We start from the raw sequence: 67,005 nt of genomic DNA, 5'->3' as shown, positions 1-67,005 counted from the left end.
TTCACTGGGACTTCAAGACTTGGCTGGTACCGTAAGTTGTTTTTTTTATGGAACATTATGGCCTAAAACCTAATGTGTTTTTTGGGGACTAGCAGAACTCCAACCATTTAACTAAACTTTGATGCTGAACAATATTCCAATCTCATAAACTAGCTAGTTAGCCGGCTAAGTAGGTGGCATATGCAGTATTGGGCGGACTTTAGTAGCAGGGGTTGAGCTTGCTAGTTTAAGAGACATTGACCAGTTATCACACACTGGCTCAGGATCTTTGTTAAGGAAGGAGTTCACGCAAGAGAGTCACTTGAAATAAACAGTTTAAACTAAGTTTAACACTGAACAAACAATGGAGTGGGCTGATCAACAGTGAAAGCACTGCATGGATGTGTCGTGTGCTATGGAGGTGTTGAAGGTGCAAATAATGCAGGGTGGATGTCAGCTGTAAGAAGGGAGAGACAGAGCGAACCGGCTTTTCTAGTCTGGAAAGCCCAACAATATAAAATAAACTAAAGAAATATTTTTAATTTGATATCTATTAACTACACTGTAACAACAAAAACACTGATGAAGCTTGATATGAAAAAAAGTTGTGATTTAAACTTAATGAACCTGAAACGTACATATAACATAAATATAAAATACATGCAGCCATTAAAATAAAAAAATAAAAAACAGTCAACATAATAGACACAGTTGGTATAGTTTCCTCAATGACTAGGGCAGGATATAAGTGTAAAAATATGCCCTAAAAGCCACAACAGAAAACATATGCAGTGTCAGTACATTTCATTATTACATTTGTTGTATTATTATTAATAATATTAGAGCGCTTACTCTCCTGAACAAGCTCCCAGGGGGTTTGGATGAACAAACATTTAAGCACTGCGTAGAAACATTTTGCACACACTATGATTATTAAGCCCTTATAAAAAATATTTTTCTTGATAAATATTATTGAATGCCATAAAGCAGGGCTTCTTAAAAATTCCACTCATTTTCAAGTTTAGTTGTACAATAGGGTTTGCAATCTATTAGCTTTGTGAAAACAAAGGTTAGATTTCTAAGAGCGGAAAAACATTTTTTTTCAGATGTATAACAATTGCTGGACTTGTGGAGAGTTTTCAAATGTTTATTTTCTCATACTTTTTCATCTGATGTGAGTAAAGTTCAAGGCAAAAATATTTTACTTATCCGTCTGCACAGAAATACTTAATTGAATCTATGAAATCAAAGCAGCACAAGTTTCTGTTTGTATCACACGCTCTTGTTGTTCTATTCATAGACAGATTTTGCAGGAGAACTGTGAGGGATTGAGTGACTCCCTGACTCACCTGGAGCTGAACAGAGATGGCACAGTGACAGTGGACGAGATGTGAAGCCTGTTACAAACCTATGGCTGCTCTGTCCGCAGAGAGCAGCATGTAAATCACCTGCGCAAGTCAACGGCATCTTTTACGTTCTCTGTAAAGACAAACATTGGAGACAATTAAAGACAGAAATGAAAAAAATAGCACTACTCAGATTTTGCTAGATTAATACCTTCATTAGATCTCATTAGTAAAGCCGGATCTGGGTCCATCCGCAGCTGGCTGGTCACTGCTGGCATTACATTATTTCATGAGTTATTAGTTCCTCATAGTAATTTTGAGCATGTTAGCATTCTGTAGCACTAAACAGCTGAGGCTGATAGGAAGGTCATTAGTGTAGGTAATTTGACAAAATATCCCACCTCATGGTGGCGCTGGAGAAGGTCTCTGCAGGATTAATCCACTGGGATGCCTTATTGCCTGTGCAGGCTAAAAACTGCACCTGGTAGTTGAAATCATTCAGTGTGAAACCAACTTGTTTATGTTGCACTTCCTCCCTCCTCTCTCTTTAGGCTCGAAGCTAGCTTACATGGATTTCCTGTCTGCGTTTGACCATAAAGCAGAGAAGAGGTGTGAGCGCCCCCCTGCTTCTCCTGATGCCGAGCGCCAGAAAGAGTCCTTCTGCGAGAGAGGCTGTGAGAACTAATCACTACATCAGCACCTAATTTGTATAAGGGGAATTTCGAACATGCTTCATTTTTCTTTGTCGTCATTTTCTCCGCTGATCACTTTCCTGTGGCTGTCCATCCTCCAGGCGTTCATGGCCTTCTTGTCTGTTGTGAAAGTCCCAGATATGTATATCGAAAAAAACAAAAGTATCATGTCTGGGTTCACAACATCATCTGGAGGTGTTTCACCGAGCTGCATTCACTGTATCAAGCAAGTCACATGTCGGCTGAAATAATTGGCTTTACTGCAATGGTATGAGCCAAAAAAAAGCAGAATCTGCTGTGATTTAATTGCAATCAATGGTTCAAAAGGATGCCGAAATAACTTCACCATGATGCAGATTTGCCAAAAGTCTTAATGCTTTGTCAGGTCCGTCTGCAAGACGACAAGCAAACTACTTTTTAAATGTTTGTTTTTTTTTAATGGAGATCAGATCGATCGGAGCTATGCTACATTGCAGCTGCTCCATCAACACTGAAAATAACGTCATCTAAATTAGGATAAATACGGCCGTAACATTATTGTTTTGGTCTCTTTTGAAATATGAGTTACTATCGAAGAGCTCTGGATGTCCACGGACGGCTACAATAATTTTTCAACAACAGCGACTAAAGGAGAATGTCAACGCTGATGGCTTCAGCGACACAGCATGCAATTCATGCCGTGTAATTCACGTTGCCTGGCACTAATTTATCTCTATTCGCGTCTTTGCGTTGACTGCATTAGCCATGTTATGCTAAGCTAGGCTAACCTAAATGTATTCGCCCCAGAATGTTGAACTATTCTTGTCAGACGTCAGAGAGGTGCCTGAGTAAGACCGGATCCCCTATCCCTACGAAGACCTCCGAGGTCAAGGAGCATCTGCAGCAGATCCAGGAAATTGTCTCAGGTCACTTGTATGAAATCACCAGAGAGCTGATGGATCTGAACCCCTCCAACAGCACCACCGTCTCCAAAGAGCAGTTCAGACAGCTTCGTGATCATCACTGTCTGAAACTCACAAATGATCAGGTAAAGCCAGATAACAAAAATTCTTTACTTATATTCCAGTGCATTGAAATTCCAAGAGGAGAGATTTAAGAGAAAAAGCACATTTCCAACAACTCTCCCGGTGCTTTCAAGCTGAAACAACACACGCTGGCATCAGTCCATGGTTACAAATGAGGAGAGTAGTCTGAATTTCAGTGCATTTGCCAGTTTCATTCTTTTTAGTCTGATATGTTTTCTTTAATTATTCTAATCAAAATCTAATTCATCTTTGCTGATACTTATTGACTGTGTGAGAAAGTTAGTCATCTGTAAAGCCAATTTACTGTGCGGTGTGTAACTCTCTTTGGGGTTCCAGTCCCCCCCAGTGCAAATGATTATTATCTCCGCCAGGCGTAGACCTGTGGGGAGAGAGTGTGTCTTTCTGTCCACGGCTAATCTCACACAATACTGGATCCATCAGCCTAATATTTTTTTGTGCTCATTTACGACTGTATTTGTTTACAATTTTTGAAAAAACATATTATTGACTGTTTTATTTAACTGTTTTTCTCTGTAATGGGGGCTCCCCGTATTTACATTTTGCAACAAACGACAGCAGCATGACAAATACCACAAAGACCAACCGGCACATCCTGTAGGCTACAAGTGGGGATCAACAACAACAATGGCGGAGAAATGAATACACATAGACCCCGCCGCCATTTTTACTTCCGCAGACATTCCGTATCACAGCAACCAGGCGCAACTAAAGAGTTTCAGCTGAAAGAATAACGTTATGCCTATTTAACTTCTTCGTTATTTATAAAGTAATAATATTCCTATTAATGGCCTACCAACAAAGCTTATTTATGTAGCACTTAAATCTGGATAAATGAAGTAAAAAAATAAAGAAAGAAAAGGCATAATTACTGCATATCCCACTATTGAGCCAATCATCACCGTATGGGAAATTCCTTCACTGTGACAGCCATACTCTTCACTCCTCTTAACCGGCCGCAAGTGATCAACAACTGCTTCAGTATCAAAATGCATTTCCAGCAATCGAAGCCTTACCGACTCTATTGCAGGCCACATTATGGCCTTTGACACGATTCAAAAACTGACATCTATAGAAAAGTTTGGTCTCATTTTGAACAGGAGAATCTGCAGATTAATTCTATATGTTATGATCCACTAAAGTTAGGCACGATATGAGATGAATAAATCCCCGTTTTTATTATCTTCTCCTTTATCTTGGCTGTATGGGAGCCCGGAGGGACAATTCAATGTAATTCAACTCTTCTTTGTTTGGGAGAGTAGAGAGGGATCTGCTCCCTCTCTACTGAGTGCACTTTTCTAGTTCTGTGCGTGTCTCCTTTTGCTTCTCAGTTTGAGTGTGTGTGGAGTCGGATGCCTGTGAATGAGCAGAGGAAGCTGCAGTACAGAAAACTTCTGAAGCGCTTTGGTGCACTGGGCCGGACAGCAGCAGGTTATCACACCAACAGCGTCGCATCGCCTTCCTCTGACTCCAGAGCAACAGCTTCAGCAACAAAACTGAGTTGCCCAGAGACTGCAGGTGCCACTCTCCAACGCGCTAAGGTACAGCACATGACGAGAAGACATTTGTCATCTGTCAAACCTACTGTTTATATAGAAATGATCATCATCGTAAAATAATAAAACAATAACATCACTTAAGCTCAGTTATAAATGTCAGTCTGAGAATATTCTTTACATTTTTTTTACTGAATGCTGCAGTATGATCTGTGATGCATGAAGACACCAGCTGCTCTGCAAAGCTCAGTATGTTCCTACGAGAAGTCTGGAAACTACAGAATGACTGTATATATTCTGAGTGCACAGAAATAGATTTATATCCAGAAGACTGACCTCTGTCACCCTGTTTCACTTATTCAAATGTCCTGCTCTGTGCACTTACAAACCCTTGGACACTTAATCACGGGATCCCCCCCGCTCATCCCCGCTCTGTGCACTCGTCCCTGTTACAGTGTGCCACAATTTCAGTCGTCTAAAAACAGCACACAGAGCAAGAGATGTATGAGTTGGAAAACGAATAAAACTGAATGAGAGAGGTTATTGTTGTACACTTATGTGGATAATAGCAAACATAGGAATAAATGTATTGAGCAGAGTATATATATATTTTTGCTCGCTCAAATAAATTATTCTTTACGATTTCCATACAAAATAAAGTAAATGCCTTGTCCGTGTTCAGAACGTCCCCTTGCAGCCTGTGTCACAGCAATCACACAGACAGCCTCTGTTAGCTCTGCTGCTAGTGTCTGTACAGTCAGTACATCAGCCGTTTGGGGAGAATAAACAGACTACAAGACACTCCAGCTGTCAAATAATGCAAATAACATGAGGTGGAAATTGTCTTTGTATATACAAAGGGAGTCGAGATCTGTTTACAGTCACCATCATATTTCTTCAGAAACTTTGTTTGGAGAAGAGTTTTCATTTTGGAGATAGTAATACTAGTAGTCATTTTGTAATTGCATTAATAACTATTATTATGGATATTATTATTAATAATATTACTAATAATAACATTAATCATAGTAATTTACATTTTATTTTATTTATCTATTACACAGGGTAAAAGGATAACTAAAGGAACATAACACCGCTTGATAAAAATATACATATATAGAGAGAGACATATATAGAGATATATCAAAACAATAATAACATATATACATAGAACATACACATGCACATACATACATATCTATATACATACACTCCCATGCACAAGTATTTGTTTGGTCATAGAAACAAGAAACAACCCGTTTAAACCCCAACATTAATTGAACTTTGTCGACTTCCAATGTTATTTGCAATTACATACTAGAACCACGACTCCGAACCACGTTTAAAAATGTAATTCTGTTCTTAACCTTCTGAAATTAAAAAGCGATTTGAAATGTTCACTGTTTTCTTTTTGTAGCCTTAAATAACAGTGTGTTAATAGTTTTTAAAAATATAAAGAAAGGACCAGTTACAGTTGAGCTAGGCGCTACTGTACGTGCAGATGCCTGTTCACTCAGACCAGACATCAAGCTGCTATTTAATTCTGGAGACACAGCATTACGTTACGTATGTAAATGATGTACCATCTTGATTTCAAACCAGAGTTTTCATCTTTGTAGGTGATTCCAAAACTTATCTTGTGTCTTGAATTACTATAAAGTGAAATGATCTAACTTACTAAGACTTATTTCCGAATGATAACAGCTTTTTTTCAAACATATTGCAAGTGGAATTATTTCATGAATCGCATGAACACCTCCTGTGCAGACATGCCGTTAGAATCAGCTGCTTGGTGCAAAACTGAAGATGATTTTTCAGTGTAGTTGTGCAGCCTTTCTTCTGAACATCAAATCCCCCCCCCCCCCTAATTTTTCTCCCAGTCTGTCCCCCAGTGCACCTCCAGGCGTGCTGCCTCAGTGGGGAGCCAGCAGGTAAGCACGGAGAGAAGGCCACGTGCGGCTGTGCAGCACTGCTGGAAGGAGATCCAGAGGAACTGCGCCGAGGAAGAGGGACACATCAGCCCCACCTCCTTCCTGGGTGAGCAGCAAACCACAGACACTCATATACGACACTTAGCTACCCCTTCTACCTGTTCCATGCTAACGACTGACCGTGCCTTGCAGAGATCCTCCACTCTCTCAACGTCAGAATGACTCGGGAGCAGTTTGAGCATCTTGCTGTGAAGTTTGACATCATCAATAATGGCCGTGTGTCATATCACAACTTCCTTCTTCACTTCCTGCTGAATCTAAAACCAGCAGAGACCAAGACGTTGCATGAGCGACATAAACTCCCTTTGCGGCGGTAAAAAACATTTGTTATAGTACGCTGCACATATCTGTAGTGAGACAAATAATGTCATATGGCTCATGAGTACCAGTGTGGTGCCCGTTAGGAGCAGGAAGTGCTGCTTGCAGCGTGGTCGAGAAGCGCTCATCTCTCGTTGACTCCAGGAAAGTGAAGAAGAGTTTGGTTGTAACATTAGAACATCAAGCATCCGGCAGCAAAAGTGAACTGCAGTCAATGAGGACATACTTGAATCAGTCCACAGAGCCCTGAAGCCCTGCCCCCGGCAGCCGCAATCGCTTGTTTATTCAAAGTTTATTAATATTGACTGTGTCGCATGTCCAAATTGCACCAACTTCGACACTGCACATCCTTGTGTTCCCATCAATACACCTGCCAAGTGTTAAGTAGAACAGCTGAACGGTTCATGAGATATTCAAAGGACACACAGACAGAGATTCTTTGCCTTCTATCCACGCTGAGCAGAACATTGGCACATTTCAAATGAAATCTGTAGTCCCTCTCCTTTCCTGTCTTTAGCATCTGATCTATTGTAGTTTTATTGGCTGCAAGTCTACGCTGGGTTACAGTGAAGTGGGTGGGTGGCTATGGAATGCGAGGGGGTGGCGATGGTGGACGACGGCGGGGTTGCCAGATTGTGTAAACTCAGCGGGGACCTCCCACCCCCAGGCTCTCGACTATCGCTTCCCATGACAAGCAAACTGGGCAAGTTGTGGTAAGTCGCGGTGCCTCTTTTTCTGGCATGGGGAGGTGTATATGAAGCTTTGAACAATGACACACGGGTGGGCACGATCTAAAAGGACTCCTGCTGAGCGACTAAGCCGAGCCCCCGAGCTTCAGTTGAGCGCGTGGGTGAGGGCCTTATCTGGCAACCCATGAGCTGCAACCTTTCCAAACCAACTTTGGAATCACAGATCTGCATTGTCTCGACCAGAAACCGACCATCTGTGTAGAATTGCAGAGACCCCCTGCATCTTATTTGATTCGATGGTGTGTCTGTGCGCAAGTTTACAGACACAAAAAACACTTTGTTCTCAGCTTGTGAAGAAGCAAAATGGTACCGATCATGTGGGTGCTCTCACCTTTATGTGTTGTTTTCTTTCTCCTTTGTTCCTTTCCTTCTGTCCGGGGGTCTGAGGGCGATCCCGCATGGTTTCAGACGGGCCCGGGGGTTCTGAGCAACACAGTCCACTCCTCCTGGACCTCCGTCCGACGCCGCTTTCTGACGTGTGACCCCGCCCGCACAGGAAGTGTCCCCAAGCAGAACTTCAGGAAGGTAGGGGTCCTGCTCTGATAAACTGGTTCTTTATGAATTATTGATGCAGCTCCGCTTGTGTCCCTTCTATCAAAATGTCTGAAGGAGAGTGACTGAAAATCCATGGAGCTCAAACTTGCAAAGACACACATACACGCACACAGACACCTACAGACAGACACACACACATGCACGCATGCACACACACACACACACACACCTGTTCACTTGACAGCCAATCAGTAATTTTAATTGTTCAATAAAGCTGAAGGTTGCAACAAGACCACGCTGACGTTTTGGCCCAGGAGAACAGCAGCTAACGCTCCTGTTTTATTGTCCCTGCCATTTACCTGCCATACAATCCACTGACGACAGATCGATAGAAACAATTAGCAAGCTGGTTAGCGATGACATCTCCTAAACCCCTCAACCTAACACACCAGGACACACACACACCCAGCTGCGTACAGCTGCTTCAACAAGGGTGGCCGGGTTACCAGCTGCACCGAGGGCCCCGACTCTCGGGGGCCGTAGTTTTAGTGTGTAGTTATAATTTGTGGTTATTTAATTTAATTGTAAATTAGTTATATGGTAATATGTGCTATAAAAAGCAAAATATAAGCTGAAATGGTGAGCATCTCAAATTAGCTTCCTCTGAAAACTTCTCTATAACATTACAGAATCAGAATTAGCTTTATTGGCCATGAATGCGTACGCATACAAGGAATTTGACTCTTTTGTTTTTACGTTGCTCTCAACGTACATACACAGAATATACAAATAAATGAGAAAAAAAAATAATTCTGATTTAATTTGATCTTAAATTGATTGATTCCATTGAGATTTATAAAATCCCACCGTCCGGAGGGAACTTTCTCATTTGACAGCTGAACAGTACACGAAAATATGTTTCTGAGAACATATTTTCGTGTACTGTGAGAAATAGGCGACGAAGTAACAGAATCTTAATTCATATTTGATCAGCGCTGCCTAGTTTGGCAGTTGAAATTCACCAGCAGTGATTGACAGCTGCGTTAGAGACTCCTCGGCTTCTTCGGGCACGGTGGAATCTTCTAAATGCCATTAGGAGCTCTTAGAGGAGCTCCTTTTTTTTTTTACAGATTATCTGTCTCATGCAGGATATATTGACAGTTTGAGCAAATATGATATTTATATTTTTTATTAAAGTTACCAACTGCAGCTTTAAGATGGCCCTTTAGAGAGGCCCTGTGTCAGACTACTTTTAATACTTTGGTTAATATTATGTTTACATGGTGCATATTCTTCAATAATACATTTGTGGGCAAAATGATCACAAATTCTCAAAATGATATGGGAAGGGTTGAGGGCCTCTTGGTGTTTTTTTTCTGGCCCTCACAGCAAGACTTTAGAATTTCAAATTTGATCTTTCACTGATTCGACAAATGGATCCATCAAGGGATTTGACGACTGAAAAAATATGGGGGAAAAAAATAAAGGAGAGACTTGTTCTCCTGCCTGACTATTTGACACTGATTTGTGTTCCAAAGCCAATCAAATAAAGTGCCTTTTTTTATGATGCAGACGGCGGGAAGGACCAGGCGCATCTTTTGTTCGCACGGGAAGTGAAAAGTGAGATGGATGACAAGGAGACGGAGGGGACGTCTGTCATTCATTCAAAGGAAAGCACTGCCGCCGCAGCAAGGTGGTACAGAAGCTCTCAGAGAAGGAGAGGAAAAATTTACTGGGAGTCATTATCTGAGGGGAGCTGGGAGTCATTATCTGAGGGGAGCTGGGAGAGGGACGAGCAGATGGAAACAGAAAAAGGGACAATCAGAACTAAGAAAAAAAGCTCAGCATCGTGGTTGGAGAGGCAGAGTGAGAAAATAAACGAGGGAGGGAGGGACCTGGAGGAAGAAAAGAATATATAAAAGCTAGTTGTATTAATGGCAAAGTAAAAAAGCCATCCGTGAATAAATTACCCGGTCTCCCCCTGGGATTACTAATATAATTATTTGAACGAGGGTTCTCATTAGAATGTGCAGAGGTGTGGAAGACCTGCGGAGCAAAATGGGAGACAGAGACGGAGCAGCGAGGGTTTATACTGGAAATTAACTCGCTGCTCTGGGCTCTATAATTGATACGAGACATAGATACCTTTGATTTGGAACAAAAGGGGGAAAAAAAACAGGACGGGAAAAGTTTCCTCGCCACCTCTAATAAAGGATGGGAGAGAGACAAAAGAGGAAGAGCGAGGATGGAAGTAAGGGAAGCATGATCCAGCAGTCACAGATAAGGTTTTATTCAATCGGTGAACAATCTCTCAGAACCAGCAGAATCCATGTGGTTTTTAAGAAAGAGAGGTAATTTACATTTTAGAGTTGTCTCCAGGAGCAACACAGTTACATTTTTGCAGTTGTTGGGTTTTCATTTTCCTGTCCCAAAAAATGTCCCGAACAACGATGGCAAAATACAATACCATATGAACACTTTCATTCCAAAATGTTATATGTCCATTAAAAAAAAAAAAAAGAGCTGAAGTTCATAACCATCCAGTAACGTTGAAGTATCCAGCCAATAGACATGTTACTAAGGACACAAACAATGCTTTATTGAGTACCACATAAAGTACTACCACATTCTGCTTTCAAGTTTAAGCTGTCAATCATTCGGCATGTGTGGGTGGCACCCCCCCTTTTTTTTTTAAACAGTACATATCTCATTTTGGAACAAAACTCTTCATATGCAGATTGTCTGAGTAGCAGAAGTCATTAACTCCTTTAAGCATGCCCCAAGAAAGAAATCAAGAAATAGTACAGCACTTTTTTTTTCTTTTTTTTCCCTCTCGGAAAAAAAACAAACAGGAAACACACATAACACGGCTACTGAAGCAGAGGAGCATCAAAGAGACATCTAAATGAGGACTGGAAGTGGAGAGTCGGACGAAACAGACGGCTCTTCATGAAACAGAGATGAAAGTTCCTCCCATATTTTGGTTTTTAATAGTTCCCTTTTATTCCTTTCTTGGAACGCCGTAGATGATAATTAAGTTTGTGTTTTAAACGATGAAGCTGAACACTCCTTTTACTCTCTCTTATTATTTGTATTGAATACACTCGCACAGACGCACATCCACACCCTACGTTGTGCAACACCATCTCCTGCCTACATTCAGACTATTACTGCTAACCCCATCTTAAGTCTCCCCAATCCATGCCCAAAACTCTGGATCGTAATGATAGATTGTGCCAGGATTCATTCTTCTGATCCAACACAACCAGTTCGTGAAGTGAACATGGTGCAACTGTTTGTTTCTCATAAATACTTAAGGTGTTGAGCAGAGATAGTTCTTACCTGCGTGACAATATTACATACCATTAAACACCCTCTTCCTTTCCTAGTAGGCTTTTAATGTTAAAGTTCTGCATGAAGAACCTAAGCAGTGATAGAAAAAAATGGCAAAGAATTAGGGCTGGACAATATGGCCAAAGATATTTTCACAATCGATTTGATCGATAGCGATAATTATCACGATATATATTTAATAATGATGCTCAACTTACAGTTTTAAGAGTATTCTCATCAGGAGAGAACCCTAAATGAATTATAGTTTACAATTTGCAATTATTTATCATCAGAACGGGTCGTTTGGGGTTCCCTACATATGTACAGTATATATGACACCTCCTGTTGTCATTTCACTGCTGGTTGCTGACTTTGAGCATGCGCATTGAGCCGGTTTAAAACCAATCCATACTTTCCGTGACCACGAGGATCCACTTTTGTCTGCGTGCTGTAAATGTCATCTGTCCATGTCCGCTCGGACGCCATGTGGATGTCTGTGTGCAGCTTAAAATTTGTGACCGACTGCGCATGCTCTAGTATCGTTCCACACTCTCATCCATTTGGTGGTGTATGCGCCTCTAGTTTGCAAAGTCGGAGAAAAAGATGTTTTGAAGAGAAGTTGTGCGAGGAGATCCGCTGTTACCCACATTTGAATAATTTGCCTTTACAGTAACATAAAGACAGCCAAATGGCGTTAAACTCCTGGCAAACAACGTCATAGTGTGTTACCGCTACCAATTGGAATGGAGTGTGCATCAGGAAATGTGCATACCTTGAACACCAGGCCGACACTGACCCACAATTGTATGAATGGAGCACGCAACCAATACAAGTCCACAGCTGTATTCAAGTTAGCACAGGGCTTGTGGTTAGCCCTGTGCTATCTTGAATGGGGATCAAATAATTAAATCCTGTTGCTCTTATAGATCAAAGCAGCAAAGCCGAGAATGACATGACATACATTTTTACCTTTCTTAGCTGTTAATTAGCAAACAGCCTTTGTCTGCCATGCAACCTCTTTGTGGACTATTTTTTACTTCATTATGTTCATAATTAGAAATCTAAAACCCTTTTACCTACTCTGCACAGGCTACAACATTTGCGGTCAATAAACCTACCATTGTCTTTGGACTTCAATGAGGCTTCCGCCTGCTTCTACAGTTTTAATTACTAGTAAAACCTGCAATGAAAATATTGCCAGTATATTCATATTCACTAAATTGACAAATGCCACATTTTAAAAAAGGGCTGCAAATACATATTATAAACTAGAGGTGCACTTTGAGACTGCAGAGCTCCGCCAAGGCCAAATGCCCGCGCAATGTTAAAAGTTAAAAATAGCTCCATGAATCTGAGCAGCTCCAACATTTTTATGGTACACCCTTCCACCAAGTTTCATGAAAATCAGGTGAGTAGTTTTTCTGTCATCCTATTGACAGACAAGCCAAACTGATATCATGAACTCCTTGGTCGATATAACAAATTACATTTTTGATGTTGATCTACCAGTGGTGTTGAAAAGTTAGCTAACAAATGAATGTATTTCACTGCTATCACTCCGACTGTGTGGGCCCGGTATTATTGGACATACAGAGTGTCTGTGTAGGTTTATCACAATCATCTGCAGGTGGTACAATATCTAGATTAGCATCTGTATACTAGGACTTCCTACATTAAGATGCATGTGTTGTCAAATTGGCAATTATGATTTCTATATTTGCCTGTGTTTTATTAAGCTGCAGTGCCCCTACTCTCTGCGCACCATAATTTAAACCTAATCTTCATACTAAACCTGCCCCTTGAAGAAGTGAGGATCTGCCTAGAACTCAACCTGCCCCACGTAACCGCACACACGCACAGGCACGCACGGACACACACACAGACTTTCTTGGTAAGTTATTCTGCTGCGTCTTTCCTTCTTTTTGCCTATTTGGAAACATTAAGACATCAGCTGGCACAATGAATGCTGATGTGCTGAGGAAGCGAGTGTAAGCTGCAGCCCCGGGGAACGTTTCATACATAATGTCGGAGAGCAGCGAGATCAAAGTGTGACGTGGTCTTGTTATGCTAAGCACATTCAGACTCTTACTGAGAACATCCTTATTCAGAAAATAGAGCAAAGCAGAAAAAAAAAAAAAAAAAGTTTTTTTTCTTTAAAACACAGACAAACTGCAAAAGAGACATGAAAGAGTTAATCACCAAAATGGGGCAGAGTAGCTTCACAGAGAAGAAAATACCATCATAAGCATTTACATTACTAGGAAATAGACCGAAGGAAATGTAACAACCACAAATATGAAGTCTTTTTGAAAAGCTTGCAACAGCTTGGAAATCTTTGAGAAAACCTTTTTTTTTTTCTTTACATTGACAGAGAACATTTACATTAAACCAGTTACAGTACATGTAGTTACAGCTTTATTCTTAAAAAGGGTGAGAAGTCTCCGTCTTTCCCGACACGAGGTACGGTCCTAGTAAACCACCAGTTTGACTGTCCAGGAGTAGCGTTAGCATGTAGCACCTGTCCAAAAAGCCAGCCCTCTCAGTCGCAGCTAACAAGCCATGCTAGTCCTTCACAGCGTGACTAGTAGAGAGAAAAGGAAAAAATATAAGAGGAGAAAAAGGTGAAAGGGGAGGTACATGGAAAGAGTGGAAAGGGGAGGAAAAAAACTAAACAAAGGGGAAGTGTCGCATGTGGTTTCCTCCGCGTCCTCCTCTAGGCACGCTTATGAGGGCTTTAATGAGGCCCAGGGGGAGCGGTGTCAACACGGCTGACACCCCGACTCTCACACAGCCCCTGGCTGAGACCTCTTGCTGCCCTCACACACTCGCTTTGATCGCACACGCTGGCAAAAAAAAAAAAAAAAAAAAAAAAAAATCATTCTCTGGGCCCGAGGAAGGGAGAGAAACAGAAGGAAGATGAGGGGGGTTGAAAAGTTCTGTTAAAATCCCTCTGGGGGGCCCAATGTAACGTCGCTGCTGTTGAGTCGTGGCTCAGCCAAAAACTCACGTAGACGAGGCGCTGGGTTGTTTCACTTTAAGTCCTAACGGTTTCAGCTCATTTAAAATGTGAGTGAACAACAACGTACAACGTGTCACATGGCTCGATGTAGGTGCAGTGTCTCTCTCGTCTCTCTGAGACCACATCAGATTGTCAGTGCAGTAAAAGAGGACAGAGATTTGTCCACATTGAAAAGCATCTCTCCACTCGTCCATTTGTCTGCTTTTAGACTCGGATGAAGAAATGATGGCACATAAAATAACAGCAAAAAGGAAGCGTCCCCTCCCTTTAGTCCGCTCCGTCTCCAGGCATGTACACACACCTGCCTTGTATTTACAGAATCTGCTTCGCCGACCCTCACCTGCCTCTCTTAGCTCTTTTCTCTTGATCGACGGCAGGCGTTTTGGGGCGATCCTCCTCTAGTCATGTGGTCCTCCCGGGGTTCGGGAGGTCAAAGACGATGGGCGCGTTCATGGGAAGGAAATTGACGGTGCAGGCGGAGGCGTTGACGAACGTTGTGGTGCCGTCGGTCATCATGCCGTAACCTGGGCATTAGGGAAAAAAAGAGAGAGAGAGAGAATAAGAGAAGGAAGATTTCTTTAAAATCTTACAGCATTTTGAGATTAAGCTGGAATTTCAGCATATGTGGTAAGGGTAGCAACTTGATTTATTCTTAAAAGTACGACGTATGACATTTCGTGTTTATTCTCAATTTTCACTTTATTCTCCACAATTAGACTTCATTCTTGAAATGGTATTTCAAATTTACTGTCACCATTTTATTTTTATTGTAAAGATGCAAAAAAAAAAAAAAAAAAAAAAAATCTTATGCCTGGCACCAATACTGAAAGTTCAACGTGTGTTCTTGACATTTAGTCTTTATTCTAGAATTGTATGTCAACTTTATTCTCAAAATGGTATTTTGACTATATCCTCAACATTTTGACTTTATTCTCATAATTTTGACTTTATTCTCAAGATTAAAGAAACAAAAAAATCATATGCCTGGCACTTATGATGAAAGTTCAACCTTATTCTCAATAATCCTTGACATTATTCTAGAAATGCTAAATAGAAATCTTCCTTCTCATGTTTTCCCCTAATGCCTGACCATAAAACTCTTCTGTAGATTTGACACCCATCTTTCCCAGATGTTACATTGCAGGCAGAATTTCCTGAGCTGCTGTAGTCAGTCATAAAGCAGCTATTTGTATACACTATATTCTCTCCTCCTTTATGGTATGCCTCTAAATTAAAAGAGCTCAAAGCAGTTTCTTTTATTACAGTGCAAATTTCAATGTGACCCATTATGGAATTGTTTACATTATTTTACTGCTTACCACAAAAACCTTGCCTCCCAAACGCAAATCTTCGGTAAATATCCACCAATATATGATTAAATAATCAGGGGAAGAACTGGCAATCCCAGTGGACCCCGGGACAAAAAGCAACTGTGATGCATCCGATGGCGATCGTAATAAATACATGGAGTTAATCTCTTGGACGACCAAACGACAAACACCAGTTATTGGCGCTATGCATAGCAGCGCATCTTTATCATTTCCAAAATGGCGAGAATCCAGTTTGAGCAAATACAGTATATGCATGAGTGTGACACTAACACCACTACAGTTAAATAATCTCTGCTCCAAAGGCACTTTGGATCGACGTTGCTTCTGTCAAAAAAAGAGAGTTGAGATCCCAGGAGAGCTGCCTTAAATGAAGGAATACATGTTCGGTATGTGAATCAGGCTAAGGGGACATAAAGCGTATACTTATAGTTAAAGGATGAAATCCAATAATCATATTAATGCAAGTGTGTAGTACGTAGAATTATGAAGTGATTTAACAAATGTAAAACTGATAATAATAATAATGTATGTGTATCTGAGTAAAGTGAAGTCTGTGTGTGTGGAAAGAGCTGATGTAAGCTGGGTGGGGGCCTTAAAGGCTGAGATGTTGAGTGTTGGCCGAGCACATACACGGGTGTAACCTGACACACGCTCAGAGCATTGAGGAAGTGAGAGCACCCACACAGGGAAGTTAGGTAGTTTCCAGAACACACACACAGAAAGATGGGTGTTGTTCGCAGCACATACACATAATCAATGATGTCATGATAATCATATGCCGAGTGAGGGAGTGTTGGGGAGGAGGGGGGAGAGAGAGCTCAAAGTGTTATAAGAGACTTGCAAATAGCAAGACGGGATTCATTGCGGGACGCCGACCAAGTGCTCCATGGAGAAACACTGTACCTCGTTCGACAGCAGCATCGGAGGACTTCGTCTCTGTTCACGGAAAGAAGACAGCCGTTCGTGGACAAAGATTGAAAGACGGAGATTTTCCTCTCCCCCGTTTGACTTTAACAACCGGACAACAGATGGACGCAGCTGCCCTAAAGACTTTGTACTGAGCCTGAGGGATCGCTGAACGGACTTCGTTGGCCGCGCAGGAGGAGCCGAAGGTTCGGCCGGACCTTCGCTCCTAAAAACCCCAAAAGGACTTTTTATTACATCGTGAATCCAGCTCCACCGAGCCGCCTCGGCATCGACAATTAATGAGTATAACCTAAGAAGAAATTGTAACCTGATCGAATCAAGTATAGTATTATTTTATGTGAGCTGTTGCTGTGCCCCTGCTAATATATCCTGCAATAAATATCTAATCTGCATTTAAAGTAAATTTCTCCAGAGAATTCATTTGCCTAAGTAGTGAAAGTTCCTCGTGGCAGTAAAAAGTTAAATCTATTGTATGTTTAACAACAAGAGTTCTGAATGGTTATCCTAGTGACCAGTCCACTTAACAGTCCCTTACGGTTTTTAGTTGTAATCCTAGCCGTTAAAACCTGGCAATTTACCAAGAGCCCAGATCCAGAAGAGGAAAGCTGCCATAACTGACGCGACTGGTAGAAGCGCCCGGCCAGGGTGGCCCCTCGGCCGTGTGCACGTTACCAGAGGAAGCAGGGTAGACGTCAGGAGTAACGGTAGTTAGCAGAGCCAGGCGAGTTTTCTCGACAGAACACCCGCTCGACAATCTTTTAATAGAGAGCTGAGTCAGTAGGTAGCCCCGTATCGGGCCAGTGAAAACCCCCGGATCTAACACTTCCAAATGGCAGATGTAAAAGTGTTAACATTTTGTTGAGCATAAAGTTAACACCCATCTCTCAGAAAGAACCACAGTACAATTTAACTTTGCACTACCAGTGATTTTCTTTTAAGTGTAGGTGTCACGTTCACCATCTCTTGGAACCGAGCAGATGTCCAAGTTGGTGCTTTCAGATTTGGAATACATGAATACAAAACACGCTGAGGATAATGGCTGTCTTTCTGAGTTCCCCCTCGGAGTCCTCGCATTAATGAAGAGAGCTGCTTTCAGCCTCTTTCTCCTAATATAAAGTGTGATCTAGTTTCTAATCTGGTTCTCTGTGGTGGGGGACCGCTGCATGGGCTCAGCGCTGACCTGATGACCCCAAAAAAGCAATCCTTCAGCCCAGGGAGACGGCCTCTCTGCCCTCGCTGGCCTGGATGTAATGCTCAGAGGGATGTGGCTGCTTAGCTATTCTTTCACATATACACTTTAAGCATTTTCTTCAAGAAAATTATTGAACATTATCTCCATATTATCTAAGTTTACATGGCTAGAATTCAATTGTCTTAGCCAGTTTAATTAACTTAAAAATATTTAATTTAAGGAAAAAACAATACCATGATAAATACATGGCTTTTTGCTACATGTGATTGGTTAATTTAAATAATAAGCTTAATGTTTAGGTGGGACATGTGAGAATGATTCAGACAGTGATGTAGCGACGGGTATAAAAATGTATGCAAAGTAACTGCCGCCTTCAGATTGTGATAAAGTAGAGGTCCCTCTTATTCATTTTGATGCAAAATATGATATTGCATTCTATGAATTCAGGTCATAAGGATTTATGTGAGCCTTAAGATATGTAGACTGTATTCGGTAAATAAAAGGGGTTAGTTCATAGTTGGTATACATCCCTGAATAAAAACCATCACAGTGCAAACATGTTTTGTATGTATGTGGGGATATAATTGAATTCATATACATTAGCCAATGGCATAATCTCCCCTTCGTGTAAACCTGAGGGGAGATTATGTGTTCAGTCGTATGCATGCGTGTATCACGTGTGTCTGTCCACGGCTAATCTCGCATACTGCTGGAATCATCAGCATAATATTTTCTGTGCTCATTAATAACTGTATGCTCTCAGTGTTGCGGTGATTAACAGTTATTGAAAACCTATGTCATTGACTGTTTTATTCTGTGGTTGATTGCCGACTCCTCTTGCCTCTTAACCAGCCGGTCTGGGCCGCAAGTGATCAACAACCGCTTCAGTTTCTGTCCAGATTTGCACGCCTAGGTAAGCCGCAAACAACGTCAGCAGTGAAGTTGTATAGTGGCAGTAAATGTACAGTGTTGGTTACAGTTTGCACATGAATAAACAGTGCAAAAAAAAAAAAAAAAAAAAAACACACGCAAAAGTAAAGGGAGAGTGTGTGGAATTATAAACTGGTCTCTGGACGGAACCATAGAGCAGCACACTGCGCTGACAAGGTTGTAAAATATAGATACATTTATGCATTCAGAGCCTTTTTTTATTGGGCATCAACCTCCAGCCATCAACTACGTTTTGTTGAAAGCTAAAAGGTTGCGATTACGCCTGGGACGTAGCAGCTGAGATGCGTGGCTGCCCAGAGCCGGTGCAGACAGCTGAGTAGATTCAAATCTGGTGTGGGAGTGGTACGCTTGCTGTCGAGATTAGACGATGGGCGATTGAGGTTTGTATTCAATCAAATAATACAGCAGTGGTCATTGCAGACACACCTGCCGGAGATCTGAGGGTACTATTCTAGTTTCCACTGTGTCAGTTTGATTCATTCACTTAAGGACCACCAAGACTCTGCGTCTTCTTATTGTCCAACTGCCAAAATCCACAGAGAAGATCTGAGACGGTTAAAATGTTGAAATGGGGCGACTGTGGCTCAGTGGTAGAGCAGGTTCGTCCTTCAATCAGAGGATCGGGGGTTTGATCCTCGGCTCCGCTACTCCATGTTGATGTGTCCTTGGGCAAGACACTTAACCCTAAATTGCTCCTGTATGTGCCTACAGTGTGTGAATGTTGTAGGAATGTTAGATAGTTCTGATAAGCAGGTGGCACCTTGCATAGTAGCCCCTCCCATCAGTGAATGAATGGGTGTGAATGGGTGAATGACATGTAGTGTTAAAGCGCTTTTGAGTGGTCGGAAGACTGGAAAAGAGCTATACAAGTACAGTCCATTTACAATTTGGCATTTAAATGGCTCAACCAAGTCCCCTTCAATTATTTTAAACCCCTGGATTTAACATACAAGCTGGTCTACCTGCTTTGCGGAGGTTGTTGGGAGTTGAGCATTTTACAAACTCGTTCAAGTACCTTCATGAATATGTCCGAAAACATGTAACTTGGGCTTGATTCTCCTCTGGACTGTGTTCAGCAGCTCCATGCACCCCACACGCTGCATCTTCTTCGGGACCCAGTCCAGGAAACCTGCACACAGTGACACACAAATCAAACACACTTTTCACTAAACATGCTGCTTCTCACAGAAGCCTGCAAAAACGCCATGGCACATATGAAGAGCTGTGGTCCAAATTTAGATAATGAGGTGGTGTAATGGTTAGTTGGCGAAAGAAAGTCTTCCACTGTTATAAATCTGTTACAATATTTGTCCGCTTTGTAATATTCTATGTTTGTCACTATAATGTGGAGATGGACAGCAAGCTACAATGCAATGTGGTCAGTCGAGCCTACTGTGGAGCCTACAGAGGAGGGGCCGTGAATAGCAGAACAATGCCACGTTTTATTGAGCGGGTAACTTAACTGTAGGTCTTCTAAATATTGCATTGCGGGAAATGTGCTGTATAATTACCACTCAACTCAACCGCAACTTCAGGCAGACTAAAAAGCCCCACCCCCCTGTTGTGAAAGTGAAACATAACATGGTGAATACAAACATCTTAAGTTCAGGCAACAAAAACATTTAAGTTAGATTTAGTAGAAGATTGTGGTTTGGGATAAAATAAGTAGCATACATTTATGTTGGCAACGTGGCAAACTAACATTTCTTTTCACAATCAACACGTGAAATGATGAAGGCACTTGCAAATGACATAACACAAAATGTAAACCATAGAAAAAACGTGCTATACTACGTGACGTGGTTACGTACATAACTTAAAAAAAAGTCTGCTTGTTGACACAAACAGCGGTCTCCTTGGTGAAAGTCCTGTTTGTTTGAACTCTCAATTTACTCCTACTTCCTCACTAGGTGGACTGTGTTGCTCTCTATACTTCAACTGATTTCCTCCTTTGCTCCCATCATAACTACGACTACTAAAGGTCAACGTTGTCTCCTTGTATTTGTATCAGTGATCAACCATGTTAATAGATCCTAAAAAAAAAAAAAAAAAAAAAAAAATATACATTTTGTTATCAGTCATATTTGACTGTTTTAAAATAGTAACAAAACAATGAACTGTTTAATCCTTACTTTCTTACATAAAGTGTTATACAGTAATGATCCGGTGTGGATCATTTCAGTAATGCGGGCAGCAGCGTGATGATACTGTTGGGTTGATTTTCTGTGTTTACACAGCTGAATGTGTCTCCGCGACGGTTAGACATTTCATCTCCCTTCAAAAAGTCATACATCACATTTTAAAACGAAGCCGTCCATTTCAGACTCCTTGTCTAATGGCAAACTGCACATCGCAGCACCAAAAAAAATAAAAAAATAAAAATCAATCACAGCCACACAGATGCAGACTTCACAGTGTGTGTGACAAGGATGAAGCATGGAGTGTATATGATTTAGTGGCTGCTCTGCGAGGAGGGATGCTGCTGATGCTGAGTCAATAAAAGCATCAAGTCGGAGAAATAAAATGACCGAGGAGCTCGTGCCTCCATCTTTTCTGCCTTCTGTCGCTCTGCCCAGACGGGAAACAGAAAGGAAAAAGAAAGAAAAGACAGTGAAGTGAACAAAAGAACAAATGAGAAAAGAAACTGAAACAGGACTTGCATTGTTTTGATCAAATTATTGTCTATAAAATTCAAGATTGTAAAAACACAAAAATACTGTAAATTGCCACGGTTTCCATAAATGATATGCATTTGTTATTAGTTATAACTTAAGCCTTGAATAGAGTGCAGAAACAAACATTTCAAAAAACAGCATCTTCTCCAAATTGATCATGAGATTACCATAACCAGAGCAGATTTCATAGACATCTGGCCAGTAGATAAATATCTTGATCTTTGGACCAAAATGATGGACGGACAGAGGAACAGATTTAAAGACTGACATTGCAACCCCAACTGTGAACCCACAGACTGTGGTGTGGTAAGAAGTGAGCTCCTACTCATTTTCTACAAGATGAATGTAAATTGCTTCCCAAAGCATTGTGGGATAGCAGGTGGACTAGACCTGACCAGCAACTCGAGAAACAGGAGGGCGGTTTAAATACCTTTCAGCAACTCATGGCACAGTTTGCCTGGAAGCTTTAAAAAAAAAACCTCAAAAATAAAGTCACGTTTTCACCTTTGGATAAATGTCTATGGAGAAAATGATTGCCGTGACTTCCGATTGAACCTTGTCTCTAAGATTACAGATATAAATCAAGATTAATTAATACATTTTCATATTAAAACATGAAAGGGCCTCCAACAAACCAACGGTTTAAAGCCACGTCTCAAGTCTTTAAGAGCGAGGCCAAGCCACATCTTAAGGACAAGCCCAGTCAATTCTCAAGTTTTTATGGGCGAGTCCAAGCCATGTTTTGAGTTTCTACGGTCATGTCCAATACCAGTCTCACAAGTAGGGGAAGTCTCTAGTTTTAGGACCAGACCAAGTCAAATCTGAAGTATTTAAGGGCGAGTTCAAGCCAAGTCTCAAGTCTTAATGTACAAGTCCGAGAAAAGTCTCAATTGTTTATGGACTAGTCAAAGAAAATTCTTAATCGCTAATAGTAAGTTCTCATTTTTGCAACTCGAGTCTCAACCTCAAGTTTCAAAGTCAAATTTGAACAGTAGTTTGAATCGCCTAGCAAAACTATACAAAGGTTTGTGGCCATTTCGGGTAATTGTAAGCATCGACAGGGCAACAGCAAGTCTCATGATTTGGACAAAAGAAAAGAAAGATATAGAGAAAGTCTTTCTATGGGTGATTCTTTATACATTTTACCACCAAACAGTGCAAAGAATCTCACTCAGGACAAAGTTAATGGACCATCTCATACTCAACACAGACATAAAAACGTCCATGTTTTTAGCCGGCAGTGAATCAATAATGACGGTAAAGTAATACGGTCTGACTTCTTTCTCCTTGAAATGTCTATCTGTAAAAAAAATAAAAAAAAATAAAAAGAAATACTTTCAATATCAGTTTAAGTTTTAAAAAAAAAAAAAAAAAAAAAAAAAAAAAAAAAAAAAAAAAAAAAAAATAATAAAAAGCTGCCTTTAAAGCGTGGTCGTTACAAGCCTTGGGAGATGGCGGAAGTGAAGTGAGAAGTTAAGAGGGCTTTTTGCTCTCATGTGCTGCTTGTTTCAAAGCAGCTGCTGCTGCTTTGGGCACTGCGCCCGTTTTCCTCTTTTTGTCTCACTTTGTCCCTCTCTCTGCTGTTAACTTCTTCCTCACAGCCAGATAAAGAGGCCGTATTTTCCTCTCGAGCTGCCGATCTGCTGTTTTATCGCGCCTCATAAAAGACGGGAGCTTTTTGCTGCAGTGCGAAACGATGTCTTGCTCACAACTCCTTTTTTTCCGTCACCTTCTCGGCCATCATTCGTTTCACACCATTCTTAACAAAATATTTTAAGAAAGGATGTCTTTTCTTGACCTCTGCCGCTTTGAAGAATCCACTTCATCAGCAAAACTTTTGTCCTCCATCCCCTTTTTTTGTTTCTTTCTCATGCCATTGTCACGAGAGAGAGACACACACACACACACACACGCACACGCACGCGCACGCACACGCACACACACACACGCACACGCACACGCACACGCACACACGCACACGCACACGCACACGCACACGGCTGTGTTCGTGGCCGAGACTCAGACGTTGAAATCAATCTCACACACACGCGTCTGAGCACCACAGCTGCAGCAGGAGATGAGGTGTGAAAGTGTGTGAGGGTCAGAGAGAGGGAGGAGAGTGTGTATGCGCATGAGCATCTGTGTGTGTGTGAGGCAGAGACGTGCAAGCAGGATGTCACGGGCGACTGTGGCGAAGTGGATAGCAGGGCTGTCCTTTTCAATCAGAGGATCAGTGGTTCGATCCCCGGCTCAGGCTCCACTAGTTGCTTGTTGATGTGTCCTTGAGCAAGACACTTAACCAATCTGTCGCTTTGGATTTAAGCGTCTGCTAAATGACTGTAATGTAATGTCAGTTAGCTTGTGAGTCGGCATCTGTGTTGGTTTCAAACCTGTGCCATGTTTATGTATGAGGATGTAAAAGCTGAAAGGCGATCACAAAGAAGGTGACCGGAGTGTGTGAGTCATCGCTTTGATTACCTTCCCCCTTTATTCATCCACTCAACGACAGTGATTCTTCAGCACCACTTCCAAATAAAGCGTGCTGATGAGTCTGTAAAAGCTGAAGATGGATGTAGTTTGTGTTTTGCAGGATCTATTGAGATAAGAGAATTCTTCAGGAAGTGCAGTTAGTGACAGTGTGGGCTCCATGCGCTCTTACAGCTTGATGGAGTAGCAGCAATGGGGGGTGCTTAGCAAAGGGCCAATTTGCAATATCCCCTGTTCAATTCCAGCCGGGGATCTTTTTGTTGCATGTTACTGTATCATATTTACTAAAAAAAAAAAAAAATAGAAGACATGATGGCAATTTTATAGGTTGTTGCCAGTATTTCTAGATTCAATACATTTAAATGTGACTATTTTTAGGTCACTACATGAATGAATAAAGGACCTTTTTTTCAGGCCCAGACACATGCAGTGTATTGATCAAACAGATGGAGTCGCAGTTTGTGTTTCAGTTATTTGTTCAGGTGTTTGCTAGGTGCATCTTTTTCTTTTTGCATATGCATTTTAGGAAGAATAATGTAAGTAATAGGCAAAGACATGTTAACAGATGTTGATTATGTGTTCCTCTGGATTTACTGATGTCAGGACTGGGCGGAAACTTATGCTGCGTTCCAGACAAACTTTGAGGTCGGAATTTTCTCATTTGATATTTGCAGCATAGACATTTTTCTGGCATTTTCAACGTTTTCCCAAATAACTAAATTTATAACAAGATAATTATCATAGACTGTTGACCATACCCAGCTACTTAATAACATATCGCAACATATTTTGACATTAATTTAGGAGAACAGGTTTTATTATACAATAGTTTTTATTACGTTAATCAAATACATAGAGTAAACATTGCCTTTTAGTTGATGGTTTAATATTTACAATGTTCGCTTCTATTGCGGTGTGACTTCAGACCAATGCTTCTTCATGAAGTCATGGTAGATGGGTTTGTCCTGAGCTCACAAGTAGGAACTCCGATTGTATTTTTTCTAGTAGGAGGTCGGACATTTTTGAGTTCCGAGTTGTTCGTAATGCAGCTCAGATGGAAGCTACAGGACAGTTAGTGGGGAAAAGAACCTTTATAATTATTTATTATAAGTTTGTATACAACTGGAAACATGATCAGATTAGGCTAAATATTATTAAAGAGCACAATGTCTGTTAACTATAACACAAACAACACTTGGACTTGAACTTAACTGTCAATAAACTGTAAAATCACTACAGGCTGCCAATGCATGTTGGTTTTCTTTTGATAAGACATTTATACTTTGGTATTACCATTCACATCAACACCATCTCTACCTGCTGCTTCATCTCTTGCTCCACCAGTGGCTTGTGTACATTTTATGCATCTTTGATTTGAATAAATATTCAGATAAAATAATATAATTGAATGAGTAACATTTTGTATAACAGTTTTATTTGGTGGAACCAAAGTAAATGAATACGACATCATTTATTTTCACAGTTCAGTGATCTGTACATACACACAATTTACTTTAGACATATGTTGGAGCCTTTGTGTGTGTGTGTGTGTGTGTTGTAATGTGTGTCTCACCCAGTGGGGGGCAGTGTGTCACCAGGATGTCTGTGTTGTCGGGGATCTGGTTCCACTTGTCCAGCAGAGCCTGACCCCGTGGCAGGTTGAAGCCCCAGCCATAGTACCAGGGCTGCCTGCGCACACACGCACAGGAAGTAAGAAGAACAGATGGGTTGGTCACTGTGGCAAGTACAGACAAATGTCATGTGGGATGCTTTGACTCTTTTTTATCAAATGTCACACTATCTCTCCTTACATTGATATGATAATAATAATAATAATAATAATAACAACCAATTAGTGATTCATTAATTAATTATAATGAGACATGATCTTCAATTGAACAGTTATAATCATATAATGCACACTATGTGGAAGCATTTAAGTCAGTTAAATCATTTTTAAATCCTTTTTAGAGCTCGACCGATATAATAATGATAGATTGGAGCAGGAAAAAGACAATTATTCATCCGATACTCCGATACTGATTTTCTGCATGTTTTTTGTCTATGTTACTTGATATAGAAATAAAATTAAAAGCAGCTATTATGATAGGAACACCACTTTGTCAGCTGTTCACCGGGGCCGAAAAGTTTTACCGCACATTTTTCTTTACCCCAATTGCCAGAAAGAATAATGCGTTCAAGGTTTTAGGAGTTTTTATGTAGTGAAGAATAGCTTTCTGAAAAAAAGATGCAGTCTACATTCAAAAACATAATTCCATGTCCGTCACATATTTATGGCTATAGCGCATAAATAAATGACAGACTCCATATAAAACGCTGATGTACGTCTCTGTGAGACTGCAGCCATCAGTCAAACCGACCTATCAGTCGACCTATAATCCTAGTATTTCAAGTGTTCAAGCTCTGATTCTAAGTGACCTAATAGGTTACAGGTGTTTTCACAGGTGCATTCTGGGTGCAGGTGATTGACAATCGAGTGTGGTATTTCAATGGAAGTGTTGAGAGAACATGTTTGGAGATAACCTTGTATGGTTTTTTTTTAAATTTTAGACTTGTGTAAAGCCAAAAATGTTCGCATGGTTCAGCATACCTGCTCGATAGATATGATGCATGAGTTAATGCTTTCCATAAATGTGTCACAGGTACCGTTTTTTGTGTCATGACAATTACAAAAAAAAAAAAGAAATGTAAATGAACCACTGAACACACAGCAAAGCAAGACGGGGGAAACATTGTTAGTGAATATTACACCACAATTTTTGCTGACATTGTTGATTGGACTGTAGGGTTGGGATTATTTTTGACAAGGGTCTAATGTAATCACTTTGTTAATGCAGTTTTCCCGAGTTTCAGCATATGCAACATTTTGGTGCAGGCCAGCAAATATCTGGCCTCTTTGTAGCTGTGTTTTTTAAGCATCTTCTTAAATAAGTCGCTCTCCAATCCAACCTTTTTTTTTTTGCTTCCAACAGAATTTAACCCGATTGTGCCTGAAGTTGTGGCCTGGAGTGGTTTGTATTTGAAAAATATAAGGAGAAATTGTGGAACTCCAGCTTGACCTTTCACTTCTCTTTTTGCCCCTCACACAAACAGACTTCCTCCTTCTACTGTCTCAACACGAGGTTTGACCTTCAAGATGAATAGCAGTCGTCTAGTGTACGAATCAAACAGGATCCCCGGCAGGGGGGCGGGGAAGGGTGAACAGAAAGCTACATTAAACGCCTCCTTGATCACAGTCGGGCCCCGGAACGCTCGGCGACGGGAGGAAAAAAAAAGTAGAGGAGAAAAGAAGAGAAGAACGGGAGAGTCTTGACGGCTGGGGCTCGTGTCCCTTTACTTTGATAACGGACGCCGCGGTCGTGAGTGACGGAGAAGAAATTAACATGTCACTTACAATCTGTACTCCGATCCATCTTCCTCTCCAAAGCGCCGCACGTGTGTGTGTGTGTGTGCCGCCTCTGCGCAAGCGGCTTTTTTTAAATTGCCAAGTGCAGTCACTCGAAACACCAACTTTATCGCCGTGGCCCGACACGTCTGTGCTCAGTGGCACATCAGATGAGGATTTTCTTTGAATAATTTCCGGAGTGTGTGTGTGTGTGTGTGTGTGTGTGTGTGAGTCTGACATGCTTGGGGACTTCGGAGACAGAGAGACTGGCCTGAAAATAGGAAGTAATACCTGTCACAGTCTCCTTGTCCTTCTCTCCAATTAAGAAAGCTAAAAACGGAGACTCCAAGTCGCGTGCGGGCGGGGGATGGGTGGTCCAGCACATGTGGCGGTGCATCATGGGAAATCAAGTCCTACATTTTGGCTGGAACGCCACGCGATTATAATTCCATCACTTCCTGAACATCAGAGACTAAACATTTCTGACGAATGATCCGACGCTGCCCATGAACACAGTTTCAATAATTTACCCGGCTGATATTAAAACATTTAGACTGGCCTTAGCATATTAATAGGGCCTGTGGAATGTAATATTCATGTCCGTCTTCACATGGACCTCTCAATTAAAATGAAATGTGCTTGGCGGTGCGCTCGATGCTCCCAGAGTGAATGGAGGGATGAAGAGAGAGCAAACAGGAAGACATTGAGGTTTCCCTCAAAAAACGACCACCTTAGATAGATAGATATAACGGAGTCGTATTCAGCACAGAGAAGGATTCATGAGGATGGAAAGAACAGGTGGATGCCGTTCAAGTCAATTTAAAAGGACCAGTGTGCAGGATTTAGGGGGCTCTACTGCACCGCCATGTTTCTACAGTAGCCCAAAACGGACAAACCAAATACTGACTCAGAGAAAGACTTATGTTATAATGTGAGGAGGAAACTAAGTCCTACACAGTAGTCCTGCAAAGGTCCGTATTGTACTTTTGCATATCTTACTAACTAGTCATATTCTCTTGACGTTATTCACAACCATTTTCCAAAGCATATCCAGCATTTACATTGATTTCTTGTCTTCCAGACAGCCATTTCATATCAGCTTCCTGTGAAAATCTACTCGATCAACTTGAAGAGATTCACTGCATTATGTTGTTTTCCAAAGAAAAATGTCTTGATGTCATTCAAATAATGCTAATATTACTCTTCATTCCCTGTGTGTGAAAGGTGGATGTTTGGATTCACAACCTTGACTGCAGAAATTGTGATCTGCATCGGATTATTTGAACTACAACCATGAACTTTCCCTTACCTCGACCGATAGCTTTTCCTACTCAATCAGATTGATGTTTCGTGCCTAAACATAAAGGTACCATGTGCAGGTGTTGATCACTTCTCATACAGAAAGCAATTTGAGGGAGGATGTCATTCCCCTTGTTAAAAAAAATTGACCAGAGTGCATCCCGTGTTCACCTGCCGCCACCCTCTCTCCATCTTCTAATAGCAGGGAGAGTGCAGAGGCAGAATATGTTAGTCTAGTCTGGCTGACTCATGGATACTTTATCTGACTGAGGTTTGTGCGCCAATTAGAATCTACGGCCTCCCACCATGACTCGGAAACATCAGTAGCCCGAGGCCCCGATCACACCGGGACGCATCGCAACAGGTGCGGCCGCTTCAAAAACGCCCGTTGGCAAAGAGTGTCGGGCAAAACAGCTGATGAGCCGGTGGAGCTATCAAACGTAAATAACAGGGGAAAAAAGTATTCAATGCGGACATGGAGCTCTTGCTGTTACTCTGCTGTTGGAGGAGGAAGGGAAATATTATGTTCATCGTTATTAAAAACTGCTAATATTACCCTTTCGTCTGCCTCTGTCCGTTCCTATCACATAAACTGTCATTAAAACAGGAAGTCAGTGGTAAATTGTAAAGCCCGCCTCTTGCTCCATTTGGCTGTCTGCCTGGGCCAACTATGACATTGACGGGCAGTGCGACTCCGTGCCTGCAGCTGAAACGTTGAGAATATTTAAACGTTTAGGTGTCTACGCCAGTTGCAAAATGGTTGTATGCGCACGTGTTTCTAGCGGCTTGTCTCGGTGTGATCGGGGCCAAACTGTGCTGTCCGTGGTTCTGAAGCAGCAGTCGGGTTTGAAATTGCGATTCTATCTCTGAATCCTGCCCTTCCGTGGGTGACAGAGGACCCTCACATCGGAACAGGAAGATACCGATAACAGCTGAAAAAAAAACAAAAAGCGAACGACTTTATACTGCCATGCATTAGCTGCAACAAGTTTCAGACTCCTGGAGTTGATTTTCATAATGCACTTAAATGAATTGAACCAGCGGTTGCCAGGGAAGTTAGACAATGTGAGAGCTGATTTGGCAACAATGTTAAGGATACACCGTATTTTAGTTAATGGGACAAAGCATTCATGATTCTTCAAATGCTCGCACACGTGATCTGTGGTTGATCAATGTTGCTTTTGAGTTCCTGTCAACTTCTGAAAAATACACTTTCAAATTAAAAAAAAAAACAAAAAAAAAAAAAACTTTCCTTTTAATCATTTTCGAAGCTGTTTATCCAATTTAGTGTAAAAAGAAAAAGTTCTTCAGTACACCTAAAACACCGATGATCCAGTCTATCATTTTGTCAGCAGAGGATTATAAAGCACCGCGGCTTCTTTAATTTTACTGACAATCCTTCTGTAAGACAAGGCGTCAGTCTTTTGTCAAACGGTTTGTATCTCGTTTTGCAGCGTGTCTTTCTGCGGCGTCCGCCTGTGCCGGGAAATAAACGTCTGCGTGCCGACCCGTGGGCGTCTCCATCGCGGTTGCTAAAAAAGAGATTATCTCTCGCAGAGGAATTGACCGTAGCTTCTCTCGCTCTCCGCCAGAGAGACCCGCTCCCATGTTTGCCGAGCTAACTGAATGTAATTCCACGGATAATATCCCTGCTTCAGAATTGTGATGTTTTTATCAGGTGAGGGATTAGCAAGTGGTACAAGTGATTTGTGTTAACGTAGCGGAGGGGGAAGCGTGGAGCATATGAAAAGAATCTGCTAATGTGATGGGCTGGCATTTGTTATGGGCTCTTTCTTTTTTTAAAAAGGAGACAATAGATGTCTGTGTGTATATCTTCAGTAGACAAACAACAGTGTTCAAAAGCGTTACTTTCATGACACACACACATATACTGGCTATATTCTTAAATGCTTTTTCAAGACTTAACAAAAACAGGGCAATGCACAGCTCCTTGCTTAACTTTTTGAGCTTGCATGTATCACCGGGTGTGTATTAGTGTGTGTCTCAGGAATGGAGGCCCGCTCGTATGACTGGAGTCAGTCCATGAATCATTAAAGGCCTCTGCCGAGAACTGCCGAGCACCCATGCCTGCCTCTCTCCCTCTCGTTCATCTCTCCCCCTCTTCCCTGTCCGTCTCCTTTTGACACATTACTCCTCTCTCCCTCTTCGCTTCACTCCTAGTTAGTTGGGGGGGGGGGGGGGGCAACCAGCTGCCAGGAGAGCAGCTTGGTCTCTGAGAGGGAATATTTAAAAAGCAAGTGAACAGTGAAGGTATTCTGAGGCCCAGCAGGGAAAAGAGAGGCAGAGTTTGGAGACAAGGTAAAGCACAGGGGTATCAAACTATAGTGCTTTTTGAATATCTGCCAAACTGTGTCCAAGGCATAAAATGCTGGCACTGATTTTTCTTTTATCACATATTTCCTCAGTCATAGCAGCATTAATTAATTTTCTGGCCTCCTATGTAGGGATGGGTATTGTTAGGCTTTTATCGATACTAGATACTTAAAAGTTCCAAAATCTTTAAAATACATTCTCAGCTAAACAATTAGCTAAGTGATTAGCTTTCATTTATTAACCTATTCTTATGATCAAACTCCGTATTACATCGTTACCTGCAGTGGACGAGGATGGACAGCTGCTCAATAAACAGAAGAAAACTGCACATTGATGTTCTGCTTGTTGGCTACATGTTGTGATGAACTGCTGCCGTTTCCTCCTTTACTTGTGAGGCTTTTATTTATGACAACGAGAGTTCTCAGCATCTACCGGAGTAAAATGTAGCCACACTTTGGGTCTTTTTCTGCTCTCTGCCATGATGTGTGTCTCACACTGTACTGAGCCGGAGTGTGTGTCAGAGTAAAGCACAAAGTCAAAGAGAGAGGAGGTTTGAGACAAGGAGATCCCACCTCGGAACTTCTAAAGTACCGATAGCAGATCCGTTATAAAAGTATTGAGTTGAGCAGCTTTAAGGTTCAAATTCTGCTTCTTTTTTGACGTTTGATTTTGTATATTCATACAATGACACACATGTTAACTAACAACTTTTGTTTATGTATCAAAACCTGATCTGAATGAGCCAAACTGTCATACTGGGTAACATGAACACACACATCATAGTTCATTTTGACTCAATCCCTTTCACACCAACCTTCTGTCCCACAAATACACACACAAAAAAAAAAAAAAAAAAAAAAAAAAAAAAAAAAAAAAAAAAAAAAAACAAAAAAAACAAATGTAGATTAATCCACCACTAAAAATAGTCCCTCCAGTTTGAGTAACATTTGTTTAAAACTACTGTGACCAGCTGTCACCAGAGAAAAAACATCAAAGTAATTGTGACCTTATTTCAAAGATTATATCATTAGTAGGAACTAACAGTTTGAACACATATTGGTTTTGGTCTTTTTATGAGATTTATTGATGATAAACTGAATAAAGCAGCCTATTCAGGGTTTTAAAATAAAACGCTGTTAAAGTTGTATGAAATAAAAGTAAAACTATGGTATCATTACTGCAGCTCAGGTCTGATATATTGGCACCAATACCAAAACTTTTCAGATTCAGACATACAAGAAAGAAGAAAGAAAAATACAGCAAACACACACAAAAGAGATGGCGGAGGAGGAGGTGAGGAAGGGCCGTGGTTGTGGGGTAAGAAATTAAAATAGATTACTGTAACAAGGTCCATCCTAATGTGTAACACAGACCCCGTGCTAATCACTACATGCACTGACACAGTGAAAACACCCAACCATGATCAGACTCTGCTAGATTTAATTAACTACTCATGACTTAACGACCCTAATAACAGCTTGGGAGGCAGGTTGGGGGAGTGGAGCTTGGCGGTCCTCTTACACACACACACATTTGTGGAGCGATTTTTCTTCTGTGTTTGATATGCAGCAGATACATGAAATAGCTTATTGATAAATGCAGTCACCTATTTATCTAAGTGCTTTCCCACAACCTTATTTCCAAACTTTCATTGCCTGACATCTATCTCCTTCAACTGACAATGTGGATGTTTCTGAATCAAAAATATATTTCATATGAGCCTTGTATAACACTTGCAAGGCACAATGCCACGTGGTTAACATTGTGTAAGCATTGATTAGGTTAGAGCAACAAAGCTACTTGGTTAAAAATATAATGGTTTCTGTAAAAATAGGATAAGAACGTACAACGTAATGTGAAGATGTAACGTAACAGCTTAACGTAATAACATAATGCTGTAACGTAATATAGCAACGTAATGTAAGAACGTAGCCTAACAACGCAACCTGACAAAGCAACCTAACATAATAAAGTAACTAAAAGTAACACAATGTAATGTAACAACCATAACTCAAGAATTATAATAACAGCCCTTAACAAACTCTTAAATAACACTATGTAACAAGTGTAACACCTAATAGCATAAAGTCAACATTTACTTTAGGTTCCAAACAAACAGCACCCTCCTTGGTGAAAAATCCAACTCAATCACCACCTCTTCCACCTATCCTTGGTGGAGTTTCTCGTTCGTGATACTCGCTATGATTACCACGTTACTTTCTATGACAGCAGCTTGATATACTACGTCACTTGCAGACAGAAGCCAGGTTTCCCTCACTGCTTCCTGTGCTTCCCCTGCCACATCAGTGGCTGATATAAGGTACGATGGGGCGACTGTGGCACCGAATTAGAGAGGTTCGATCCCCGGCTCTTCCGGTCCGAATTTCGAAGTGTCCTCTGGCAAGACCCTGAAGCCCAAATTGCTCCCTATGTGAATGAGCATTAGTTTAGATCCTGATCAGCAGTGTGTGCGAATGTATAACAGAGTTTTGAGTCGTTGGAGGAATTGAAGGGTGCTATTCAAATCTAAGTCCATTTAACAAATTTGGGGCTTTCGTTGGCTCCACAAACACTTTATATCTTCTTTGAATGCCATATCTAAAAGCATAACAACTCCAACTGAGTAATTACAGCTACAAGATCCAAACACACTTTTAAAAGTATGAAGTAGCTAATTAGAGTTCCAAAAGGTTCCTCCAACAGTCTGTGGCTAGACTTACTGACAGCCACAAGTGTTCAGGAATTAAATTGTGAGTTATTGACATGAACTGAACAATATTAAAGTCTAGCCTTGAATGACAAGACCTGCCACAAAAGAATGGCAGCATAAGAGCCATTGTTCCCTAAAAAAAACACACCTCTGATCTGATGACGACACAAGTCAGAAAACAGGGTCAGGATCAGAAGGCTGGTGGGTTTACCGGGAGTCAGGCAAGGCGGGTAGAACAGGGGCAGGCAGGATCGGTAACAGGAGATCAGTCCGTGAGAGTGTGCTGGAGAGTCTGACATAGAACCGAAGAACAATCTGGCAAATGTGTCTGGGATGCAGGAGTCTATAAAGGGGCTTGATTACTGATCAGAGGCAGGTGAGTGAACAGGTGAAGGGAGTTTAGACTAATGAGGAGGGAGTGACTGACAATAAGAGTGAGGAGGGTGTGGAGCTGAACTGTGACAGACAGTTAGAACTCAATAAACACGGCGGCGGCTAGTGGACACAAACAGGCAAAATGGGCACTCACATAGCCTGAGGTGGTACATGGACAGCATGTGAGAGTTTGACTCGGTCGGCCCACTCAGCACAGCGGGGCACTGAGAGGGACGCAGAGAGGGAACAAGTTGTTTTACATGTTGCAGGGAGACAGTTCTTCAATTTCATAATTTTTTTTGCGACTGAAAACCAGTGCAGACAAACACCATTCGATTACCCCGTTCGCACACAGACTTTGATGTTTAATCGCGGGGCAGCACAGGCGTGCGAGTCGGCCTGCCATAGAAGGCTGATCCTCACAGCAGGAATACAGAGAGAGACAGAGACTTAGACACTGAATGACAGCAGGGAAGAGAGACAGACAGTACAGGAGGATGCGAAAGACGCATTCCATAATTAATACAGAAAATAAGACGAGAGGGAGAGAATAAGCGGGAAAGCTATGGGTGACAGCACGATGAGGGAGTTAAAGAAAGAAGGAGAGGAATTGGGGAGTAAAGGGAGGAGGGACTGAAACAGTGCGGGAGGGGCGGATGGGGTGAGGAAGGAGGGGAGGAAGACAGTGCTGGAAGGCAGAGTATATCTGACTCTGACAATAAGGAGGATTAGAGATGTGACGGAGACTCGCCTGCAGCGCCATTATCACTGTGTGTGTGTGTGTGAGTGTCTGTGTGTGTGTTGCCCCAACACCATTCACTCCATCCATCCCCAACTTTGGGTTGCAAAGTTTTGTGCAACCCAATACTTTGCTTGGGTTGCACAAAATGTTCTCTATATTGTTTATTGGACAAATTGGTGGGACAAACCCTCAATTAATCAATACCCCAATCTCACAAATATTAAACATCTGCAATTCCATGACAACTAGGCAAACTCCATCTGCTGAAGAATAACATGTGATGTGATTGAAAACGTTACAGATACTTAACAGACCTTGTGTTGAGAGCCGGTTCTTACAGAGAAATGAGTAAAGTTACCATGACCTGTTAACTGCGTGTGACGTGGTGGTGGCACGGAAACAATGCGGAAAGTCCACCAGGATGTTTTGTCATGTTTGGCACACACAAATTCCCAGGTTCAAATGAATCGTTTTTATTTGATGAATCAGTGTAGTGAGGAGGTTGGTGTGTGTGGGTAAAACATGGGACTTTCATCCAGGAGACTGGTGTTAGTGTCCTGTGTAAAGCCAAAAGTCAAAGAGGAGTTATTTTAAATTACATAGATTATACATAGTTTAGGGGATTCACAGATTGCTTTCGATTTTAAGGACACTATTCAATTACATTTTTTTTCCAGCACTGTCACGAACATTTTCAAATTCTTGCATGTTACCATGACGAATACCGTTTTCTTTTTATGTGCCCACACCAAGGCCATATGGTCCAATTTTAATTATTGAATCATTGTTAATTAAAAAAGAAGATCCACCAGATGGCAGGAGGATACTTTAAAACAACAGTTTGACTTTCTCAGATTTCACAATGTACACCTGAATGCACCACGACGTCCCTGTTGGCGCCCAGATGCTATAACGTACAAAACGCTCGATCAATTTTAAGTGGAGTTAGTGAGCGCTGTTTTCTTTGCAGGGGGGTTGCCTCCACTGGTTGCAGTCTCTAAATCTTCTGCAGCCTTAAAACTGTAGTTTTTCTGTCAATGACGCATACGTAAGCTGAAATAAGTCAGTTATGGTACGAGACAATAACTGCGATCCCTGCTTGAAAGTCCTGTGTTTGACCTATACTTCCATCCACACTGACCTCCCTAAACCCACTTTGTCACTCTTTATACTATGTCATCTGTCTTTTCTCCAGTCATATTTACTGCAGCCACTAGGGCAATGTATCCTCATCGGTTTGTCTGATATCCTTCAAAAAGTTACTCTTCATTAGTCCTACAAAAGCCAGCAACACGTGTCAATTTACACTTGTTAAATGCATACAGACTTTTCAAAATAAACTTCTGCCTTCACAGGAATCTCAGTTAGGTTTAGGCAACAAACCGAGGAAACCTTAGGAAAATATCCTTGTTTGGGTTAAAATAACCACAAAAGTGCCGTTACTGAAGTACGAAGTTAAGTGACAAAAACATCAACGTTGACTTCTCGTTTCACATGCGAACGAACAGCGGTCTCTTGGAAAGATCACTGTTTGCTGAACCCATGCACCTCCACTCCCGCCCGCCCTGTGTGCGCTTTAACGGCCATTATACTGCCTCGATCTTGATTACGTGGACAACATATGAAAACATTTCACGGGATAGCTACGAATTACAGTGCATTATTTTCTGTAGGTAATGCTACAAACAATGGATGAGACCACATTGCATAATTTAACGCAAACAGTCGCTGATCAAACGGCCGTATTTGACGAGTTGGGAGTGAGAACGTCCCTTAACTAAAGTAGATCACAGTTGAAGCAAGAAGTGGGTCTGCAAACTGTGTTGGATGTTGAAGAGAGACGGTTTGGGGGTCATGATTTTAATCTTTACCTTATTTGTCTTTTCCAAATAAATTTGACTAACCTGGAGGTCTGACTGCTGGTTTCTTCTTAGATCTATTTCCTGTGAGTACAACATTATCATGACCAATACGAACAATAATGCCAAAACAGTCAAAAGTCAAAATCCCGCCAATGCAGTCTGAATGCTCCACCCACCAAGCTTCTTTTAAACAGTCCCAGCATGCGCTACATTGCAACTGTGTGACTTAACGAGTCAGAGGTAAGATGAGGCTGGAAACACAGGAGAGACAGAGGATGTAGAAACTACCGTTGGCCGGATTTGAGGTGCACTACTCCTTTAATCTGCCCTTCCCCTGGCCTTGGCTCCACCTGTGTGACGCCGACTGTGTCTTCAACCCCATACCTCTCTGCTGAGAGGCAGATTGGGGACATGTTGGCCCACAGCACGATTCATGTAACTCATGGCAGGTCCCAGGACACACACATGCATGCACGCACGCACACACACACACACACACACGCACACACACACTCACACACTCTGTTTTTCTCTGTGTGTGTGAGCTCTCTGTAATGGTGTAATTGTATAAGCAGTGAGTGCAGTGGGGGTCTCAGCAGAAAGTAGCGGAAGGATTGGACAAGATTTCTAGAGCTCTGATCTACACACAGTGTTACACTAGACACAGTCTTTTCTCTGTTGATACACTAGATACTCTAGCAAACACACACACACTCACACACACACACACACATACTCAGAAACTCAGTCAAGGGCCCAGTTGGGTTCAGTTTGCCTGCGTGTGTCCAAGCATCCTGTGAATCCTGGACAAGGACACTGTGGCATCACAGAGTCCATCTGTGGGACAGAGAGTGGGGACATCTGTCCATTTGATACTCTCTCTCTCTCTCTCTCACTCACACTAACACGTATACACACACACACACACAGAGTGAGTGAACTTCATCAAAGAAACAGTGTGAGGACACAGAGAAACGTGTTTCCCTGGTCTGTGAGTGTGTGTGAGGTCTAGAGTGTGTGCTCTGCACTAGCCTGTCTGCTCACAGCTGTACTCCGCTTTCACACTCATCAGCACCCGTACACACACACACACACACACACACACACTACTGATGATGTAGAAATACGTGAAATGTGTGTTGCATGCTCACTGTTTCTTTGATGAAGCTCACTCAAATGGACGCATATGTGTGTGTATGTTTGTGTGTGTGTGCTGTAGTACTGTACTAGCACTGGCACACAGGCAGATGTCTATATCTCATAAAACAAACACTTTTAAGGGGCCAATTATTTCCATTATCAATTTATCTGATGATTATTTTATGATAAATTGATAAGGAGTTTAGTCTATAACTTTGAGGGAGGACACGTGAGGCAAAGACTGTGTCAGATGGAATAGAGGCAGGTGCATGCTGGGGTTCTAAAAAACAACAGGAAGTTCTCTTCTTTTCGTTTCACTGAAGCGTGATGGTTATATGAGTTTCCCATTTCTTTACACAGTCCTTTGCATTTTTATTGAACACTGCAAGGTCTTTTGTGTTGCAAGGGTTGGGTAGTAGAGGGCAGATATTTGGGGATCATGGTAGAATCGTTCACGTTCGCGATCCCTGTCAGGTTTATATAAACCTGCAAATTCTACCAAAGACACTGAAGCCGAGTGAAAGACAATGATGTCCAGAAGCTCAACAAACGACAGCAGCCCTCCAGTCCGGAGCAGGAAGAGAGGCCAATGCCCACCTCCAAGGCCAGCACTGACCATCATATCTCTCAATGTTGAAGGACTGTCTACAACTAAAGAACAGGAAGTTAGCTGTTGTAGTTTGGCAGCTGATTTGGGCGCTTAACAACACGGGCAGCAGTGAACGGCAGCAGCAGAGGTCGTGACACACAGCTCATGGATGCTGCACATGGATGGATGCACTGCAAACAAAAACTGGTAATAGTTTTTATGGTCCCAGTTTGCCAAAATATTAACAAATATAGTCCCAAAAAAACTAGGTTTAGGCATAGACTCAGTGGCGGCTGGTGGAAAATTTTCTAGGTAGGGCCATCCTATCAATTTCAGCAAACATCCCAGTATGATTTAATGAAAAAAAATAGTATCAAACACGCACTACTACTTTGCAGTTAAATATTTAATATTTATTCCAACACGAAAAAAAGCAGTAAATCACACTTATATAATATAATATAACATGTTTATTTATTGAGATGCCCTATGGACCTTGTTATAGGAGGTAAAGATCAGGAGAAGTAAACATGAAGTGTAAATATGAATACTGATGTTAAATTAAGCTATGAGTTTTCACTGTTAATTTACCATCTCAATTAAATGTTGATGTCTCCATGACCAAGTTAAGCAGATGAGACTGAGGACAACTATGTAGAAGAAAAGATGTTCACTTTGCCTAATATGTAGCTTGACAGAGTTCTCCATGTGTGCCCTGGTGTTCTCATGTTTCCTTACTTCCTCATCCCTCACTCCCGTAACTGTCCATGCTGAATCTGCCCCCGTTGTTTTAAAAAGCTAAATAAATTATTAGCATGACGTCATCCAGCTAGCCAAACCTGTCTGGTGTACAGCTAGTACAGAAGCTTCGCATGTACTGCTTCCCTTTCCCGCTAGTCTGCTGTCTGATTGTGGGGTCAGGCTGATCTGATATCAGCTCTTTGGCCTGCAGAATCTCCGCCAAAGTTCTCCTCTCAAACGAGACTTGGAGGAGTAGTGCTCGCGCTGGCGCTGGCACTCGCGCTCGCCTGTAGAGACTTCTCCTGACGAGAACGCGGAGATAGGGGGGCCAAATCCCCGCTGAATGTATTTGAGGGCGCTGATTGGCTAAATTGTATGTCACTCATTTATATCTTTAATCAGCAATTGGCTAAACTGCTTCATAGACTCTTTTGGGCCAAAACGATTTTGCCCCCCTAGCTGCGCGTTCTGAGACGTGTCGTGCACACAGGCGGAGAGCACAAGCAGACGAGCACACAGGCGGAGAGCACAAGCAGACGAGCACACAGGCGGAGAGGACGAGCAGGAAAAGCATATATTTTGCGCAGATATCATATTTTACACATATTACTGGGTACATTCCATAGTTCAAAAACACAAATATTTGTATAATTTATGATTATTATAATTTTTTTTTGGACCATCACCATGGCCATCACCATGTTTTTTTCGCAACCAATGAAGAGAAGTTACCATATTTGGAATGCAGATGAGTGACGTAGAGACACCGTATGTGTCTCTGATAGTGGCAGCGACCTGCCAATCACAGTTAGTCCGCCCTAAAGCATACTCTGCTTTATGGTCTATTTGACTCTAAATGAACCATAATTTACTAAATGAACATCATGCTGTGTTGAAGAAGACTTGAAACTAGAGATTGAGACCATAAACTCATGTTTACAATGTTTACTGAGGTAATAAATCAAGAGAGAAGTAGAGTCATTTTCTCATAGACTTCTATACAATCATACTTCATTTTGGAAACGAAGGAGTCGCCCCCTGCTGGTCAGTACAAAGAATACAAGTTTTAAGACACTTCCGCACTCGCTTCACTCGACAGAACCGGAGGTTGGCCCCTGGGTGTTCCTCCGCTTACCTTGTTTACCTTGTAAACAGTCACTGCTTTTAGTGATGAAAGCAGAAAACAAACATGACTGGAGAAAGCATTATGGATTCATGAGTGTTGCCAGATGTACCATAGTTATCGGGTTTGTAAGATAACTTTGTTCTCTGTGATGTACGATCAATAATGCCAAAAGTGCTATGATCTACGGTGGTTTGACAATTTTGTGACGCAAACAATTAGTGGTTGATTTTGATCTGCGGTGTCTCATTTTCATTCATTTCCAGATCGCAAAATATGGATCCTACGTCTATGTTCACGCATCTCTTCTAAGGAGACTTCTTTCCAGCCAATCATGCTCTGTGTAGGCTATGATGTTAATCATATGTGACTCAGGAGCATGGCTGCCACTCAATGCTTATTTAAGGAGAGTTTACATCACTAGTATGCTTAAAAAACACCAACGTATCTTGGTTATGATTCGCATACAATCATTTTCCTCAAAATTAGCTAATCTTAAGCCTCTGGTATGTTGGGGCCATGTGTTTGGATTCGCCATGTGCTTTGAGACAAAGGAATTTGTGATTTGGGGTTGATAAGGGCCAAACGCCCAATAAAACTATTTCACACATCCTTGTGAAATTCTGAGGTAGTTTGGTTGAGAGAACACGCCGCTGCTCTTATTGGGCCACAAAGGGCCACAGACGCCCCAGGACCCCCGTGGCTCAGCCCCTGTTTCCATAAAACAGCCTTGCTCCCCCATCTCTATGCCATTCGATGTGATTCAACACGCAACGTTGCTGTGTTTAAAAAGAAAATCCTAGGTTAAACAGTTTTATATTCACTGGATGAATCTACTGGACTGTTTCGTTGTTTTGTTTTTGTTCGCATCCTGGAAGAGCAAGCGGACAATTTTCCTGCAGAAGTGAAGAAACGGACTTCTTCAGAGAAAGAGGACGACTTCTATTTCCCATCCAAGCCGATCCATGCCGGTTACAAGGCCGAGAAATTCCCTTAACGAACTGAAGGAAATATCTCTGACACACAGAGAGTGTCGTCATCGCGCAGCACGGAGCTGTGTTGGGATCTGACTATATGGCTTCGACATGTGCTGTGGAACAAAGAGAGTCAGGCCTTCCCTTTTGCAAGAAAAGGTTTCATCCTGATTGTAGTTTGAGCACCAAACCCCCAGCTCTGAAGAAATTCACATTAGGGTGTGAGTTTCCTCCCCCCGAAAACTATGTGTTCCTGAAGGTACCTGAAAGCAGCGCTGCAATCTAATTGGCCGAGAGCCAAGACACCCCAGGACCCCTGTGGTTCAGCCACCATTCTACAAAACTACCAGCAACCCCCACCTCAATGCTTTTTCCCTTCGACCTCCGTCGAGCTAGGGAGCACACCAACGTTGTTTCCCTTTTCAACCAAATCCTAGGTTTAACAGTTTATATTCGCTGGCCGAATTCACCAAACTGTCTATTTTATCTTTGTTCGTATCCACGAAGCGAACCCCTTTTTAGTCCTGCAGAAGTGAAGAAGCAAGACTTCTTCAGAGAGAGAGAGAGAGAGAACTTCCAATCTCCACCAAGCGCCTCGTTTGCTCCGGACATAAGGACGCGAAAATCCCTTATCCAGACAACAGCGAATCTCTCCTACCGAGAGAACACCTCCCGCAGCCGCGCTGCCTGGGCCCAACGAAGCTCAGAAGAACCTCTCAGAAGAACCCCCCTCAATCATCACGATTGCATCGTACCGTAAGGTGAAATAGAGTTAGAGAGAGTTCATTTGTGTTTATTTTATGTTTGTGTGCTTAAAGTACTGTTCATTTTTATAACGTGGTATATGCTTTATGATCACCGACACTGGCGATCCCTGAAATTGCTAGTGTTGTGTAGAAGTTACCGTGTATTCTATGCTACCGTGATTCGTGTCGAGACAGCCGCAGTGAGGTCGAAGTTGCTTCTCATCAGTTCAGGAGGTCAGAACCGCCGGCTGAGACAAAGAGTCGCGGTTCTTGCTCCCCTGGCTGAGAGAGCAATCTTCCGTACTCCAGCGCGGCGCAGAGGATCTTAATCTTTTTTTTTATTTCATTTTGTTTTGTTCCTTTCCCTTCTCTTTTACTAATCCACACACACACACACACACACACACACACACACACACACACACACACACACACACACACACACACACACATATAGCTTTGAGCTAATGTAGCTACTTTGCTAAACGGCTACCGGCACGTATAGACGCCAGGTCTCCTGTTGGCTATCCGCCATTTTTGAGTCTCACGCATGAGAGACGTCACTACGTCCCAACTACGTCATACGTCGCTGAGCTGTTCCCTCGCTCCTCCCCCTTACGCACACACACACACACACACACACACACACACACGCGCACACACACTTCCCCCCCTCTTTTCAATCGTCTGTTGATTTTAGATAGCGTGCTCATGAATGTATAGTTGTTGTTAGTTTAGATATTAGTTGACTAGATCATTAATATTAGAACGTAATAAACTGTTATATTTTAAAGAGCAGCTGTCTGTGATTACTTTGTGCATGTATTGTGATAATAGCTGTATATGTGGTCTGTGCTCAAACTTAAACCTTCACTTTCACTCTGAATGTGTAATAGTACTCAGACTATTGACATTGCGAGAATGATGAACACTAATTATGAGACTTAGTTTTATCGTTTGGTTATTGGTCCCTGTTCGCAGGGTGGTGCCCCGTTATTATTAATAATCATTAATAATTGTTACTGACATTAATAATTCTATTGATGTCAAGAATTTAGTTTCTTAGATGCTGATAACCCAAACATGCTCCTTTACGTTCCCAACATATTGGTGCCCCCTTTTTGAGGCTATGTTATTCCCAACAGCTGCGTAGCCTGAGTCAGCATAGAAACTCAGAAGGACCGCATCGACCGCCACGAAATCGACTCATAGTAAGGCAAATAGAGTCTGAGCAGATTTAGTCTGTTGTGTTTCTTATCTTGTTTGTGTTGCTTAAGTTACTTTGCCATTTTTATAACGTGGTGTATGCTCAACAATCGCCGAGATGAACGACCGAGATCGTTAATGCTGTGTATTTCAATTCTGCTGCAATCGTGTTGAGATGTTTCATCGCTGGTGAGGCCGGAAGTTGTTTCTCATCAGTTCAGAGGTCAGGACCGTGGCTGTGCGAATCAGAGAGTCGTCAGCTCTGTTTCTGTAGATGAGAGAGCAATCTTCTGTACTCCACCACGGCGGGGAGGATCTTAATTTGTTTTTTGGAGGATTTATTTTGTTTTGTTTGCTTTCTCTCTTCTTTTACTAACCCCCACACACATATAGCTTTAAGCTAATGTAGCTCAGGAGTTGCGCTAATGGCTTCAGACACGTGTAGATAACGAGATCTCTATTGTCTACCGCCATTTTAGACTTCGCCACGTTTTAGATTACATCATACGTTGTCTGAGCTTTTCACTCGCCCTCCCCTACACACACACTGCATGCAAACACACACACACACACACACACACACACACACACACTTCCTGTCTGTGATTACTTTGTGCATGTGTATTTTGATAATAGCTGGATATGTGGTCTGTGGCTCGAACTTAAACCTTCACTTTCACTCTGAATGTGTAATAGTACTTTGACTATTTACATTGTGAGTGAACACTAATTATGAGACTTAATTTATAGTTTGTTATTGGTCCCTGTTCGCAGGGTGGTGCCCCGTTATTATCCATCCATCCATCCATTTTCCTCCACTTATCCGGGGTCGGGTCGCGGTGGCAACAGGCCAAGCAGGCTGACCCAGACTTCCCTCTCACCGGCAACATGTTCCAGCTCATTCTGGGGGATCCCGAGGCGTTCCCAGGCCAGCTGGGAGATGTAATCCCTCCAGCGTGTTCTGGGTCTTCCCCGGGGTCTCTTCCCAGTTGGACATGCCTGGAAAACCTCCAGTGGGAGGCGTCCAGGAGGCATCCTAATTAGATGCCCGAACCACCTCAGCTGACTCCTTTCGACGCGAAGGAGTGGCGACTCGACTCCAAGCTCCCTCCTGATGACCGAGCTCCTTACCCTATCTCTAAGGCTGAGCCTGGCCACCCTACGGAGGAAGCTCATTTCGGCCGCTTGTAACCGCGACCTTGTCCTTTCGGTCACGACCCAGAGTTCGTGACCATAGGTGAGGGTAGGAACGTAGACCGAGTGGTAAATTGAGAGCTTTGCCTTCCGGCTCAGCTCCCTCTTCACCAAGACGGTCCGGTGCAGCGCCTGCTTTACTGCTGCAGCCGCACCGATCCATCTGTCGATCTCCCGCTCCATCTTACCCTCACTCGTGAACAAGACCCCAAGATACTTGAACTCCTTCGCTTGAGGTAGGCCCTCCGTCCCCACCTGGAGGGAGCAATCCACAGGTTTCCGGCAGAGCATCATGGCCTCAGATTTGGAGGTGCTAACTCTCATCCCCGCCGCTTCACACTCGGCTGCAAACCGCCCCAGTGAATGCTGGAGGTCACGATCTGAGGAGGCTAACAGGACCACATCATCTGCAAACAGCAGACAGGCGATCCCGAGACCCCCGAACCTGACGTTCTCCACCCCCAGGCTGCGCCTAGATATCCTGTCCATGAAAGTCACGAACAGGACCGGAGACAAAGGGCAGCCCTGGCGGAGGCCAACACCCACCGGGAACGTGTCTGACTTATTGCCGAGAATGCGGACCCAGCTCCTACTGCAGTCGTACAGAGACCGGATCGCCTGTTGTAACGGGTCCGGCACCCCATACTCCCGCAGCACCCCCCACAAGAACCCCCGAGGGACCCGGTCGAAAGCCTTCTCCAAGTCCACAAAGCACATGTAGACTGGTTGGGCAAACTCCCAGAACCCCTCCAGTAGTCTTGCGAGGGTAAAGAGCTGGTCCACTGTTCCACGGCCGGGACTGAATCCGCATTGCTCCTCTTGTATCTGAGGTTCGACAAACGGTCGGAGCCTCCTTTCCAGCACCCTGGCATAAGCCTTCCCCGGGAGGCTGAGTAGTGTGATACCCCGGTAATTCGAGCACACCCTCCGGTCCCCCTTTTTGAAAATGGGAACCACCACCCTGGTCTGCCAGTCCATGGGCACTGATCCCGACCCCCATGCGACATTGAAGAGGCGTGTCAGCCAGGACAGCCCAACTATGTCCAGCGCTTTCAGCATCTCAGGGCGGATGTCATCCACCCGAGGCGCCTTGCCACCAAGGAGCTTTTTAACTACCTCAGCGGCCTCTGCCAGGGATATGGGTGAGCCTCCCCCTAGATCTTCAGGCGCTTCCTCCTCTGCAGAGGACATGTTGGTCGGGTTTAGGAGTTCCTCAAAGTGCTCTTTCCACCGCCCGACGATGTCCCCTGTCCGGGTCAGCAGTTCCCCCCCCCTGCTGAGAACAGCCTGGGGTAAGCCCTGCTTTCCCTTCCTGAGCCGTCGGATAGTTTGCCAGAACCTCCTTGAGGCCAACCGAAAGTCCTTCTCCATGGCTTCCCCGAACTCCTCCCATACCCGAGTTTTAGCATTCGTGACCACCGCAGCTGCAGCCCTTCTGGACTGCCGGTACCTGTCAGCCAGGTACACTTATGAGCCACCTTATGTTCGAACATGGTGTTCGTTATGGCCAAACCATGGCACGCACAGAAGTCCAATAACGAGACACCATTCGGGTTCAGATCGGGCAAGCCGTTCCTCCCAATCACCCCCCGCCAGGTTTCTCCATCATTGCCCACGTGAGCATTGAAGTCCCCCAGGAGAACTATGGAGTCGGTAGGTGGCGCCCTTTCCAGGACCCCTCCCACCGACTCCAAGAAGGCCGGATACTCTGAACTGCTGTTTGGTGCGTAAGCACAAACCACAGTCAGAGCCTTGCTCCCCGCAACCCGTAGGCGCATGGAGGCGACCCTCTCGTTCTCCCGGGAGAACTCCAACACAGCGGCACTCAGCCGGGGGCTCGTGAGTATCCCCACTCCCGCCCGGCGCCTCTCACCTTGGGCGACTCTGGAAAAGGACAAAGTCCAACCTCTCTCCAGGAGCTTGGTTCCAGAGCCAGCGCTGTGTGTGGAGGTGAGTCCAACTATATCTAGCTGGTATCGCTCCACCTCCTGCACCAGCTCTGGCTCTTTCCCCGCTAGCGAGGTGACGTTCCACGTCCCTAGAGCTAGTCTATGCCGCCGGCGATCGGCTCGCCCAGGCCTCCCGCCTGACCCGCCGCCCGGTCTGCATTGCACCCGACCCCGATGCTTGTCCCTGCGGGTGGTGGGTCCACAGGGTGGCTGCTCCATGCTGTTTATTCGGGCTGAGCCCGACCGGGCCCCATGGGCGAAGGCCCGGCCACCAGACGCTCGCCGACGAGCTCCCCTCCTGGGTCTGGCTCCGGGAGGGTGCCCCGGTTTCCCTGGTCCGGGCGAGGTGGCTAAAGTCCGTGGGCTGCTTATCATTAGGGTTGTTTGAACCGCTCTTAGTCTGGGCTCTCCCCCGAGACCTGTTTGCCTTGGGAGACCCTACCAGGGGCTAATGCCCCGGACAACATAGCTCCCAGGATCACTGAGCCACTCAAACTCCTCCACCACGTTAAGGTGGCGATTCGTTAATAATCTTACTGACATTAATAATTCTATTGATGTCAATAATTTTGTTTTCTTATATGCTGATAACTCAAACACGCTCCTCTTCGTTCCCAACAGGTACAATAGTTCAATATTTCCCATGTGGCAACGCTGATTGATAATTCTCGGTCATTTAATGTCCACTTTGAGCAGGGCTACAGTGTATTTGAATTATACACAGTACCGTCATTTCATTTACAGTCATTTCAAAAGCGTTTGAAAGAGTTGTACGGTAATTTGAAACAATCTATTCAGTAAATAGCGAAGCTGTCTGTTTCAAAACTTTATAATCATGTATTCAAATGCAAATAAGCTATAAAGCTAAATAAAAGAAAAGAACAAAGAAAAATAATTAATTAAATAGACAAAAATATGAGTTATAATAATCATCTGCTTATTCTGATCAATTTGACCGGTACAGACGTGATTACTATAAACTGTTTCCACTGTAAATCATTTAATATTCTTTCAGCAGGAAAAGTTTGTCCAACCAGAGCTGTGCACTACAAAACAACTCTCTAGCTGAAAACATCTGTGAATAATCTGCCTTCCTCTTCTCAGACAGATTCTATTCCCAATCCATCCCCCGAGTGATTGCTGTCACTGGCAGCTGCCTCCAAAAACTGCACCGCCATCACACCAACTTCCTCTCATTTAAATCCATCCATCCATCCATCTACACCGTATATCCATCCATCCATCCCCAAGGCTGTACAATGTGCTTGTTTGCTGAAACACTGAAATATCAGACCTCGAGGCATGCGTCAATTACACACACACACACACACACACACACACACACACACACACACACACAAACACAAACACACACACCTGGCAGGTCTCAGTCCCCTGGATGTTTCCTGCTTTTAGTCAAAGAAAGTCTGCTGCCGTAGATGGGTGGAAGTGTGGGCAGAAAAAGAAGAAACCGGAGGAGAAGGGATGAGTAGCGATGGATAGGCAGACAAAGAGAATAACGCAGAGCAAGAAGTGGAGGAATAGGAGGATAGGGGGAAAAAAGATAAATGAGATACAACAATGCACCAAGATGCGAGGAATGAAAGCAAAGACAGATGCAGAGAGGGGGAAGTAGGATGGAGCCGGACAGGCAGAGGTAAGGAATGATATACAGGATTAGTGACAGATGAATAGCCGAGTCCCCTGTTCCTGCTCTCCTCTGCTGTCATGACTCTAACTCCCCCTCCATCTTTTCATCTCATCTGCTGCTTTTTGCTCTCCAGTCCAGTCTGATGTCAGGAGAGCCAAAACCGATTCCAGCCGTCCCGGGTAGGGTTTCATGTCACATCCTCAGTTCAGTAGATGTGGTCCTACGAGGAGTGTGATCAAACTATTTGTATATTTAGTTTTGAACTACAGATGGTGACAGAGCCATTCTTCAGTGAAGGTAGATCACAAATAGACTAAATCAAATATTCAAAAACAAGATTAAAGTTTTATGACTGCATCAAATCACACAGAAGATTCTAGGGGCTCCATGCATCATTTCACACGCATTGAATTCATGACTGTATTTCTGTCCGTAATCTTTGAAAACTCGACCAGAACTAAAAATAAAGTTCTGTAGAATTGAACAAAGCTTGAGCAGACAATGCTTGCAATGATGGATCTGTCAACAGCTCTGTCGGGTCATTAAAAGGTGGTTAAAGGTAGGGTTGGTAATCTTTTTAAAAAAACGTTTTGATATTTTTGTTAAATTTTTCATTGCATCCTGACAGCAATCAATGAATGACAAAAAAAGCCTTGAAAGGTATTGTAATGAAGATCATGTGCGACTACCTAAAGTTGTTAAACCTCTAAAGAGTGGCTCCAGATTTAATAAAATGATCATAGTCTGAAAACAAGATTTTGACATTAATGGCAAGTTCACTTATTGAAGATTGGTCATCTTAATTAAGTCACCATGAAGACCCTTATTGTTTCAGTTGGTCTTATTCCCAAACCAAGTTTCAATTAAACTATCCATCCATACATCCATTTTCCTCCGCTTATCCGGGGTCGGGTCGCGGTGGCAGCAGGCCAAGCAGGCTGACCCAGACCTCCCTCTCACCGGCAACATGTTCCAGCTCATTCTGGGGGATCCCGAGGCGTTCCCAGGCCAGCTGGGAGATGTAATCTCTCCAGCGTGTTCTGGGTCTTCCCCGGGGTCTCTTCCCAGTTGGACATGCCTGGAAAACCTCCAGTGGGAGGCGTCCAGGAGGCATCCTAATTAGATGCCCGAACCACCTCAGCTGACTCCTTTCGACGTGAAGGAGTAGCGGCTCGACTCCAAGCTCCCTCCTGATGACCGAGCTCCTTACCCTATCTCTAAGGCTGAGCCCGGCCACCCTACGGAGGAAACTCATTTCGGTCGCTTGTAGCCGCGACCTTGTCCTTTCGGTCATGACCCAGAGTTCGTGACCATAGGTTAGGGTAGGAACGTAGACCGCGTGGTAAATTGAGAGCTTTGCCTTCCCGCTCCATCTTACCCTCACTCGTGAACAAGACACAAGAACAGGACACAGCTCCTACTGCAGTCGTACAGAGACCGGATCGCCTGTTGTAACGGGTCCGGCACCCCATACTCCCGCAGCACCCCCCACAAGAACCCCCGAGGGACCCGGTCGAAAGCCTTCTCCAAGTCCACAAAGCACATGTAGACTGGTTGGGCAAACTCCCAGAACCCCTCCAGTAGTCTTGCGAGGGTAAAGAGCTGGTCCACTGTTCCACGGCCGGGACGGAATCCGCACTGCTCCTCTTGAATCCGAGGTTCGGCAAGCGGTCGGAGCCTCCTTTCCAGCACCCTGGCATAAGCCTTCCCCGGGAGGCTGAGTAGTGTGATACCCCGGTAATTCGAGCACACTCTCCGGTCCCCCTTTTTGAAGATGGGAACCACCACCCCGGTCTGCCATTCAATGGGCACTGATCCCGACCCCCATGCGACATTGAAGAGGCGTGTCAGCCAGGACAGCCCAACTATGTCCAGCGCTTTCAGCATCTCAGGGCGGATGTCATCCACCCGAGGCGCCTTGCCACCAAGGAGCTTTTTAACTACCTCAGCGACCTCTGCCAGGGATATGGGTGAGCCTCTCCCTAGGTCCTCAGGCGCTGCCTCCTCTGCAGAGGACATGTTGGTCGGGTTTAGGAGTTCCTCAAAGTGCTCTTTCCACCGCCCGACGATGTCCCCCGTCAGCAGTTCCCCCCCCCTGCTGAGAACAGCCTGGGGTAAGCCCTGCTTTCCCTTTCTGAGCCGTCGGATGGTTTGCCAGAACCTCCTTGAGGCCAACCGAAAGTCCTTCTCCATGGCCTCCCCGAACTCCTCCCATACCCGAGTTTTAGCATTCGCGACCACCGCAGCTGCAGCCCTTCTGGCCTGCCGGTACCTGTCAGCTGCTTCAGGAGACCCCTGGGCCAACCAGGCCTTGAAGGTCTCCTTCTTCAGCTTGACGGCTTCCCTCACCTCCGGTGTCCACCACCGGGTTCTCGGGTTGCCGCTATGACAGGCACCGATGACCTTCCGGCCACAGCTCCTAGCGGCCGCGTCCACAATAGAGGCTTTGAACATGGTCCATTCGGATTCCGTGTCCCCAACCTCCCTCGGGATGTGTGAGAAGTTCTTCCGGAGGTGGGAGTTAAAGACCTCCCGGACAGGGTCCTCCGCCAGACGTTCCCAGTTCACCCTCACTACATGTTTGGGCTTGCTGGGTCTCTCCAACCGGTTCCCCTGCCATCTGATCCAACTCACCACCAGGTGGTGATCAGTTGACAGCTCTGCTCCTCTCTTCACCCGAGTGTCCAAGACATACGGCCGCAAATCAAATGATACGATTACAAAGTCGATCATTGATCCGGCCTAAGGTGTTCTGGTACCAGGTACACTTATGAGCCACCTTATGTTCGAACATAGTGTTCGTTATGGCCAAACCGTGGCACGCACAGAAGTCCAATAACGAAACACAATTCGGGTTCAGATCGGGCAAGCCGTTCCTCCCAATCACCCCCCGCCAGGTTTCTCCGTCATTGCCCACGTGAGCGTTGAAGTCCCCCAGGAGAACTATGGAGTCGGTAGGCGGCGCCCTTTCCAGGACCCCTCCCACCGACTCCAAGAAGGCCGGATACTCTGAACTGCTGTTTGGTGCGTAAGCACAAACCACAGTCAGAGCCTTGCTCCCCGCAACCCGTAGGCGCATGGAGGCGACCCTCTCGTTCTCCGGGGAGAACTCCAACACAGCGGCGCTCAGCCGGGGGCTCGTGAGTATCCCCACTCCCGCCCGGCGCCTCTCACCTTGGGCAACTCCGGAAAAGGACAAAGTCCAGGGCCAACGCTGTGTGTGGAGGTGAGTCCAACTATATCTAGCTGGTATCGCTCCACCTCCTGCACCAGCTCTGGCTCTTTCCCCGCTAGCGAGGTGACGTTCCACGTCCCTAGAGCTAGTCTATGCTGCCGGCGATCGGCATGCCCGGGCCTCCTGCCCGACCTGCCGCCTGGTCTGCATTGCACCTGACCCCGATGCTTGTCCCTGCGGGTGGTGAGTCCACAGGGTGGCTGCTCCATGGTGTTTCTTCGGGCTGAGCCCGACCGGGCCCCATGGGCGAAGGCCCGGCCACCAGACGCTCGCCTACGAGCTCCCCTCCTGGGTCTGGCTCCGGGAGGGTGCCCCGGTTTCCCTGGTCTGGGCGAGGTGGCTGAAGTCCGTGGGCTAACTGTCATAAGGGTTGTTTTGAACCGCTCTTAGTCTGGGCTCTCCCCTGAAACCTGTTTGCCTTGGGAGACCCTACCAGGGGCTAATGCCCCGGACAACATAGCTCCCAGGATCACTGAGCCACTCAAACTCCTCCACCACGTTAAGGTGGCGATTCGCGGAGGAGTAATTAAACTAGTGCAAACCATTTGACACACAGTAAGTGTGGAGATCTCAGGGGCCCTTGAGTTCTGAGGCCCTAATGCGGTTGGTAACCCAGCCCACCTTCTTATTGATTTCATCCCCACAGTATATCTATCGCTGACTGTAGGAGTCTCTAATTAATATTCTACCAGTCAGCAAAAGGAGATAGTAGATGAGTGGTTATTATAACCCTCTAATTGGGATCAACTGGTCGTTGAAAAAATAATTAAGCCTATTTCATCGGGTCCCTAGAACCTACTTTAAAGGAAAACCCATATTCGATTAGGTTCAATTGTGCCTTGAGAAAAAAAACACAATTTCAGTGTTCCAACTCTTAGACTTTTTAATATTTGGTGAAATATAAGGACTCAAATTGGCCCGCTTTGGTTGAGGTGTGGAAAAAATGAGGCCTTGATGTTTGGATTGGAAAGGCGCAATGATGAATTCCCCTTGAACGACTTTTAATCAAGCACTTCCAAGGACGTCCTTTCATTCATCTATTAATGTACCTTTGCGACTTCATTTTATTTGTCAAAAAACAGTAACTTTAATGGATGCTGAGGGCCTGCAGGAGCAGCATAATACACAACTCATCCCAGAGTCATATGTGGAACATATGTAACTTTTTCCACCCTGATTTCTATGAACAACATAGAAAATACCGTGCTGACACCGAATACTTTAATAAAACCATTGACAGGCTTCAGGATGAATTGATCTACCCACTCTGATGAAGCCGACATGCTGAAAAATGTCTATTTAAGTCATAAATCTGTGCCTGCGTTGCTGATTTCCTCCTTCCGCAGCCTCATCTCATGCATCTGGTAAGTAGATGAAGATCTGCTGGGGCGCCATTTCCATTTCACAGCACAATACAAAGCCATAAACCAAAACTGCATGAATCGCTGTAAACAATACCAGCGACATGACAAACAGCACATGGAAATGTTCTCAACGCACGACACGTGACTCGCCGTCGTCCCTCTCCACCGACAAGAGTTACTGTCAGGGAATAAGACGGTAACAAACACGGGGGCCGTAGAAAAACACTTTGTGACGCTCCCCAGAGCAGGCAGTTCCAGACGAATCCTCCCCACCCCCAACCCCCACCAACACACACACATATACACCAACTCAACAACACCCCCAATGCGGCGGGAGGGAACTGGGATGTGACAAATCAGCCGGGACCCTGGCAGTCAACTTCATGTCCGGCGATAATGAGCTCCCGCCGGAGACGACTCTCACTGGGAGGGAACAGCGACTTGGAAAAAAACGTTAACGGCGCGCTAATCGGCCGAAGCGGAGTTGTTTAAGGGAACAAAAAAAATGTAGATAGAAAGGTGTGAAAACTTGAGGGTTGGAGGGTGGGAGGAGGAGGAAGACAAGCAGATGGGTGGAAAAACATAACCAGGAAGAGGGGATGAGCATGGGGGGCCTCCTCGGTGGATCGGGATCTCTGCTGGATGCGCATGGGCAGAATCGGAGCACACGGTTCCAGCCCTGCCTATAAGCCTCCCACGGTGTGGCATGTGCGTGTTTACAGAGGAGGTGGGTGAGTTGATGTGTCATTTGGAGATGCCTGGAACTGCACCTCAGTGAGGACACTGGGGGTGGTAGAGTGAGGTGTGTGGGTCGGGGCAGAGCTCGAGTTAGGCCTGCACTCACCATGGAGTAATGTCACTAAATAATGACAGACAAGTACAGGTCCAAAAAATGTTTTTGTACCGTAACATTACAGGAGGATAGTTACTGTGTGGTCACCTTCAGTCATTAATTAAATGGATCTAACTCGAAGATGACTAGATCTGGGTTAACAATAAATGCACCATGACACAAGGCAAAAGTGTTGGTAGCTGTTCTGAACAGCCACACTTAAAGGCTCGGTGAAAAAGGGCCACGATAACCATATAAAGTTGGGGGCAGCTGTACACAATCTCTCCGTGGTTGTTTGAAGAATGAAAACAAAGAGAGGTCTTCGAGCAGCCTGCTCCAAACCAATTCGGCCTGTTGGGATCATGTTGGTGAGACAAAACGCAACATCTCCACTGTTGCTCTCCCGGAATGTTGAGGCAATACCGTTCCCCCTTTGAGTGACGTCAGTGTTTTAATATTAAACAATTTGAATATTTATTCCAATCAAAGTTCATAGCTTATACACCGTGTTCCTAAAATGTCAGTGTGACACATTGTTTGTCCCTTCAGTAAAACTGAAACCATCAAATGCCATCAAAGTGAGTTGAGCGTAAAAGTAACCTCAGTCTTCCAGATACAAATGATTGAACCAAAATGTGTTTTGATGATTATCAAATTAAAGAAGGCAGATCTGTCTATCATATACCATTTTGTCAAGGGTTTTTGCTTGCCAGTAATTCAGCAGTTAGCGGTTCATCTTTATCTTCTGTGCTGCCTAAAGGAAGCTTCCTTGGCCTGAAGATAGATCCAACATGTCTTGAGGCAGCATTGCATATTCTGGTCTATTGAGACTGCTGTCTGTGTTGTGATTGGTCTGTCATGATGGATTTCTCCCCATTGATTGCTGAATGTCAGTGTTCTAGTATTTCTAGCATGGCTCACAGGAACGTTGAGTTGTTCCCATTTTGCCAGTGAATCACTCGTCCCAGCCAGTTTCTTTTTTCATGAACAGCTTAAAGTGTTTTTTGGATGCATTTTTCCTTTAAATCTCATCAAATGGTTTGTTAAACTGGGTTCTTTTCCAAGAACTCATTTGCATTTGAAACAAGAGCAAGAACTTGAGTTGTTTAATAAAATGATTATAGATTCTTTAATTTAACATGAGGTGCATATTTTCTTGCACACTATTATTTGCCTTAAAAATGAGGAAGACAAACTCTTAACAGGTCAGAGGTTCAACTCTCCATTTAAATGAGGTTGCAATGTGAGCAGGATATTTTTTGCAGCATGCGGAGACCACAGGACAAGCTCCCTTCCGTCGAGAGCAGCCCGGTGCTCCGCATAGTGTGTCCCTTCTGCCACATTGGCACCGGGGCTAACAGTTCTTGCCATTTGCCCCCCACCCTGGATGCAGGGGAGGGATCCATCATCCTGCTCGCTGCCCAACCAACCACCCCAAAAACAGCTCCACTTCCCCCAGAACAAACCACCAGCGCTGGATGATCTGGTTAATCTCCACGATTCACACGCTGAAGCGCGGAAGAGGAGAGGAAAAGAAGACTCCCTCCCTCTTTCTATCTCTATTGTCTTTCTGTTAATTTCTTGCCCAGTCCCCCCCACCCCCCCCCTCGTTTCCTCCTCTCCACCGGAGAACTTTGAAATAATTTGCGTCTCGTGGGCTTTTATACATTCTAATTTCCAACTAAATGGGACATCTGTTTGAGAAAAGGAAGATTTGCCATGGTTGCCAAGGCAACTATCACTCTGAAAGGAAGAGAGGGGGAGCGGTTGCGGGAGGCAAGAAGAAGGAAAAAAAAAATAAGTCCGACAGCTTTTATGGACAGAATTAGACTTTGGTGGAATATTATCCCTGCAAGACAAACAGCAGCAGGGCCTGTTCTCTCTTTCTCTCTCTCTTCCCGTCCCTCTTCATGTCATCCTCCCTCTCTTTATCATCTCTCATTCCACTTTCCCCGTCTCCCACTGTCTGTCTGTCTCCATCGGCTCTTTTCTCGCTCACGCCCTCATGTCTTTTTTCTGTTTCCCTTCCTTCCCCTTCTCTTTTTTCATCTCCTTCTCTGTCCCTCATGCTGCTGCATCATCAGAAATATCATCATGAAATCTGCCTCCAATTAGAGGTCTAAACCCCCCTGTCCAACCCCCGACGCCCACCCGTGACAGCTTTTCCGCCATCTGAAACGTCTCATCCGTGGGGCTGAGGCGCACCTCACACTCCCCGGTAATTGGTCATTATTTAGAACAAGATGGGACAAATGTGCTTCCCCCAGCGCTTCTAAATGCAAGTTAAGCGGCCCTTCATTACAGCGGCACTAACAGTAAGGAATGGTGGCTCTGTAAAAATGTCATACGCCGAAGTCCAGACACGACAAGGCAAGGTGGGGGAATGACTTCTCGCTCTTCCTTACCGTGACATTTCATGGAGGCTTGTTTGAAGGTAGAAAGTTGGAAAACAGGTGAAGCGGTGCGGAGTCTGTTTGTATTACGATGAAATCTTCCGACCCGAAGGGAAGGAATTAGGTTAAGAGAAAAAAGCAAGGAAAAGGGTTGTTTTCTGTTGACAGCAGTAGAGCAGAAATTGTCATTATAACCGTCGATACTGTTTAAAAAAATGATCAGCAGCGGTGCTTGGCATAACAGTCCATTGGTCGCAAAACTCTCTCTGACAGGTTTTTGCAGTAAAATGCCGACACAAACCCCAAAGCGCTTGACTGGAATAAAAAAAAGGTGGCGGTACTCAAAGCTAGAAGCATGCATCGCAGAACCTGCAGCACAAGTCATGCACAAGTCAAAATATAGTTCAAATAACTCCAGAGGCATTTTTTCCCCTTCATAAGAACACATGTTATGTGTCAGTGGCTCTTAGTCCAGTTGCAAATTCAAACCTTAGTCCAGGTGCAAATTCAAACTTTAGCACCAGACTTGTCTGATTTTCACACAGAGATAAGAAGAAGGCTATAGTGGTACCCAGCAGCACCTGAGGAATATGTCATAAAGTAATAATGCTGTTTGAAACATCAAATCTTTTCAGCTGTAGAGATTGCATCCTCGAGCAGCAAGACGCTGTGGACTGGAGGCTGATTCTGTGATAGTCTTCAACCTCTAACTTTTCAGGTTTCACTAGCCCTGTGATCCGGAAGCCTCCAGGCAGATAAACGCTGCTGTCAAATCCGACCTGTTTGGTGAACTCAAATTAATTATGGTGCCGTGGTGTGAAAGCTGTCTGTCAATTTGTGGTGCAGGCAAATCAGGTGACAAAGGATGGACCAATCAGCGTCCTGTGAGGAGCTACTGGTAACTACAGCCGTGGTTTAGGTTTGTGATGTGCTTCAATAGCATCAGTTCTATCTGAACTAGAGATAATGTCGTTATTGAAAGAAGAGCAAAGAACCACACTGAAGGCTTTTCTCCATGGAAAAGATATTTCCACTCTTCTCCTGACTGGCTTCGGCAAGAGTTTGATGGACAGATGGTTCATCCAATCACCTACCAAATACTTTTTGAAAGTGCCTGCCCTTTTCCAAACAGTTTCCAATGACAATTTCTCGGGTGGTTCTGTGTTCAGGCGGGGTCAGGTTAGATCAGGGTGGATGGATGGATCAAAGTATCACAGGACTGTCAGTCACCCAGGAGTCCGCTGTTGATGTCTGTTATGAAACCAATGTTGACTTAACTTAACTGCACATACAAAACGAATGCTACTTAACTTACAAATGTAACCTAAGTTACATAAAAAAGGTACTTATTTTACTCCAAGTAGTTTTGTTTCAAGTTTTTGTTTCTACCAGCTGCTAATAATGCTTTGTCATCTGCATAGAAAACCAACAGTTAAATGCAATGACTTTAGGTCAATAGGCATTATGGTAAATGTAGGACTTAAGACAACACTTATATAATAGCACTGATAAATATAGCACAAAAGAATAAATCACAGCACTTCACCATAAAATAGCACCCAGAATTCCGATTAAATAATCCTAACATTGCCAGAGTATGCAAATGTGTTTGTCAGTATTCTCTTTAAAGGAAAAACAGTGAGACAATGTGACTTGATTTCAGTACATCAACATGTTTATCTTGCTTGAAAGGCTCATTTTAATGCAAGTGGATCAATCTGAGTTAATCTGCCTTGTTTCACGGCGAACACATTTGTTTATGCAAAATTGCTGCGATAAATGAAACTGTGTTTTGAGGAAGCAGAATCATCTCATTTGCTGGTTTTATGCCAGCACGAGAAGAGACAGCGAGACGATACAACTCTCCAGCATGGACACTTTTTGCAGTGTCCGCGGCATTCCCGACTCCCCTGACTCTGTGGTCAAACACCGAACATAACCGCTCGCTGATGAACTGGCGAGACGGAAAGTAGAAAAGGGTGGGGAGCGGTGTGTGTGTGTGTGTGTGTGTGTGTGTGTGTGTGTATAGAGGCAAGACTGGAGAGACTGAGGCGAGGAGGAACATACGGATAGAATCACTTTAATTCAGTTTTTCTCCTCGACAATGCCACGTGCCTTGGGGAGGGAAGGCATGTGTGAAATGGAGGGAAATGCCCCGTAGCGTGCCATAACACACAAGCTCACACACAAACACTGACACACACCCACGCACATTGAAGTCCTGCCCCTGGAGGCCATTTAACAGGTAATTTAAAGAGAAATCCCTCCAGGGAAACGACACAGTAAATGTCCTCTCGTCTGTTCTTCCTCCCTCCATAACTGTTTATTCAGCTACAGGGCTGTAGACTGGCAGACACTTAGCGGAAAAGAAGAGATGAAATTGAAGAAGAGTGGGGGGGGGAGAAAAAAAGAGAATGGGGGCGCGTGAGAGGGTGGGAAAGTGACAAGTGTTAAAGTAGGCCAATTTTTTTTGTCTTCTTCTTTCCTCCACCAACCCCCTTAAGTACCCGTTTATTAATGTTCAGTGTTCGTAGGCTACTTTATTTGGGTGCTGTGGGAGTTTAAGTGCTACGGGGATGGAGGTGGGAGATGAAGGAATGGAGGAGGTGAGGCGAGAAAGGAGAGGACAGCGCCCCCGGGGGTGGGGTGGGGGGATTTGGGAGTCTCAAAGTCAATATGATGTTAATTTAGTGTGGGCTCTGGTGAGGACGCCCAGAAACGCATGAACTCCCAACTGTACGTCTCTCTGTCTCTTTACATCTTTAAAGGAGCACACCGGTGGTGCTGCATGTTCTGGCCCATTGACTACAAGCCGTGCATACATTACATTACTCCGACAGAATCCCAAAGCCTATCACGTCTTTTTGGATTCATTTCCTGCCCTACAGCTATTGATTTCAGTGGACTATGGAAATCAACTTGACAAAACTTCTGAGCAGCATCTATCACACTGAGCATTTTAGGTGCTGTGTATTTTTCGGCTTCAAAAAAGGTTAGGCAAAGTGCCTAAGACAAACCGACACATGATGCGGACCACATTCTCATCGAGAACTAAAAAAATGCTGGCTGCCAAGACTCAGTAGCACAAAGATACAACTAATGCAATCTCGTGGAACAGCGTATAAATAGCACGCCACTTTAAGGAACATTCCACGTGTCACAAACGTGCAACGTTTTGACTCATACTCCACTTTACTGTCTATTTGAATCTAAATAGATCATAATTTACTAAATGAACATCATGCTTTATTGAAGAACACTTAAAACTAGAACTGGAGGAGTCTTCCCCTGCTGGTCAGTACAGAGAATGCAAGTTTTAAGACACTTCCGCACTGGCTTTACTCAGCTTAGATAAGCATTTTAAGCTTTTCACTTACAATTTCAAGCACCGGGGTAAACGTGAAATGGTTGGGGTTAGGTTAAGGCAATAAAACACCTTAGTTAGAATTCGGAAAAACATGTTTGGGCTTAAAATATATATGTAAATTAAAGGAAGTATGTACCTAAACAATGTAACATTAGAATGAAAAAACATGTCACAAACTTCAAAATAATTCAACGACACTTTTGGTTCCACACAAGACATGAACTCCTGTATCCTGGGTGAAAGTCCTGTGTTAGGTTTAGTTTGACTAAAACCACCACAAGTAGTTTTTCTCACATTTTATATCACGTCTCTTCACTTGCTCTGAGCGTCGCTTGTTCTTTTACGTCCCAAGCCCTGAGCATAGCATATTCACCCTAAAACTCACCTCAGTCAGTTCAGAATAAATGGCGGTAAATGACACCAAAAGCAGGAACAGCGTTGTGTGTCATTCATACGCCATTTGGCAAGACGAGGCAGCTATTGTTAAGCTGAAGCTAAGTTTGCTCTACTGTGCCATAGTATTTAGCTTTATGAGCTGATGTTTTGCGAGCTCTGAAGAGGGCAAACTGCTTGATCAAAGATCGGACGCTCTGAAGGAACCGCGCTGTCGCCAAAAAGTCAATCCTGCATATACTTCATTCTAATTTTCCCCAGGAAATGAAAGAACAGCAGCTTCCCAAGTCTACACAATATAAATTCAAAGAGATGCCATGACTTTGGCATGATATTGCTCTGGGAATTTTATTTTATTATATTGTGTGCCAGTACAGTGGCACTATGTAAACTAGAAAAGTGCACTCAGTAGAGCACCATCTAGTGGACTGAAAAAGCAATTGATTTGATTTTTCTAGTAAATTTTTTATTTATTTTTTATTTTTTAATAGTTTATATAACAAAAGATCGATTCTTGGCGTCCATGTATCGATACAATATCGCCACGCAAAATATGGCGATACTATGCTGTATCGATTTTTTTCCCCACCCCTAGTAGAGAGCATATCTCCCCCAGGTATGTCTCCCTCTACCATGTACCATGCATGTAATACTTGACTTCTTTCTTTACAGGGCTTGTACAAAGGCAATAAAGTAGTCCATGAATATAAGATACGAGTTAGTAGATAAATACAATCACAACGGCATTGTGGAGGTTGGTTTATGGCTTTTTGCCAGTTACACCTACTGTCTATGGGTTACACTCGTTGTCTTTTTGATTCTTCACAGTACATTTTGTTTGTATGCCCTCTGACAATTTGGAGAATAATGCAGAGGCTCGCGTTACGGCTAGAGACAAAACTTTGCAGTCAAGATGGCGACGAAGATAACAGAAACATGGATTCACTTCATCTTGTATCATGCTTAACTTTAGTGGTTCGTCAAGATCAAGATACCAGGTGCTCCAGTTCAAAATGAGACTTTTCTATGGATATAGCTATATAGCTTTTGAGCCACGCCAAAGGCCGAAATGTGGCCTGCAACAGACTGTGTAAGGCTTGTTCTAAGCATAGCTGACTACAGGACATGCCTCAAGCTACTGAAGCAGTGGTTGATCACTTGCTGCCCGTTAAGAGGAGTGAGGAGTCAGCAGTCAATGACGGAATAAAACAGTCAAAAAAATAGGTCTTTGAGCATAAGAAAACATAAGGCGGATGAGTCCAGTAGACAGTTATTATTCGCACAACCACAAAAAGTTGCTTCTAAGGAACTTTTGATTTCAAGAACTTGAACAAATTGCCTATGCTTTCGTTTTGCTGGTGGGATTTGAGAGTTGGCAGTAAAACAGCAACATCTTCAATGCAAGAAATGGCCAGAATAACACAGCGTCTGTATCCGCTTATTGTGTGTCTTTAGGACTTAACTCTTGGCTTTATAGCGGCCATTTCTCACATCTTGGAAATCAGACTGGTCTTGAAAATGCCCCCCCCCGCATTGCAAACGCATTACCACATGACGTCTGACTAAAACAAAGGCCACTAAATGTTCACTCCAATGGATTTGCTACCTAAGTTTCTGCAAGTTGATTTTCATAGCTTCCGGAAATGAAGTGAAACCAACGGCTGCCTGGAAGGAAGGAAATAGGTCTAAAAGAACTGATAGAATGTCTTATAAAATGGTTGGCAGTAATGTAACCTAACACAATTTGTAGTTAATGGGCTAAAACATGCAACACCACCGGCAGAGCAGTTGGCTCAGTCACTCGCTGAGTTCTTTCTCTCCATCATTCAAACTTCTCTTTCTCTGAAGTGTCCCCTTGTCAGAGGGAGAACAAAGCAAACTCAGCACCGAGAAAGATGGTCAAATTACCTTCATGCCATATCCACCATCATTAGACTCATTATCATTAAAGGAAAAGCTTGGCGCGCCACCGCTGCATTGTACCTCTCCTCTTCCACCTCTCTGCTCTCCTTTACGTTCACTGGGGGCCGTGAAAATAAGCAAGTTAATTAAAGTCGGCGAGAGTCCTTTCCATTTCTACGCTCATCAGTGAGGACAAGCCATCAAACGGAACACAGGTAGTCCATTTCTGTCAAATGAGAGAGTGGAGGGAGGAGGAAGACGAGATTGGGTTGGTGAGGGGAGGGGGACAGAGAAGAGGAGGAGGCCTCTCTTCATCTCTTTAGTTTTTGATGAGCTTTCTTAATTGGGCCACTATAGAAGGAGAAGTGAATCCTCAATAATTAAAAAATCTAATTAAGGAGTCTTTTGCATCTCCGTCCTTAATTATTCCACGCGGAGCAGTGGGGAGCGATACATTTCTGCCGTTTTCATTTAAAGACGAAAAAAGGTTCTCTCCCGTCGTTCCGTGCAAATCCCCCATCAACAAACATACTACTTTGTCTCTCTCATCCCTGTGTCTGTTTGTGTGTGTCTGTGAACAAGCTGCCTGTCTTACATTCCTCAGAGACCATCTTTAGAAACATTTAAAGAGATTTAACCCATTAGTACCAACCTATATAGACGATTTTCCTCATCTGCCCCCCGCCTGTCCTCCCTTGTTGTTTCTATCCATCTCTTTTTTGACCCACTGACTCAAACTTCATGCCGAATTCAACAGTGAAAAGTATTCAAAGACAAGACGGTGCTTGAAGACCAAGAATTATATCTTGACCCTAAAACACGTCCCCTTAGGATTTGGATTCAAGTCTCTAACCTATTAGTTTCAAAGCTATTAGGGCTGCCCCCTAAAATTCAATTATTCGTAGCATGCGTCAAAGACCCTCGAGCCAAATAGTCTACTGTCAAAGTTTTACACGTCTTCCGTCGCCTGGAAAATAGGCTAAATGTTTAAAGGATAAGGCTGGGGATATATTTTTACACGAACAGACCCAAACCCAAACAGTGAATGTATCTACTAACAAGTATAGTTTGTGTATCAAAGCCTGATACATCTTCTTCCTCTGAGCCTTAGAGCTCCATTGTGGTTAAAACACATCAATGTTGCACTGGGTGACATGTTCCTTCACCACCATGATCACACTGTATTTTATTTTAACTCAATCCCACATGCACAGTCCTGCTGCCACAAATACTCACTAGAGAAATAAATGGGGGTTAATCCACTGCTGAAAGTAGTCCCAAAGAATTGCACCATTTCCTTGTAACGTTTGCTAAAAACTACAATGACCAGCTATTTTAGGAAATTAGTGAGCCTTTTGATGCTATACATTTGTGAGCAATTGTTAAAGACTGATGTCTCTAGAAATTCTTGATTGTCGTGACGAAAGATAAAATAATTGGCGCTCTGATCATTTCTGCTACAAAGCACTGTTTTTGTGTTTTTGTGTTCTGGCTTCTGATAAGACTCTTGGACCTGTTACTCAAACTGGACTTCCTGGATCTAGAGTGAGGATACCCGACGGTTCGGACAACTATCAACAAATGATGTACGGGTTAAGCTTACTTGACTTCAAGATCTTTTTTGTTAAAATATAGTGTAAACAAATGAAAATGATGTACCTATACTGTCTCTGTTGGGATAGACTAGACTGTTCAGTGCTGGGGTTTATTTACGTGAGCGTATATAATGACTGTAACCATGGTGACAACAACAGCGTGACAGGGTAACACAAATTCAGAGCCTCTGCTTACATTGACTGTGTTTAAAATGGTTCAGACATAAAACACAGAATGCCTGTTGGACAAGGGTCGGGTTTGAACAGAAAAATGCGGTCCGAGCCATACTCTACCTGGATCGTATTTCAAGTAGCACTGGAACCTGGTACCTGTTTTCAGTTGGAACGCCCAAGAGTTAAAATAAGTCCTAATAACAGGACTTATTTCTAGTCCTGTTATTAGGACTCCCACGGTCATGCAAGTCTGTTAAGTGAAACAAGTATGTGCATTACTTAACTGCCAGTACGTAGGCTAAGAAACTTGCGTAACAAAACTATGTTAAATAAGTCAACGTTGACTTGGTTTAGGGACACAAACATCTGTCTCCTGGGTGAAAGTTCTGTGTTTGTTTGACCCATCCAATCCCTGATCCTCTAATACTGATTTGGATGGGTTTAGATCGGAGTTAGCTGAAAGCCCGGCGTGTCTTATATGTTCAAATGTATTGCAGGGCGTCGCTATGAGACGCAGAGGGGCACTGACCAAGCTTCGGTGAGAACGTGTTGCCTGCACAGGGACTTTGTGCCAAAATCGAATTTCATGAATTTCATTTTTTTGTTTACATTGCATTTGTTTTAAAGTTGTGTTTAATCAAATTGCTTAAGTTTCTTCAAAAGAATAACAATTATTTAATTGCGTACTGTAAGGCTGCAATCAAAGTAGTTCTATTTATTTTCTATGAAAATGGATGGATTGTCTGGAAAAAGTGAAAATGCCCATTCCAAATCCCAAAGACCAAAGTATTTACTTTACTAACATGATTATTATTATTATTGCTGCTACTGCTAAATTTCTGTTTCAATCGACTAATCAATTGTGGAGTGTCTAGAGAAGTAAATGAATCTGCCTTGTAACCGCGGGGGGGGGGGCTTTGGCTCTAGAGATAGAGCGGGTTATACATTCATGTTCCCGCGGTCATGCAAGTCAATGGGACCATTCCTTCAAATCTAATGTGATAAACAAAGTATATTCAAAGCAGAATGAATCACTGTAATAAAGAGAAGGAGAGGTTTTCCCCCCTCTTCCTATCAGACACAAGTTCTTAATTGGCCACTGATGAAAAAATTGCACGGAGCGAAACGCTTGTACTTATGTATTTATGTCTGTGTTTGTGCTCGTGGAGGAGCAGATCCACGAACATGCAACGCTGTGTGTCCCGATCCTTGCAGCCCATTGTTAATAATGACTCAGCCGAGGTTGCCAGTTTGGTCTCTGCTGCCGAGAATCTTAGTTGCTAAATTATGAGTATAGAGAATAGTTCTGAGATCCTGAGCATCCAAGATGTGTGCTACCAGCTGGTGAAACTATTATGTACTTTCTGTGTAAATATTTCATTTCAAAAGTAGCTTTTTTTTAAAGCACCATTCAGGTCAGTAATAGAAAGATGAAGCTTGATTTGACTAATAAATGAGAGATAATACCTCATAATTCTATGCTTTTGAAATGGTACAAAAATGTCCTCTCATCTACATTGTTTATTTGTGCAAAAAATCTTTACCTGACATCCTCTAATTTTTCTAAGCGGAAGGACAATTTGCTTAAAAAGGCTCACTGAGAGCAAATGTGAGAGATTTCCTTTGGAGAAAGTTGACATCCCATAAAAATGGTAGCCTAAATATAGCTACAGAACATTTGTCATGTGTGGCGAAGCTCCTATTGTTTATTGCTCTATAAACAACAATTCATCTGGACTGTATTTGTTTAGCAAATAAATCAATGTTTCTAAATTAGGTACATCTAATGGGGGCTTTTATTTATTTCACAAATTTTGCATCAGACTTGCAGGTGTGACGTTCTAAAATAATAAGCATGTGTAGGTTACCAAAGTCAAAATCTTCCAATGCATAGAGATTCTGATCTCTAAACGGCCCGTGGAGCCGGAAGGGTGGAGGGATCGAAGAGAAAAGAGAGACAGGAAGTGATAAAGACATCGGCAGACGACAGGATGGAGAATGAGAAGAGGCGACGGACAGAAATGAAGAAACCCAACAAATCAGTATGTAGGAAATGGTAAAAGAGAGGACAGATAGACAGACAAATAGTCACAGTGGGCAATGTATCCTCATACAACGGTTCGTAGAATATTCTACGAAATATTCGTGCATTTTCCTACGAACGCCTGCAACTCGTCTCAACTGACGCTTGTCACGTGCATACGATCTTTTCAAAATAACCTTTCATCTTCACGGGAAACAACTCAGTTAGGTTTAGGCAACTAAACCACATGGTTAGGTTTAGGAAGAGATCGTCGTTGGGGTTAATATAACTACGGAAGTGCCGTTACTGAAGTGTGCAAGTTACGTGAAAAAACATCAACGTTGATTTCTCGTTTCAGATGGCGAAGGAACTGCTGTCCTCTGACCGTCCACCTACCCATCCGCCCGCCCAGTGTGTGATTAAGCGGTCTTTATATGTCCTCACTCAAGATTACGTGGAGAACATAAGAAAGAAAATGTAATTTCTAAAAATGTAACGGATGATTTCAGACTTCCACAGAGAGGAAGATATTAGTGTATAGTGAGATCCCTGTCTGTCAAAAGGACAGAATGATCCGGGAGAATGATCTCTCATAACCCCAGATCATTATTGGATACACTTCCTGCTGGGTCAGATTCCAGACTCACAGACGGACTAAAAAGCACTTAGATAATCAGGCTGGTCAGATAGTTCGACAGGCTACCCACCTCAGGGTGGTGGAGGTGATGGTGATATAATGGGTGTGTTGAGGGGAGGGGGTGGTGTGGTAATCCAAAAGCCATAAAGCAGCGCCAGCCTGGCATTGCCATGGCGACGAAGGGACCGGAACAGGCACCGTCCCGCTACTCCTGCCAGAGAGAGGAGGTGGCTGCTGTGTGTGTGTGTGTGTGTGTGTGTGTCATCCATCTACATGCACAGCCCATCAAATGAGTGAGGAGGAGAGAGGAAGGAAAGGAACGAGGGTGAACAGATGAAGAGAGAGCGGTAAGGAGGGAGGAACTGATAGAGGAAGAGGAAATGCAGGAGGAGGTTTACAGTGGATAGAGGGAAAGGAGAAGAAAGAATGGAAGGAAGATGGAGGAGGGATGAGGGGAAACAGACACACGGAGCCTCCAGCTGGAGCCCCTCTGTGCTGTAGGAATACACCCCGAGGCTCACACACACACAACGGCATGCAGTCCAAGGCAAGTGAGAGCACATACTGGGACACACTCACAAACCCACAGCACACACTGACACATTCAGACAGAGATATTCTTACAGAAACACACAAACACACACACACACACACACACACACACACTCGTCACCTCATGTCCCTATTATACCAGCCAGGGCCAGCCGGTGAATCTGAATAAAATCATCTCTCCCTTAATCTCCATCCCTCCCTCTGTCTGTCTGTCTGTCTGTCGTCTGTCTCTTTCTCTCCATCCATTATCACCTCTTCCTTCTTTCCTACATCTCTCCTTTGTCCACTCCCTCCCTCATTTCTCTTTTCCACTTCTATCTTCCTCTCGGTCCACCTGAGGCAACTCTCTGCAGTGGCTTAAACAATAAACTCAGGGGACCCTGCTATCACAGCAAACCAATTACCCAGAACTGGGGGCACACACAAACACACACACACACACACACACACACACACACACACACACACACACA

General features: G+C 43.6%; 1 protein-coding gene across 1 annotated transcript; it reads right to left on the bottom strand.

Annotated features, from left to right (window-relative positions):
- Positions 1–10,383: 10,383 nt before the first annotated feature.
- LOC116401275 (metallophosphoesterase domain-containing protein 1-like) lies at positions 10,384–51,491 on the bottom strand. Its single transcript, XM_031879599.1, has 5 exons — positions 51,456–51,491; positions 34,303–34,372; positions 25,598–25,713; positions 19,878–19,991; positions 10,384–14,985 (listed from the first exon to the last, which is right to left on the bottom strand). Coding segments are annotated over exons 2-5 (354 nt in total). The 5' UTR covers positions 34,305–34,372; positions 51,456–51,491; the 3' UTR covers positions 10,384–14,863.
- Between the last annotated feature and the right edge of the window lie 15,514 nt (positions 51,492–67,005).

The sequence above is a fragment of the Anarrhichthys ocellatus genome, unplaced genomic scaffold, assembly GCF_004355925.1.
Source record: "Anarrhichthys ocellatus isolate YVR2014 unplaced genomic scaffold, GSC_Weel_1.0 scaffold312, whole genome shotgun sequence".
Classification (NCBI taxonomy): domain Eukaryota; kingdom Metazoa; phylum Chordata; class Actinopteri; order Perciformes; family Anarhichadidae; genus Anarrhichthys; species Anarrhichthys ocellatus.
This window is presented reverse-complemented; position numbering and strand designations above follow the sequence as displayed.

Excerpts from the sequence above, each read along its gene's own strand:
- LOC116401275 (XM_031879599.1), bottom strand. Across the intron at positions 19,992-25,597 it reads GACACACTGCCCCCCACTGG|GTTTCCTGGACTGGGTCCCG; the intron begins GTGAGACACACA and ends CACTGTGTGCAG. Across the intron at positions 14,986-19,877 it reads TTTCGGACATATTCATGAAG|GTTACGGCATGATGACCGAC; the intron begins GTACTTGAACGA and ends CCTAATGCCCAG.